Source organism: Anopheles moucheti, unplaced genomic scaffold, assembly GCF_943734755.1.
Source record: "Anopheles moucheti unplaced genomic scaffold, idAnoMoucSN_F20_07 scaffold_34_ctg1, whole genome shotgun sequence".
Classification (NCBI taxonomy): Eukaryota; Metazoa; Arthropoda; class Insecta; order Diptera; family Culicidae; genus Anopheles; species Anopheles moucheti.
In genome coordinates this window covers 491716-563804 of record NW_026453623.1, presented here as the reverse complement: position 1 = coordinate 563804, position 72089 = coordinate 491716, and the positions used below count along the sequence as shown (strand labels likewise).

Here is a 72089-nt window from a genome sequence, read left to right as displayed (position 1 = left end):
GCTTACAATTGGCTATAAGAGCGCTGCATGAGAGGTTTCTTGCAGCATAACTTTACAGCTGCAGCTATCGTAAAGCTTTTTATTTTAGCGAAAATCGCTACAATATCGCTAAAATAGCGCTCTGCGAAACTTTTACGTTAAAAGAAGCATGTGAAGCAAATATAGCTATAATGCAGCGCCTCGTGCTGCTTTCGGCTGCTTGGGATGGCTGCCAAATTATACAACGCTCGTCGTAGACGTGTCGTCCGACCTCATATCCTCGGAAGGGACAACACAGCCGTGTGATAACAAGCTTCTGAAACTTGCTCAAACCAACAAGGCATGCTAAAACATTTTCATGGTTTCGCCAACTAAGAAGTAAGTATTTATCAATTCATTTTAACTTTCTTCTTTACTTATTTCAAATCGTTTGCTATATCAATTTAATTTATACAAATAATCCTATTTACAAAATACAGTTTTAACTGGCGCTTAGGTAATCAAGTATCGCTGGAGAACTTGGAGACTAAAAGACGTAACGTTAGTTACGCTGAGAATGAAACCAGGGTCTAAACGGTACCAGGGTACTCTTCCCGAAAGAAGTACAAATGATCGTGATAATGTGGTGCTGAGATCCCGAATCGACCTCTTTAACGGCTATTTCAACACGAATACGATCGGTGGTGAAGTTAGCCACAATGAGCACGTCACCGATCTGTTGGAGGATAGCTCGTCATACGTTTGTTATACGATCGGGTTCTTCGAACACTGCTGCTCCCTGTTGTCCTGCGTATCGACGAGATGACCCTAAAAGAAGCCTTGTCATTGTACACTAGTGTTTAGGGTAAGGTCTGCGGCTTTCCTAAACGTTGTGTCTTTGGAGGATAAAGGTGGATAACAGCGTCCTGCTGCTATGCCCGTCGAATATGAGCACGTCGCTGATGGGATTATCATTGTGACAACACTCGCATTGCAAATTTTACATTTACACTAAATACACTATATTTTAAGGTTAACATTGACGGATCATTATAACGCAACTGCATTGCTCTGTAGGTGTTTTGCATATCCGCTAATATTACACAAATATGTTACGTTATTTTAGTTCTGTTGGAAAAAGTTTCGATGCATTGGAATGAAGGTATTTTTCCAAGATTCTTGAAGCTAAAGAAAGCCAAGGAAAGTTTTGAATGTGTGTTTGGTAAGTTATTAACTTTTGCTCTTTGCTCTACAGCATACTAGTAATGCGATCGTCTAATTTATTTTTTTTTATTATTTTAGGAATACTTTGAAACTGGACGCAGAATTTGACATCGAGAAAAAGGAGAAATCCATAACTTTTCCTGAAAAACGGAAACAGAACTGAGATCAATGTAAGAATAAATTTCAAAAACACTACGAAGATCCCCAATAACAACTATAACACAGTTTTATTTTAATCATCACGCAGTGGATACGTTTTCACTGTAACATACAAAGCACGTTATGAGTTTATCAAACAGTCAGCTACAATGTTACAAGTTACAGAAAACAGTACATGCTTTCAAGATTCCAAACGAGTACTTAGAAAGCAATTGTGTACAAAAGAACAGAAGAAAGACGTTTGTTTGCAATGCGTATAAAAAGGAAATAGCAAATGTGTTTCAATGTATTCACTAGTTTTATTGCCAAAAACGTTCCAAAAATATAAATATATTGCGAAAATATATGTTGAATGAAAAATGTTGGTACACTTTAAAGAGCTATAACATGAAAACGGCTTTAAGTTTTGGCGTCCTATTAATAGCAGTGTGGCTTTAAGTTTTGGCGTCCTATTAATAGCAGTGTAGACTAGAAGAATTCAACAAAATTTCAATAATTTCAGAAGTAATAAGCCTTCAAACTTTCTGACTACACGTGAAACCGATTGTCTGGAATATGATGTTTTACTGGTTGTCAATTTCTTGTGTTAATATTCCTGGTTCGCGAGTGCACTTGTTTCAAACCAAGGATTACTGCAAATTCAGCAGCAAATAGACCATGAAAGTGTTGGGGGTTACGCAGTATTACACATTAAGTGAAACTGGGAGTTCGGATTGAATGTATAACAAGGAAGAGAAAAACACTTGCACTTTCCTGTACTTCTATTGGCGGAATCAAATTTACATGCAATCATTATTACAGGGTTGAGCAACCTGCGGTCCGCAACTGTCAAGCTAATGTTGAGGGGTAGGAAATTGCTTACTTCAACACTCCTCCTCAATTTATAGCCCTCTACTATAATCCTACTATTCCTAGATTACTCGAAAACATGTTTTGTTTTATCGCACCTAAAGGTTTTTGTTAAAATGTCTGCATTCATACTATCAGTTGGACAATTCTTTAAAACGACATCTCCCCTTTTACATAAATCGCGCACGAAATGATGTTTAGTCTCGATATGCTTGGACCGCTTAGAAGTTTTCTCCGATTGAGCAAATGATATACAGGCCTGATTGTCTCCATTCACATTGGTTGCTTTGTCTTGAACCTCCCCAAAATCACCAAGAAGTCGACGCAACCACAATACCTCCTGGCAGGTCTCGGCTAATGCAACATATTCTGCCTCCATAGTTGATAATGTAACAGTATCCTGCTGTCGACTAGCCCAGGATATTGCTCCTCCTGAGAAATATATTACTAATCCAGTTGTTGACTTTCGCGACGAGGAATCTCCTGCCCAATCTGCATCAGAAAACGCAACTAAACCATCGGAAACGATTCCATCATTAACACCACCTAGCTTCAACACCCAATCTTTTGTACCTTTAAGATACCTAACGGCACGTTTAGCTGCTGTCCAGTCACTTTCAGTTGGAGCACTGAATTTCCTTCCCAATATCGTAGCTGTTGTCATAATGTCAGGTCGTGCACAAACTGCTATGTACAAAAGTGCTCCCACAACGGACCGATACTTGGTACTATCTTCTAGTATTTCGCTTCCTACTTCATCTTTCAGAAAACCTTGGTCCATAGGTGTTTTCGCTATTTTCGCTTCGCTAAGCCCGGTTTTGATCACTAGTTTGTTGATGTAATTCGTTAAACCTATATTGTAAACGCCATTTCTCTTCTGAACTTCTAGTCCTAAGAAAAACTTCACATCAGCTAAGCAAGTCATTTCAAAATATTCCAGTAACTGTTCATAAACACCCATTATTTCCTTTTTGTTTTCGCACCCTACAAGTATGTCGTCAACGTAAACTATTAAATAGAGCATTTTTCCGTTTCTGTTAGCCATAAACAAACATGGATCGGCAGAACTTGTAGTGAACCCTAGTTTGCTTAGCACTCCCGAAAGCTTCTCGTTCCAGCACCTTGCTGATTGCTTTAGTCCGTAAATGCTCCTTCTTAGTCTACACACAAACTCCTCCTTTCCTGGAACCTCATATCCAGGAGGTTGACGCATAAAAATTTCCTCGTTGATTTCACCATAGAGGTAAGCAGTACGAACGTCGAAATGTTGTAAAGCCATATTCTTCTTTCCAGCCAGTACTAATAACGTTCGTAGGGTAGCATACTTTGTCACTGGAGCATACACTTCATTATAGTCTTCTCCGTAGCGTTGATTGTACCCTTGAGCTACTATCCGTGCTTTGTAACGCACGATCGCATCCGATTCATTTCGTTTTTGCTTAAAGACCCATTTACTACCAAATGCTCTTTTTCCTTTGGGAAGCTGTACCAATTCCCATGTCTCGTTGTGTTGGTGCGATTGAATCTCAGTGTCCATCGCCTGTTTCCATGAATTTCGATCTTCACTCGAAATTGCCTCCTTATAGCTTGTTGGTTCATCTGCGGTATACGATGCAACACCTACTACGTAATCACTCAGCTTGCTAGGCAGTTCACCGCGATTTACACGACTCGAACGCCTTACCGGTTCCACGTTGTCTTCATGTTCCACTAAGACCAGGGGATCCACGGTCTCACCAACTTCAGTTGAGTCGAAGAATAAACTATCATTACTCGTACTGTCTGTAACCACTTCCTCTCGGGTTGTTGGTTTCATTGGGTTCGACGTTAAATAGTATTCCACGACATTCTCTAAAGAAGTATTACTTTGAGTGTCTTTTAACAATCTTGTAGTTGTTTGCTTTAATTTTCCTTCAGATGACTTCCATTTATTTACAGGCACTACATCACTCTCCAGGAATATAGCATCCCGGCTGATGGTAATCTTATCCGTTTCGGTATCAAAGAAACGATAACCTTTATGTTCATCTGAGTAGCCAATAAAGATTAACTTGCGTGCCTTGCTTTCGAACTTTCCTCGTTTGACATTAGGAATCTGCACGTACGCGGGACAACCATACACTTTCAGATGACCTAAATCTGGTTTACGACCAAACCATTTTTCGTAAGGTGTCATATTAGTCGCTCGGGTAGGAAGTCTATTTTGTATATATGCTGCTGTCATAACTGCTTCACCCCAGTACCGTTTGTCTAGACCTGCGTCAAGGAGCATCGTTGTTGCCATCTCCTCATAAGATCTATTCTTTCTTTCTGCTACGCCGTTCTGTTGAGGTGAGTAAGCTACTGTGTACTGCGCCTTGATGCCTTCCTCTGCGTAGAAAGTACGTAAGATGTTATTGACATACTCGCCTCCACCGTAGGATCTTATTGTTCGTGGTTTTCTAGCAAAGAGGTTCTCTACAAAACGAACGTACTCCTTAATTTTACCAGCAGCATCAGATTTCTTCTCTAACAAATAGACAAGAGTAAACCGACTATAATCATCTATCATACTCATAAAGTACCTTTTTCCTCCCGGCGTTGTTGTCCGCGTTGGGCCGCAGATATCGGTGTGGATTAAATCCAAAACCTTTGTTGATTTTATCTCCGCTGCTTTTAGAAAGGGGTGTCGTGCTAATTTTCCCTCGATGCAGCTTTCACAAGTTTCACTAATGCCGCAGTCCGCCATTTTCATTCCGGTGCATAAATCGTCGTTTATTATCTTCGTGATAGTTTTCAGGTCCCGATGACCAGAGCGACGATGCCACATGTGTTCACAGTTAGCATTAGGTGTCTTCTTCTCAGCTGTATTTGCTACTTCAGCCGTTTTCAGTTTATATAGGCATCCGGAACGTTCGCCTTTCAGCATAAATTTATTGGCCTCGTTGCGAATCTCGTACCCATCGATTTTGAACGCAATTGTGTAGCCATTGGCCGCCATTTTGTCCACTGAAATCAGTCCTGCCGTCAATGACGGAACATACAGGACGTCTTTTAAAGTGATTTTTATAATGCCGCCGTTCGCACCTACACAACAAACCGTTCCATGTCCAATACCGGTTGCCTTTGCAACTTTCCCGTCGGCCAAAACGACACTTGGTCCTTTTTCATACACGATGAGTTTTTCGAAGAATTTCTTGTTGCTCGTCATGTGACAACTGGCACCACTATCAATGAGCCACACATGTGACTGATTTATGCCAACCATGAAACACATACTGTTGCACTCTGCGCGACTGCCATTTTGTTTTCTGTCCTTAAACCGACAGTTTCTTTTCATATGTCCCGGCTTACCGCACTTATAACAAACTGTTCCGTGGCTTTGTTTCACGTGACCTTTCATGGCCTTTGGTTCGCTAGTGTTACCTGACCGATCTTTTCTTCGCTCGCTTTCGTCGAGCAACTTCGACTTAACGACTTCCACCGTTAACTCATGATCCGGACGACTCTCCCATGCAGTTACCAGCCCACCATATGACTCCGGCAAGCTCCGGTGAATCATTGCAACACGTAGCTCTGGCTGAAGCACCAGACCCGCTATTGTGAGTTTATCGAATAAACTCTCGAGCTCCATTAAATGTTTTTCCATGTCGCCACCCTCGATCAGTTTCATGTCACATATTTTCCCTAGAATCGACACTCGCGACGTTGCACTCGTCTTTTCGTGAAACACTCGTAGTTTTTCCCAAAACTCTTTTGCCGAAGGTATGTCTTTTACCAGATTGACCTGGTTATCCTCTATACAGAGCCCCATTGTGGCACGCGCCTTGCGGTCATCCTTGACCCATTTCTCCGGTGGTGATTCTGGTTTTGGATCAGCGATCACATACCATACTTCTTCTCGACTCAGAAGCATCTCCATTAGAAACTTCCAAGTGCTGTAGTTCGAATTGTTCAATTTTGCGAGCGAGAGTTTTCCGGGGTCCGCCATTTTATTTTGCAAACTATACCGTAAAACACACAAAACCGACGCGCACGTTCCTTTAGCAAAAACTACCCTTTCTTCACTGAACAATCAAAATTTCCCAGGATAATTATATCCTGTCTGGGCCCATAACCTGTTGGGGGTTACGCAGTATTACACATTAAGTGAAACTGGGAGTTCGGATTGAATGTATAACAAGGAAGAGAAAAACACGTGCACTTTCCTGTACGTCTATTGGCGGAATCAAATTTACATGCAATCATTATTACAGGGTTGAGCAACCTGCGGTCCGCAACTGTCAAGCTAATGTTGAGGGGTAGGAAATTGCTTACTTCAACAGAAAGTACATTTAAAACTAATTTCTCATTGCTTTTCGTTTGTCTTTTGACATTCATGTGTGATTTCCGCGTTTTTTTAAGCCAACAACAGTGAGATTGGCTACCATTGATTGCTCGTACCTTGGGCAATGTTTCGATTGTCATGCCGCTTCAAAGCTCAAGAAGAAGAGGAATAATAAGAAGCTCGTGAGAATGAAACCATCACAGCCACATGCATACGTACATAACGAGTTATCTCCCTAATACATGCACACTCCTAGGCTGTAGATGTGCACTCACACAATCCCATACCCTCATAGCAGAATAGTGGGTATAATTCTACCCGTTGCTTACACATAGCTCAAGCATTAATAATTACAAGCAAATAGAAGGACTGTTTCAGTTTTCCCTTTGTAAATACATGTCGATCTGAAGCATTTAAACAGGCATAATCATCATTGAAAGTTCATGTGAAGCACATCTCCGGTTTTGGAAAGTTGACATAGTGAAAGAGGAGAAATCCATAACTTTTTCTGAAAAACGGAAACCGAACTGAGATCAATGTAAAAATAAATTATTTTAAACGCTACGAAGATCCCCAATAACAACTATAACACAATTTTATTTCAATCATTACGCAGTGGCTACGTTTTTACTGTAACATACAAAGCACGTTATGAGTTTATCAAACAGTCAGCTACAATGTTACAAGTTACAAAAAACATTACATGCTTTCAAGATTCCAAACGAGTACTTAGAAAGCAATTGTGTACAAAAGAACAGAAGAAAGACGTTTATTTGCAATGCATTTAAAAAGGAAATAGGAAATGTATTTCAATGTATTCACAAGCTTTATTGCCGAAAACGTTTGAAAATCTCTTTCATTCTTTCACAAAGCACAAAGCGACGTTCCTTCGTCTGTTAACGGTCACCTTCTGCTTTATTTTTCTTCTGTCACATTCCTTCAAGATTCCAAGATACCCAAGATTGCGAAAGGAACCAAGGTATCCAGCGCTTGGTTTACCCAGGGTTTACGTATTTGTTTCAAAAACATCTACAAGTGAAAAATGTTGGTACAATTCAAAGAGCTATAGCATGAAAACGGCTTTAAGTTTTGGCGTCCTATTAATAGCAGTGTGGCTTTAAGTTTTGGCGTCCTATTAATAGCAGTGTAGACTAGAAGAATTCAACAAATTTTCAATAATTACAGAAGTAATAAGCCTTCAAACTTTCTGACTACACGTGAAACCGGTTGTCTGGAATATGATGTTTTACTGGTTGTCAATTTCTTGTGTTTATATTCCTGGTTCGCGAGTGCACTTGTTTCAAACCAAGGATTACTGCAAATTCAGCAGCAAATAGACCATGAAAGTACATTTAAAACTAATTTCTCATTGCTTTACGTATGTCTTTTGACATTCATGTGTGATTTCCGCGTTTTTTATTTTAAGCCAACAACCGTGAGATTTCCTGCCATTGATTGCTCGTACCTTGGGCAATGTTTCGATTGTCATGCCGCTTCAAAGCTCAAGAAGAAGAGGAATAATAAGAAGCTCGTGAGAATGAAACCATCACAGCCACATGCATACGTACATAACGAGTTATCTCCCTAATACATGCACACTCCCAGGCTGTAGATGCGCACTCACACAATCCCATACCCTCATAGCAGAATAGTGGGTATAATTCTACCCGTTGTGTCGCTGACGGGAAATATGTCCTTTGCATAACCCGCTGTTCACTGTGTCCTTAGGAAAGAGCGTAGCTTATCTCTCGGTAATAAGAGAGTGCGTAACGGAGCTATAAGCCTACGCGAGAGGGTTAAAGGATTAATAGGTAGGAAAACAGGAGATCAGGATTATCGCTCTCTCGCGCCGCTTCTTAATGAAGCGGCAAGCGAGAGGATGCAAATCTGCGTAATTAGAGAAAGGAAGAATGGATAAATGCGTGGCGCCAACTTCCTCGTAAAATGCTTAACGCTCTCGCTAGCTTCCTAATGGGAAGCGAGAGGGACGGAAGTTAAGCGTCACTCCTTATCTCGCTTGCTGCGCAGGCTAAGATTAAGGAGGAAGGAATTAGCGAGGAATTGGCGCAATAAAATGGAAACAAATGTAACGAAAATAAATGTTCTCGAAAATCTTAGAAAGGCGATGAGATAAATTAAAATTAAATTAAATAAATTATAAGATGATTGATAGGCTAGGATTGAAATTAAATATTAAAGGCAGGGTGGTTAGGAGTAGGGTGTTAGGCGAAGGGGCCAAAATATATACTACGAGTCGCTAGCATATGTATCGCTAGCAGAACACAACAACAAAAGACGGCTACGGGGAGGTAGACCGGAAATAAACAAGCTTCTCACAACCGGAAACGAAAAGCCTTTTTATTTCGGTTGGCTGCGGCGTGGCTAGCATAGTTACTACCTACTCTCACCCTCGGTCGGAGTTTGATACTCCAGTCCGAGAGCTCGACACGGGTTTATCGCCCTGCTGTGCTGGGAACATTGGTGGCTCCAGAGAGGAAGGTAGTGCTATCTAGTTAACCAAAGCAAGAGAAGCTTCGAGAGGATACCGGAAGACCCCATTCCCGGTGGAAGGAAGACCCCAGCGCTGAGGAAAACCGGAGGACCCCATTCCCGGTTGAAGGAAGGAGGACGGCCACCCGCTTCGAGCCGACCGGAGGACCCCATTCCCGGTCGAAGGAAGGAAGGCCCAACGCTGAGGAGAACCGGAGGAACCCATTCCCGGTTGAAGGAAGGAAGGCCCAGCGCTGAGGAGAACCGGAGGACCCCATTCCCGGTTGAAGGAAGGAGGACGGCCACCCGTTTCGAGCCGACCGGAGGACCCCATTCCCGGTCGAAGGAAGGAAGGCCAAGCGCTGAGGAGAACCGGAGGACCCCATTCCCGGTTGAAGGAAGGAGGACGGCCACACGCTTCCATCCGACCGGAGGACCCCATTCCCGGTCGAAGGAAGGAAGGCCCAACGCTGAGGAGAATCGGAAGACCCCATTCCCGGTGGAAGGAAGACCCCAGCGCTGAGGAAAACCGGAGGACCCCATTCCCGGTTGAAGGAAGGAGGACGGCCACCCGCTTCGAGCCGACCGGAGGACCCCATTCCCGGTCGAAGGAAGGAAGGCCCAACGCTGAGGAGAACCGGAGGAACCCATTCCCGGTCGATGGAAGGAAGAAGGGCGTACATCTGACGGAGACGTGAGAGGCCAGGCGGCCTGAGAAGAGCTATACCAGCAGAACACGAGAGAGCAGCAGAGTAAGTAAAAAAAAAAAAAAGAGTAAAAAAAAAATAATAATAATAATTAAAAAAAAAATTATATAAAAAAAATCAAAAAAAAAATATATTAATATTAAAAAAAATGAAGTAAAGTGGTCCCGAAAGGACAGATAGTAATCTTAAAAAAAAAATGCAATCAGTTAAGTGGTCCAAAGTGGACAAAGTAAAATGAACGCGGTACGCAGAACGAAGATCGCAGTAAAGTGAAGTGAGTCCAGCACTAGCAGCAGTATTTGAACGAGTATTTGAAAAGTGCAGTGAAATAAGAGCAATAGTTCCGGCAACAGCGGCAGAAGCAGAAACAGTGTTTGCCGACAAAGTTCCAAGTGCAGTGAAGTAAAGTGCAACAGTTCCGGCGGCGACAGCAACAACAGTGTTTGCCGAAGACGGCCTAAAGTACAATAAAGAAAGTAAAGTGCAATAGTTCGGCAGTACCAGCAGCAGCAACAGTGTTCGCCGAAAACGGCATAAAGTGCAATAGTCCGGCAGTAGTAGCAGCAGCAACAGTGTTCGCCGAAAACGGCCTAAAAGTACAATAATTTCGAAAGTAAAGTGCAATAGTTCCGGCAGTAGCAGCAGCAGCAGCAACAGTGTTCGCCGAAAACGGCCTAAAGTACAATAATTTCGAAAGTAAAGTGCAATAGTTCCGGCAGTAGCAGCAGCAGTGTTCGCCGAAAACGGCCTAAAGGTGCAATAGTTCCAACAGTAGCAGCAGCAGCAACAGTGTTCGCCGAAAACGGCCTAAAAGTACAATAATTCCGGAAGTAAAGTGCAATAGTTCCGGCAGTAGCAGCAGCAGCAACAGTGTTCGCCGAAAGCGGCCTAAAGTGCAACAGTTCCGGCGGCGGCAGCAACAGCAGCAGCAGAAACAGTGTTTGCCAATAACGGCCTAAAATTGCAGTGAAGTGAAGTGCAATAGTTCCGGCAGCAGAAGTAGCAGAAACAGTGTTTGCCAATAACGGCCTAAAAGTGCAACAGTTCCGGCGGCGGCAGCAACAGCAGCGGTAGCAGCAACAGCATCAGCGGCGGCAGAAGCGGCAGCAGCAGCGGCGGTAGCGGCAACAGCAACAGTAGCAGCGTCGGCTGTGACAACGACGCAAACGAGAAGCAACCTCCCGAGAAATAAACCGTGAGTAAAATGGCAACTTCAAAGGATAAAATCACCAAAGTCGAACAGGAAGTAGGGAATGAGTTATCCGATTTGAGAGGAGAAATTGAGCGTTTAAAAAACGATTACAAAGATTTAATGGAAAGGCACGAGGAATCGAAAAGGGAAGCGCAGGAGAAACAAACTAAGCTGACTGCGCAGCTAACGGAACGAGAGGCAGAAACTAAAAAGCTTAGAAAAGAAAGATCATCGAAGCGTGATATGCAGGACGGAAATGCTGTAGTTCCAACCGCATCGACAAGCAACTCCGGCTCGGCTTCCGAAATGCTCGTGAAGGGAATGGTAGACGCTTTGAATGAGCGCTCTAAGAGGGATTCCTTAATGGAGCTTCCTGAATTTAATGGGGATTTTAAGAAATGGAATCATTTCAAATCCGTTTTTAGCAAAACGAGTGAGGAAGCAAATTTTTCGGATTTAGAAAATCTAAATCGTCTAAATAAGGCTCTAACGGGAGAAGCTATGCAATGCGTAAGTGGGTTAATGCTCGACGCGCATAATGTGGATCTTATTCTACAGCGATTGGAAAAAGAATTTGGCTCGCCAGATTTAATTTATAACGCTCTATTACATGAGTTACTGGCGGTGGAAAACCCGTCCATGCAGAAACCTAAATCGTTTATCACATTCATGCACGCACTAAACAACATCATAATCAACATGAATGCTATCGGTCAACCCGAATACCTAAACGACCAACGTCTCTTAAAGGACTTGGCCAATAAGATACCAGCAAATTTGAAAGAAAAATGGTATAAACACATCCTTGCTCAGAAACATAAGGAGGGCAGGACCAAGTTAAGAACAGTGGAAGATTTTGCCAATTGGCTGAAGCCCGAAGAAGAGTTAGCTATCATGTTGGCTGCCGATGATGCGAATAATGTGATAAGTTCACAAACGCGTCAACAAAATCAGCAACTGGCTAACCGTAATTTTAGACCTCAACCACGCCCACAATTTAATTCGAATCCATATTCGCAACCTAGAAGTGGTGCAATTTGTCTACTTTGTGGTCAAAACCACAGAACGCCAGAATGCTATCAATTTAAAAGCATGCCGATTGAAGGAAGGTGGGAAACAGTTAGGCGTATGGGTATATGCACTAACTGTTGCAACCAAACTAATCAGGTTGCACAAAACTGCCTCCTGCCTCCTCAGTGTCGGCAATACGGATGCAGAGGAAGGCATCATAACTTATTACATAGAGCAAATCCTACCGGGCTAAGACAGGTTGAGAACGTCAACACGCATCATGGTTCCGATCTACCTGATTTGTTTTTTCAAATATTACCAGTAACGCTTCGGCATAAAGAGCAGGAAGTTCATACGTTCGCCTTCATGGATACTGGATCATCCGTGAGCCTGATACATCGGGATCTGAAGGAGGAGTTACAAGTGAAAGGATCCCCCCGACCATTTTCTATAGCATGGACTAACGGCTCAATTCAGGATGAGCCTGATAGTCAAACCGTTTCCATTTCGATAAAAAATCAGGCTGGCAAATTTATAAACCTTGATGGTCTTAGAACCGTTGAGTCCATGGTATTGCCAAAACAAACAGTCAACGCGATTGAACTAAAAAGAAGGTACCAATATTTGAGAGGCATTGACTTGCCGAATTATCGTGATGGTACTCCGAAGATAATAATCGGATTACCGCATGCGCACCTAATGTGTGCATTAAGAACAAGGGCTGGCCGCTCAGGCGGACCTATAGCTATTCAAACCCACTTGGGATGGGTGTTATTAGGGGCAAAAGGTTCGCATACTAAGCGAGCTAAATTATTTTCTATAATAGAATCGAAGAAGAAGCAGGCAGAGGTAGAGGCTAAGCAAAAGAAGACAGATGAAGAGATAAAAGGGAAACAGAAAGAGAAGAAAGTAGCTGAAGAAAATGAAGAAGAAGAAGAAGGTAAGAAAGTAGCTGGAGAGAAAGAAGAAGTTAAGAGAAATCAAGAAGAAGAAGAAGAAAAAGAAATTAAAAAAGGACGAGAAGAAGAAGAAGTTAATATAAAGCAAGAAAAAGAAAAGGAAGAGATAAAAGGGAAACAAGAGGAGGAGAAAGTAGCTGAAGAAAATGAAGAAGAAGGTAAGAAAGTAGCTGAAGAAAAAGATAAAGTTAAGAGAAATCAAGAAGAAGAAGAAGAAGTTAAGAAAGGACAAGAAGAAGAAGAAGTTAATAAAAAGCAAGAAGAAGAAAATGAAGAGATAAAGGGGAAACAGGAAGAGGAGAAAGTATTTGGAGAAAAGGAAGAAGTTAAGAGAAATCAAGAAGAAGAAGAAGAAGCTGATAAAAGGCAAGAAGAAGAAGTTGAGAAAAAGCAAGAAGAGGAAGAAGCTGGAGGAAAGATAAGGGCTGAAGCAGAGATCAAGAAGAAAAGGGCAGAAGAGGAAGCTAGTAAGAAGCAGAGAGAAGAAAAAACTATGGCAAACATTATGAAAGATTTCTTCTCAACGGAAGAATTTGGTGTCAAACTAGACTGCGCCTTACCAAAGCCTACGCGAGAGGGTTAAAGGATTAATAGGTAAAACAGGAGATCAGGATTATCGCTCTCTCGCGCCGCTTCTTAATGAAGCGGCAAGCGAGAGGATGCAAATCTGCGTAATTAGAGAAAGGAAGAATGGATAAATGCGTGGCGCCAACTTCCTCGTAAAATGCTTAACGCTCTCGCTAGCTTCCTAATGGGAAGCGAGAGGGACGGAAGTTAAGCGTCACTCCTTATCTCGCTTGCTGCGCAGGCTAAGATTAAGGAGGAAGGAATTAGCGAGGAATTGGCGCAATAAAATGGAAACAAATGTAACGAAAATAAATGTTCTCGAAAATCTTAGAAAGGCGATGAGATAAATTAAATTTAAATTAAATAAATTATAAGATGATTGATAGGCTAGGATTGAAATTAAATATTAAAGGCAGGGTGGTTAGGAGTAGGGTGTTAGGCGAAGGGGCCAAAATATGTACTACGAGTCGCTAGCATATGTATCGCTAGCAGAACACAACAACAAAAGACGGCTACGGGGAGGTAGACCGGAAATAAACAAGCTTCTCACAACCGGAACGAAAAGCCTTTTTATTTCGGTTGGCTGCGGCGTGGCTAGCATAAGTTACTACCTACTCGGAGTCGGAGTTTGATACTCCAGTCCGAGAGCTCGACACGGGTTTATCGCCCTGCTGTGCGAAGAAGAAGAAGAAGAAGCTGATAAAAGGCAAGAAGAAGAAGTTGAGAAAAAGCAAGAAGAGGAAGAAGCTGGAGGAAAGATAAGGGCTGAAGCAGAGATCAAGAAGAAAAGGGCAGAAGAGGAAGGTAGTAAGAAGCAGAGAGAAGAAAAAACTATGGCAAACATTATGAAAGATTTCTTCTCAACGGAAGAATTTGGTGTCAAACTAGACTGCGCCTTACCAAAGCCCAAGGATGAAGAAAGAGCGAAGCAGATCATGAAGGAAACTCTTAGAAAAAAGGAAAGGGGTTACGAGATAGGGCTACTGTGGAAGACGGAAGATATAAATTTGCCCGAAAGCTATGGCCAAGCTCTGAGACGACTACAAAGTTTGGAAAGAAAGCTGGCACAAGATGAAACATTAAAAAAATGGTACCACGAGGAGATAGCCGCATACTGCAAAAAGGGATATGCGCGTGCTGTCGATACGTGTGAACTAAAAGGAAATGAGAATAATCCCAAGGTTAATTATATTCCGCACTTTGCTGTAGTGAACTATAATAAACCTGTACCTAAACCGAGATTAGTATTTGATGCGGCTGCTAAGAATAAGGGTATATCGCTGAATTCACAGCTTTTATCTGGGCCAGACGCAGTAGCATCATTATTCGGCATTTTAATTCGATTCAGAGAGGGACGAATTGGTATCTCAGGTGACATCAAAGAGATGTTTCACCAAGTGGAAATTCGAAAGAATGATCGTTGTGCGCAACGATTCCTTTACAGGAGCGACACACACACTAAACCAACAGTCTATGAAATGCGAGTCATGACGTTTGGTGCAACGTGCTCTCCGGCATGCGCTCAATACGTGAAAAACGAAAACGCTGCACATTATCAAGACCAGTACCCCGCAGCAGTGGTTGCCATAACGCACAACCACTACGTGGACGACTATCTTGACAGTTTCGACAATTTAGATGCTGCAGTAACAAGAACCAAACAGGTAATCGAAATACATGATAGAGCCAGTTTCTTCATAAGAAATTTCATTTCAAACTCGCAAAAAGTATTGGATAGTCTACCACCAGATAGGGTGAGTGAAGGTATTTTAATGAAAGTTTGCGAGAAAGATGCTACATACGATAAAATACTTGGTCAATGGTGGGACAGAGAAACGGATGTGTTAAAGTACGTGCTGAAGGGATTAAACGAATTAGGAACCAAAATTACGAAAAGAATGTTACTTTCGAACATAATGAAAATCTATGATCCGCTAGGACTTTTAGCTAATTTAATCATAGAATCAAAAATTATTATGCAGGATATTTGGAAACAAGGGATGGACTGGGATGCCAGATTGCCAATTGAGATATTAAAACGATGGCAAGAATGGGTGGAGAGGATGAACTCCGTAAAGGATATCGCCATACCGCGTTGCTATTCAAACGCAATCGGAGCGGTGAAAAGAGAGCTTCATGTTTTCGTGGACGCCTCGGAAAAAGCATTCGCATCTGTAATATATATGCGAACAATTCATCAGCAGGGGATAGATGTATGCCTAGTAGCAGGAAAGTCGGGAGTTGCGCCCACAAAACCGTTATCCATACCCCGCCTAGAGTTGCAAGCAGCGGTATTGGGGGCTAGACTGGCCGAAACTATTGTAAAAGAGATGAGAATAGAAGTGGATGAAGTATGTTATTGGACAGATTCGAAAACGGTCCTGGCGTGGATAAGTTCAGAACCAAGGAACTACAAGCAATTCGTTGCATTAAGGGTAGGAGAAATCCTCAGTAGGACAAGTACGAAAGAATGGCGTTGGATAGGGACAAAGGACAACCCGGCGGATGAGGCAACGAAGATATTGAAGGGGCGCTCAATTTGGTTTAAAGGGCCTCCATTTTTAAAGGCGCTTGAAATAAAAAATGAAATTATTGAAGCGACAACTATGGAAGAAATCCACCCAGTTCACACGCTTAATGCGGTGAACCAGATAGACTGGGGGGCGATCAACGTAAGATGGTCGTCAAACTGGTTGACATTGCGACGAGCACTTGCTATATGCCTAAAATATTTAGATTGGCTAAAAGCTAAATCCACAAAGGGCTCGTTTTCAAAGATAATCACCAAAACTGAACTAGATAAAGCAGAACATCTGTTGATAAGAAAGGCGCAGTGGGAGGAGTTCAGCGAAGAGATGACCGTCCTGACAGTAGGACATCCAATAAGCAGCAGTAGCGCGTTAAAAAATCTGTGTCCCGTTTTGGACGACAGAAAAATACTGAGAGCCGAAAGTCGGCTAACAAGAGTACAATTTTTGGGAGAGGACACGAAGAGACCAATTATGCTACCAAAGAATAGTTATATTACCACGCTAGTAATACGCTATTACCATGAAAAATATTTCCACAAAAAGACAGAAACGGTTATAGCTGCGATCAGACAGCGCTTCTGGATTATAGATTTGCGAGCAGCGCTTAAAAGGGTAGTAATAAATTGCCAGAAATGCAAGAACGAAAGAGCTAAGCCACAGCCGCCTATGATGGCACCGTTGCCTGCGTGTAGAACGACACCGTTCGTAAAACCGTTCAATCACACAGGAGCCGATTACTTTGGGCCGCTCACCGTGTCGATAGGACGAAGATCCGAAAAAAGGTGGTGCGCGCTGTTTACTTGCCTGACTACCAGAGCAGTGCATCTGGAGTTAGCAAACGATCTAAGTGCGAATTCCTTTATTATCTGCCTTAGAGGAATGCAACACAGGCGCGGGAAGATTGCCCACCTATATTGCGACAACGGCACGAATTTTGTGGGGGCTTGCCGTGAAATAAAAAGGTTGCAAGAGAAATGCGCCACGGAAGGCATAAACTTTCACTTTAATCCTCCGGCGGCCCCGCATTTTGGAGGGTCGTGGGAGAGAATGGTACAAGAGGTGAAAAGCCTCCTCCCTCTATGCAAGGAGCCATACCCAGAGGCAGTTCTAAGAAGCGCTCTAACTGAGATCGAATTTATGATAAACAATAGACCTCTCACGCACATACCGCTAGATCACGAGGACGATGAGCCTCTTACACCCAATCATTTCCTAATTGGATGTTCAGGAGAAGCGGAACCAACCCAGATTGAGGTATCGGAAGCAGAGGCATTAAAAACACATTGGAAGAAAGCCCAATGGGTTGCACAAAAATACTGGTCTAGGTGGATAAAAGAATATCTGCCTCGATTAGTAAAACGCGAAAAATGGTAACAGCCAGTTAAAAAACTACGAGTTGGTGATATTGTATCATTCCCGGACGAGCAGACACGCGGAAGGTGGTTAAAGGGAGTAATTACGCAGGCGCAAGAAGGCAAGGACGATCAGGTGCGTTCCGTAACGATAAGAGTAGGAAGATTGTTTATTAAAAGACCTGCGGTAAAGGTCGCACAGCTGGAAGTTCGCGCACCAGGAAAGGAAGAGTAGGACATAATTCCGTCAGCTATTTTTTTTGTAACACCTCTACCAGGAATTACGGGAGAGAGGATGTCGCTGACGGGAAATATGTCCTTTGCATAACCCGCTGTTCACTGTGTCCTTAGGAAAGAGCGTAGCTTATCTCTCGGTAATAAGAGAGTGCGTAACGGAGCTATATGCCTACGCGAGAGGGTTAAAGGATTAATAGGTAGGAAAACAGGAGATCAGGATTATCGCTCTCTCGCGCCGCTTCTTAATGAAGCGGCAAGCGAGAGGATGCAAATCTGCGTAATTAGAGAAAGGAAGAATGGATAAATGCGTGGCGCCAACTTCCTCGTAAAATGCTTAACGCTCTCGCTAGCTTCCTAATGGGAAGCGAGAGGGACGGAAGTTAAGCGTCACTCCTTATCTCGCTTGCTGCGCAGGCTAAGATTAAGGAGGAAGGAATTAGCGAGGAATTGGCGCAATAAAATGGAAACAAATGTAACGAAAATAAATGTTCTCGAAAATCTTAGAAAGGGATGAGATATATTAAAATTAAATTAAATAAATTATAAGATGATTGATAGGCTAGGATTGAAATTAAATATTAAAGGCAGGGTGGTTAGGAGTAGGGTGTTAGGCGAAGGGGCCAAAATATATACTACGAGTCGCTAGCATATGTATCGCTAGCAGAACACAACAACAAAAGACGGCTACGGGGAGGTAGACCGGAAAGAAACAAGCTTCTCACAACCGGAAACGAAAAGCCTTTTTATTTCGGTTGGCTGCGGCGTGGCTAGCATAGTTACTACCTACTCTCACCCTCGGTCGGAGTTTGATACTCCAGTCCGAGAGCTCGACACGGGTTTATCGCCCTGCTGTGCTGGGAACACGTTGCTTACACATAGCTCAAGCATTTATATTTACAAGCAAAAAAAAGGACTATTTCAGTTTTTCCTTTGTATATACATGTCGATTTGAAGCATTTTAACAGGCACAATCATCATTGAAAGTTCATGTGAAGCACATCTCCGTTTTTGGAAAGTTGACATAGTGAAAGAGGAGAAATCCATAACTTTTTCTGAAAAACGGAAACCGAACTGAGATCAATGTAAGAATAAATTATTTTAAACGCTACGAAGATCCCCAATAACAACTATAACACAGTTTTATTTCAATCATCACGCAGTGGCTACGTTTTCACCGTAACATACAAAGCACGTTATGAGTTTATCAAATAGTCAGCTACATTGTTACAAGTTACAGAAAACAGTACATGCTTTCAAGATTCCAAACGAGTACTTAGAAAGAAATTGTGTACAAAAGAACAGAAGAAAGACGTTTATTTGCAATGCATTTAAAAAGGAAATAGCAAATGTATTTCAATGTATTCACTAGCTTTATTGCCGAAAACGTTCCAAAAATATAAATATATTAATATATGTTGAATTGAAAATGTTGGTACACTTCAAAGAGCTATAACATGAAAACGGCTTTAAGTTTTGGCGTCCTATTGATAGCAGTGTAGGCTAGAAGAATTCAACAAATTTTCAATAATTTCAGAAGTAATAAGCCTTCAAACTTTCTGGCTACCCGTGAAACCGGTTGTCTGGAATAAGATGTTTTACTGGTTGTCAATTTCTTGTGTTTATATTCCTGGTTCGCGAGTGCACTTGTTTCAAACCAAGGATTACTGTAAATTCAGCAGCAAATAGACCATGCAAGTACATTTAAAACTAATTTCTCATTGCTTTACGTATGTCTTTTGACATTCATGTGTGATTTCCGCGTTTTTTATTTTAAGCCAACAACCGTGAGATTGGCTACCATTGATTGTTACGAACGCGAATGTAAATCGAGCGAGCGTACCTGCATCGACGAAGGTAAACGTAAAGAAACGTAGAAAACAAGAAAGGACTAACGCGTAGACGAAAATAGATAAAAGAAAAACCAATAAGGTCCAACGCTCAAGCGTGGGCGTAAGGTGTGAAATGACACACGCAAGGATACGTTACAAGTAAAGCACACAAGGAACACGCCCAAGGGACAGGTAATAAAGGATAAGAAAAATCCTAAGCAAATTACAGATCGCCGCGTCGGCTAAAACCAAGAGAATTAAACTTCATAACAAACACGCCTTATGAGAAACATGTAAACATTAACCGCCATTAGGGTAATGTCATAAAATACCCAAAGATACGTAGGTCAGATAGCGTACCGGATAAGGGTAATCAGGTAACACCTGAACTAATAAGCGAAATAGAGCTTAGCGAGCGCGAGTTAACAAACACGGGGGTTGGGGTTGGATTCGGATTCCTCGGACAGAGTAACGTTGTTGTTTCAGAGCTGAACTGAGAGTGAATATATTTCTAAATTTCGTCCTTATATATAATAAACTATTTCTATTCCACAATATGAGGAAGCAGGATGGAAGGGTTAATGATTCATTGTTTCGCTGCTTGTTTGATGGTGGCGTGGAGTACCTGATGTACGACGGTTTGTCGGGGAATCCCAATACGGGTCTAGTGATGCATATGTCTGAATAGCCAGGGTACAGATGACCAGGTAAAGGTGCATGGCGATAGTTGATGAATAGTTTTACAGTATGCTGGCTTGGATGTGGGACGTGAAGGCGTGAAGGACATTTTACGATGTTGATGTCTGCATGATGATCATGTTTTACAGCTGAACGGATGTTTATGTATCTGTAGCATATTCTACAGGAAGATATCACAGGAAAGGGTACATCCAGTGGAAGGGTTGTGGCGACGAGCGTTAACTCGCGCCATGCGCGGGTAACCAAAATATCCTATGCAAATAATACGAATCGAGATGCACTCGGACTAGCGAGGTGCAATAAAATGGCATACCTGATTTCATGTAAACCTCGTTTAGGTAAAAAGGCAATAGTGATAAATAACGAGATGAAAGTTTCTATCTCGTTCTAATTCTTCCATCTCATTTGCACTTAAAAACTTTCAAGACACATTGTTACTATAAAAGCAGGAAATTTTGTTAAATAAACTCACTTGTTTTTGCAACTTTAAAGTGATTGGTGCTTATTCGAGTCGCTGTGTTTGCCATCGAATTGGAAAAAGGTCTGCTGGGGAACTGATTCTGCTTGCCAGGATAAAAGCCTACTCGCTCGACCCAAACGATTTGATCGCTTTCACTTCTACCTGAGATTTACGCGAGAGTCTCTCCTGGGTGATCATACCTTCGCGTGATCATCCAACAAACGGCGGAACCGTGTTCCGATTTGTTCCCGTCAGTAACAAATGGTGGCTCCAGAGAGGAGATTATTATAACTCGCGTGTGTATAAAATCTCTTCGAACGAACTTACGTTCTGGTGTGCTGTCGCCCAAAGAACAGCAAGGTGCAAATCCGTGTGATAAGTGATTGTGACGAGTGCAAGTTTTAAAAGGCTACTGGCTAAAGTGAAGTTTAAATATCTACGGACAAAAGAGTTGCGCGCCTTTTAAACCAAGTGTCTAAAGTTAATTAGCCAGCGGACCTAGTGAGCCAGGAACTCGTGAAAGTGCCAGTGAAACCCGCGGACCGAGAAGGGGACGAGGAGTATCGCTGGAACAACGATAATCCAGTACCGGAAGCACCGCCAGTTGAAGAAAACAACGTCGAGGAGCAGTTAGTCGTCGACGAGGAGTACTTCGAGGAGTACTTCAAATGAAACAGAGGACAACGACGAACGCATCCCAGCCAGTGCATCAAAGGAATCACCAAAAATCCGAGAGTCAGTAAGTGAAATATCCTATTATAAGCACGGCAAGGAAATCTTAGATTCGTCCGAAATGCCTTATAAATTCGTAAACAATACGAAAGGCAGTTGTCGCCTATGCACAGCGGAAGATACCGCTTTGGCATCAATGATCGCATGTTCCGAATGCGATCGATGGTTTCATTTAACGTGTATCAAGTTGACACGTAAGCCTGGTCCAGAGGAAGTCTGGCTATGTGGCAAATGCCAACAGATTAAGTATGAACTTAATAGGCAAAAGGATGAGCTCAGAAAATTAGCCGAAAGAGACGCTAAAAATACAGAAGAGCTCCAGGCCTTAAAGGAAGGCCAAATGGACCTCGGTGAGGTTAGTTCCATGAGGGAACAAACGTTAGAAGAATTGGTTTCGAAGTTGCTGGTAAGTCAGCAACAGCAAATGAAAGAGTTTGCTAAATTGTTAGCAAACAACGGTGGTGAATCCACCCAAATGGGGATCTTGGTCAAGAGACAAGCCCTAATGCAATTGCCAAAATTTGATGGCAAATCCAGGCAATGGACAACCTTTAAAAAAACCTTTGAAGACACAACCCGAGAAGGGGAGTTTTCTAATATAGAAAACTTAAATCGTCTTAAGTTGGTTTTACACGGAGCAGCTTATAAGACTGTTCAACAGTTGATGATGGAAGCAGAGAATGTTCCGGAGATAATTAAACGTTTAGATGAAACGTATGGAAGACCTAACATGGTATACATGGAGTTGTTAAATCTCCAAAAAATACGTAAGAATTCCAAAAATGTAGTCTCGGAGATAGTAAGTGCTTTAGAAAACATCATTTCAAATGTAAAATTGATGGGGTTACCAGAGTATTTGAATGATCACAGATTAGCGATAGATCTATCGGCTAAGTTACCGCACTACATTCAGAGGGCTAGAGCAAAGTTCATAGCATCCGCAACCTCAAAGATGGATGTTCAGAACCTTGACGAGTTATGGCTCAAACCCTATGCTAAAATGACGGACGTGATGAATACAATGGCAGGCAACACATCAAAGGAAAATGTCCATGTGCATGAGCAGGGCTCAACGGATAAGCAAGCCACGAAAAAAGGAAAGAAACCAATGAGATCTTCTAACAAAGGATGTCTGATCTGTAATAAACCGCATGCGACGGTAAGGTGCTTTGCATTGCTAAAAAAGGTTCCGTCAGAAAGATTGAAACTTGTTATAGAAAATCAACTATGCTACGGATGTTTGAGTTCCAATGAACATAGCTTAAGAGAATGCAAAGTTGCCAAAACATGCGGAATAGATGGGTGTACGGATAAACATAAGAGAATATTGCATCAAAAACAAGTTGAAACTATTCAAACAGTACAGATGAATAACCACAACAGTGTGGCAACAACTTGGATAACCCATTTTCAGACATTGCCCGTAAGGTTGATAAATGGTAATAAGTCGGTAAATGCTTACGCATTTTTGGACTCGGGATCTTCCGTAACATTAATTGAGGCGGATGTCGCTAAACAATTAGATCTGAAGGGGCCCGTAATACCACTTCAACTTACGTGGGCACAAGGGATCAAATCCATGCAGGATACCAGCCAAAAGGTCCAGATGACCATCAAGGGTGCAACCAAAGAAAGTTTTCCTTTAGATGATGTAAGAACGACTAGGGAGATGGATTTACCGCTCCAATCGATGCAGTACGATGAAATTACTGCCAAATATCCTCACTTGAAGGACATAGGACAAGGGACATAGGCAAGGCAAGGCATAGGCAAGGGACATATCGTCGCCCAGTTACTGGAATAGCGGTATTGGACGTTTATGATAAACAAAAACCAATAGGAAGCGAAGCAAAAGGAATCCAAGGGTCTGATGATGATCAGACCAACAAGGATCAAGTTGAGGTAAAAGAAGACGAACAGAACTTCATAGGCCTCATAAAAGAATGCCAACAAACGGAAAATTTCAATGCTCAACCCAAAAAGGGTGTAAAGCAGAAGAAGAGAAAAAATTGTTCGAAATATTCAAGGCATCTTCAGAAAGACAAAACGGATGTTGGTGCAATAACAGGTGAAGATGAGCCCGTACCAAGGAAGCGTACGAGCAAAAAAGGGTTTAAATTGAATATATGGAATACGCTATTAATCATTCTTCTTCTATTTTCAGTTCAAGCATTCGGGAAAACGATTAATGGGTTAATCGCATATGATTGTGCGAATGACAATGTCAATATTACAAGCTATTCACTGATGAAGGTAGCCTCTTGCATACCCCCAACTGAAAACGTAACCACAGTAGAAACAAAAATTCAGGTATTACAACGTAGTCCGAAAACATTAACACATGTGCGCCAGTGTAAAGTAATAATTAAACGCTCGATAAAACACTGCGGGGCTTGGTCTCACACTTCTGAATATGAACAAGGATTCGCGTACATAGTAAAAGAGTTTACTCCAGATGAATGTAGGCACGCTCAAGTGGTAGGCGAAATTTTACTCTCTGATACTTATAAGGTTAGGGAATTACGTCGCAATCATACTACAAGGGGTCAAGCATTAATCATCGGCAGCGTCACGGGCTCATCGTGCGAGGGAGGTGTCTACTCAACACCATCTTATACGTGGACGAAGGCGCTGGTATACTACGAGTACGAGATCAGCATGTACGACTACGTGACGACAGCGAACTTCGAGGAAGACCAAGTGACACTTCGAAGTTGTATCGTGTGCCCGTACAGTGTTGGTTGGTGTTTGGACACGGAATACGGCTATCTCACCTGGGATTTAGATCAACAAAAGCTCTGTGAAAGGACCGACTTCGAGATCATCTACGAAGGTACGGTCAATAAGACGTTTAACGGCAACAAGGGCGATCGCATAAACGCCGTTTACACCTTTACACACGAACAGATGTTTTCAATAAGGGCGCGTGATGTAAAACAGATCTGCGGTTTCGACAGTTTCAACACAGATCACCCGCGAATCTTCATTCTTGAATTAAACGGTTATCAATCGCCGTTTAAACGTAAGGCCATAAATGGGAAGAACGTGGATCTCTTCACATATTTCAACTCCAAAATAACACTGGTTGAAAACTACCTTGAGCAGAAACTGAATGATGTATACACCGCGGTGATGACGGAGATATGCAAGGTTGACAAGGCATTGATGGAAACGAAGTTGACTTTAGCACGCATTAATCCAACCGAATTCGTTTCCAATTTGATACGGCGACCGGGCACACAGCGATAGTCGCCGCAGAGGTGTTGTATATTCTTGAATGCAAACCAGTTTTCGTCACCTACCGAAGAGAGGACGAATGTTATCAAGAAATACCAGTGCAATACAACAACCGATCAGTTTTCATGGCACCGGTAACGAGAATGTTGCAGCTCCGAGGAACGCAAATAGATTGCACTCCGCTACTACCGACTAAGTTCAACATCGGAGGAAGATGGTACACGACGGATCAGAAATTAAGGGAAACCACACCGCCACAAGAACTAACGACGGACGTCGTGATGAGTTGGTCATACACACCCTTGCCGAGTCTAATGGAAAGTGGCGTGTACGACTACGAGAACCTGAAGCGGATGAAGGACATGGTGTATGAGCAAAGCGATAAACGTATCGCCTCATCAGTCATACACAAAATGATATCCGGCCAGCATCCCAATCTTCAAGGCTTCACGTTCGAGACGCTCATCTCCGAGAACGTCATTCATAACGCCTTCTATAAGTATTGGTCAAAGGTACTATCGTGGTCAACATGGCTGGGAAACATCACGTCTACAGCAATCGGCATCTACGTGTTAACCCGATCCCTCAAATTCATCGTCGACACCATCATTCACGGTAGGATTCTGTACGACATCTACGGTATAGGATGGCAGCTCTTGGCCTCGTTTTGGGATTCATTGACAAACTTCTTGTCACATCGTAATCATATGAGGAAAGATCAGCACCAAACCGATGCACCAGCTACAGCACCTACAATAACGACTCAGCTTCCGAACACCAGAACCAAGCGGTATCCGGATTTACAAGGGAAAATGATCAACCTTCAGAACCAACGCAACGATCTCGAGCCATGAAGTCTACAACATCATCCTGTTCATCAGCCCTTCAACGATAAATGCAAGTACGTAATTGAAACTTCGATTAATTGAGAGTGAATTGATTTATCGCGTTAAGATGGTAAAACTTGTATGTTTACCATACCAGGGAGAGTATGTTACGAACGCGAATGTAAATCGAGCGAGCGTACCTGCATCGGAGAAGGTAAACGTAAAGAAACGTAGAGAACAGGAAAGGACTAGCGCGTAGACGAAAATAGATAAAAAACCAATAAGGTCCGACGCTCAAGCGTGGGCGTAAGGTGTGAAATGACACACGCAAGGATACGTTACAAGTAAAGCACACAAGGAACACGCCCAAGGGACAGGTAATAAAGGATAAGAAAAATCCTAAGCAAATTACAGATCGCCGCGTCGGCTAAAACCAAGAGAATTAAACTTCATAACAAACACGCCTTATGAGAAACATGTAAACATTAACCGCCATTAGGGTAATGTCATAAAATACCCAAAGATACGTAGGTCAGATAGCGTACCGGATAAGGGTAATCAGGTAACACCTGAACTAATAAGCGAAATAGGGCTTAGCGAGCGCGAGTTAACAAACACGGGGGTTGGGGTTGGATTCGGATTCCTCGGACAGAGTAACGTTGTTGTTTCAGAGCTGAACTGAGAGTGAATATATTTCTAAATTTCGTCCTTATATATAATAAACTATTTCTATTTCACAATATGAGGAAGCAGGATGGAAGGGTTAATGATTCATTGTTTCGCTGCTTGTTTGATGGTGGCCTGGAGTACCTGATGTACGACGGTTTGTCGGGGAATCCCAATACGGGTCTAGTGATGCATATGTCTGAATAGCCAGGGTACAGATGACCAGGTAAAGGTGCATGGCGATAGTTGATGAATAGTTTTACAGTGTGCTGGCTTGGATGTGGGCGTGAAGGATATTTTACGATGTTGATGTCTGCATGATGATCATGTTTTACAGCTGAACGGATGTTTATGTATCTGTAGCATATTCTACAGGTAGATATCACAGGAAAGGGTACATCCAGTGGAAGGGTTGTGGCAACGAGCGTTAACTTGCCCCTCCTTAAATTTGAGGCTCCGTCCGAAAAACTTCCATAATAGTTGGCGGGTGATCTTGGATTCTAATCGTATTTGGTGCATGGCGTTTCTGAGTTCGTTGATAGGAAGAATCAACGGTGATCCTTGTAGTTCCGTTTTGTTGCTCGAAATTTCTTCCACATTTTTGAAATATTTTGCGTGATTCGTATGATAGGAGAAACGAGCCTGTCTGGTTTCTCTTTTATAGACCGCATGTGGTTTTAATTGTAAATTCCGCTGCTGAGTTGATCAAAAATGTGAACCATGTCTAGATGAATGATTTCGATCATTGCTGGGTTCGCTATGAAGTCACACACTACTGGTTGTCCTCATAAAAGAGCTGGGACGCGTTTACTGTTGTCTTCTTGCATCTCTTTTGAATCGTTCATATTCTTGTCGATGTTTGGTACAATGAAGAATTGGGGTTGTAGGGAAAGGTAAAACTTGTTGGGAACATAAATTTTCTTATTCTTATTCGTTACACCATACTATTCATTTTTTGTATACATCGTTTGTTAGTTTTGGACAACTTATTATGAATAACATTTCACGTTTATAAAGGTTTAAGTTTTATATCGCTCATATGGATCCTCTCTCCTTCTTTTGTTAAAACGGTGGTTCTATTAACCTTCTCTATTTCTATCTTTTTAAACGGGTTTGCTTGTTTGAGCCTTCTTTTCGTTTTCATGTACGCTTGAGATGTATTAGTTATGTTTTTCGTTTTTCGATTCTTGTTATGGTATTTAGTATCTTTATCTTGCTTTATCTTCAAATTGGTTTGAACTTGTTTTAAGATTGAAGGTGTGTTGTCGGTGGGTGTTATAATTTCAATAGGAGTGAATGTAGTACAAGAATGTACAGAATTATTATATTTGTGAACTGCCATCGTACCTAAATCTAACACGGATTTGTAAGGATGTTCAGATTTTGTGATGCGATATATTTCAAGTAAAGTTGAATGGAAACTTTCAACTACACCATTCATTTCGCTTCTTCCAGTAGCTGTTAAATAAGGGCTAATTTTACAGATTTTGAAAAATTCTGTAATTTCCCGTGAATTAAAAGATTTTTCCCATTCTAAGACAATACTTTCGGGGGGTTTATGTTTTAGTGTTACTTCTTTCAACGCTGGTAATACATCAACAACGGCTCTGGAGTCGATTTTTACTACTTGTGCATATTTCGAAAATTTATCTACACAAGTTAAAAAATAATGTTTTTCTAAGAAAAGTATGTCGATGTGTAATATTTGAAATAGTGTGTTTGGTAAAGGAGTTTTTTGCATTGGCGGTTTTATTGGTTTTCTATCATACTTGCATTCATTACAAGTGCGACAAGACCGTATGAAATATTTAATTTTTGCAGACATTTGTGGGAAATAGTACCGTTTAAGAATTTGTGCTTTGTTTTCCTCGTATCCTCTATGTGCTCTATCATGTTCTCTACTTATTATATCCTGCTGGTCGTTTTCATTTTCTACATCTTGTAGTAACGTTCGGGTAAAATGAGTTTTCAGCATGTTTTGTCTTCCATAATTTTGCCTGTATACTTCCTATATATTTCCCATACTTATGAATAAGCCATTTAATTTTGCATGATTAAAATGTGTTTTTAAAACATGTAGCAAGTTTCTATCACTAGTATCCGAGATCGTGACTAGTTTCCGTTCAAAGTTTGGGAAAGGTTGCGAAGAGCAAACATTGTCGTCTCCTTCTTCTAAAATGATTTGATGCCTAAAGGCATTCAAAGGAGCTTCGGTTGATGGAATAAAGAAATTATCGCTTTCGTTTGCAGAGTGTCGTGTCGCAGTCATGGAATATACCACTCGACTCAGAGCATCTGCTACTACATTAGTTTTTCCGGGTTTATATATAATTTCATAATCGTGTTCTTCTAAATATGATTTCCATCGTTTTAGTTTAGCGTTAGTGTTTTTTTGAGAAAGCGTAAATGTGAGTGGTTGATGATCAGTTAAGATTTTAAACTTTGCACCATACAGATAATTTCGGAAGGTTTTTAATGCCCAAATTATCGCTAACATTTCTTTTTCGGGTACAGAATATGACTCCTCGGTTTTTGATAATGATCGGGAACCAAAGTGAATCGGTTTTTCTTTACCCAACTCTCCTTGTCAGAGTACCGCTCCAATGGCGAAGTCGGAAGCGTCTGTTGTCAATATAAACGGTTTACTGTAATCAGGATATATTAAAATATCTGAAGACGATAGAAGATTCTTCATTTTGTCAAAGCATTTGACTTGTTCTGATGATAATATTGTTTTTCTATTGGAGGCCGGATTTGCTTCACCTCGTAATGCAGTCGTTAATGGCTTTGCTATTTTTGCAAAATCTTTAATAAATCGCCTGTAGTAACCCATTAATCCTAAAAATGATCGCAATTCCTTTATAGTTCTTGGGATAGGAAACATTTTTATGGCTTCTATTTTTTTCATGTTAGGTTTTATTCCATCGCATGAAACTACATGACCCAGGAATTCTATTTCTCTATGCAGAAATTCAGATTTGTCAATTTGCACTTTCAGATTAGCAGTGTCTAGCGTTCTGAGCACTGTGTTAAGATTTTTAAGATGTTCTTCCAATGATTTTCCAAAAACAATTACATCGTCCATATATATGTAGCATATTTTCCCTATATGATCTCTTAGGACATCATCTATAGCTCGTTGCAAAATAGCTGGAGCGTTTTTTTAATCCAAATGGCATTCTCAAGAATTCGTATTTTCCGTGATTTATAGAGAACGCGGTTTTTTCAATATCTTCGGGTTTCATTTTGATTTGATGAAAACCAGAAGCAAGATCTAGAGATGAAAAATATTGTTGTCCTTTCAATTGATCTTACACGTACGTTATTTCGGGCATTGGGTACCTGTCGCTAATTGTTTCCTCGTTCAATTCCATATAATCGATTACCATCCTAAACTTTTTTTGACCTGATGCATCGTTTTTTTTTTGGTACTATCCAGACTGGAGAAGTCCAAGCCGATCTGGATGGTCTTATTATACCTGTCTCTAGGAGGGTTTTGATTTGTTCATTTACCTCGGCTGCATATGCTGCGGGGTAAGGGTAAACTTTCTGATGCACAGGTATATCGTCTAAGGTATTTATTATACACTCTACGTTGGTGGTGCATGTCAGGGCAAGATTTGGTTTATGAAAAACATTATTATTTTTGTTTAATACTTCCGTTAACATACTCTTTTGTGACGGGTCTAGATGATCTACCCGAAAATCAATAAGATGATTTTCTTTAACAGCCTGATATATTTGTAAAGGTATTGTAAACGGCATTCCATTGTCTGTGTTTATTGTAAGAACATTATTCTTGAAACGTAATTGAGCTTCAAGTGTTTTTAAAATATATGTACCTATGATTCCAAAGAAGAATGGATGAAAATCATGCACAATGAATTGAAAATATATGCTAGATTTAGGGTGAAAAAATGCAATGTCTATGGCCGAAGTAGCGTTGAATTTGCCTGTAGCACTTTTTATGCTAAGAGTCGAATATTCATAAGGCTTAGAATGCTTGTAAGCATAAGCAAGTTTCGGCGATATTAGGTTAATGTTCGACCCACTATCTATCAAAAATGGATATTCTCCCTGTGTTGTCCGCAAAAAGGTATATGGAAGAAATGATTTCACCATTTTGCGGCCCAGTCTAAAAAATGATTTTCTCCTTCGAATATTGTATTTGTTGGATTTCTAGGGTTTAACTAAATTGTAAATATGTCAAGTAATTGTTTTGTTTTGTTTATATCTGTTCGCACTTGACAACTCTAGGAGCTATATATGTAAACAGGACGCAACATGTTAGGCATATGAACTATGGTAGAATTAAGTTGCATGAACACATGAATTGTAAAATGAACTTAAGGGACAATTGAATAAACAGTAGCAAAGGGAAAGCCAAACGAGTAACATCACTTTCACATTATCACAAATTAGAACCACTTTCGCCGCTAGTGCAAAATTATACATTTTTTGGTCCTTCGAACCGGATCGGGTGAAAGTAACCAGCTGATTGTGATATTTTCAACTTCACTACGTGAATTGAGGGATAAGTGATTTTTGGCATTGCTATAGTTGTGTGAGTTCGATAAAACACAACGGTCGTCGCCTAGCATCACAGGCACGAAATTAGTTCAAACGTGTATCACGTACGCGTTTGCGAGAGACACTTTATTTCTGTTCCACAATTTTGCACGTTTAGTTCACGTGTCGTGAAAATTGTGAGTTGTTGCACCGCATCAACGAGAAAGCGTCATTGGCTTAGCGTTCTGAAAAGTGTAGCGTCCCTTTAACATCGCCATCGCGAAACGTGACCATCTTAACGAACAGTCGTTCCCGCCATCATTTGAACAACTTGCATGCAAGATAGCAAGTTGTAACGATCGTCGACCCTACACGCGTATCTAAGTATTAGTGAAGTGCGTTAAGATGGAAAATAAAATTAAAGCCGCGCAATTAAAAAAGCGCCAAGCTCAAGCGCTGATTAAGAACATTGAGCAGTTCAAATTAAACTTTACCGACAGTGATGTGAATGAAATTCCCGTGTGTTTGGAACAGTTAGAGCAACAAAATGCCAATTTTATGGATGCAATCTCCAAACTGGAAGAGTTGGATGAGTCAACGGAATCACTAGAGACATACCTGCAAGAAAGGTGCGAGATGGATAATGTGTATCGCAAAATAAAGGGATTCTTGCTTCAGAAGCAACCATGCGAAGCAAATCCGCTAAATGCTTCAGTGTTGTTTGCGAACACGAGTGTAGGGGCGTCAGGTCATTCGGGACCAAGTTTACGGCTCCCGAAAATCGGATTACCATCCTTCGATGGTGATTCAACGAAGTGGCTCTCCTTCCGTGATCGATTTGTATCGATGATCGATTCGTCAGCAGAGATTCCGACGATCATGAAGCTGCAGTACCTGTTGTCGTCATTGAAGGGGGAAGCCGCGCTGCTCTTCGAGCACACCACGCTGATAGCAGACAATTACGCTGGCACATGGGCCGCAATGTTGAAAACTTACGACAACCCGCGTATGCTGGTCCGGCAATATCTGCGGAAAATTCACCATCTCCCAGCGGTGAAATCGGAGTCTGCGGAAGAATTGGCGCACTTGGTCGTCGAGTTTAAGCGTCATGTAGACGGCTTAGAAAAGCTGAAGGAACCTGTCGACAGTTGGGATGCTCCGCTCACCACCTTGATGTTCTTCAAGCTGCATCCCTCAACTATGCTGGCTTGGGAAAAGCATTCGTCGCAAGCACCTCGAGATAAGTATAAGGATCTCATCGAGTTCTTACAAAGTCGTGTACTTATTCTCAGGTCAACTCGGCAATTCACGGAAGACATAAAGGCCAATACGGCAATGGTGGCCGGCGGCGAGCATAAAGTAGGAGCAAGGCCGAAAACTGCAGTGAATGCAGCGACAACACGGCACTCGACGCATGGCCAGTCCAACGGCATGCAGCTACCTTGCCCGATGGGTTGCGAAGAGGTGCACAATCTTCGCAGCTGTCCTGAGTTTCTGAAAGGAGATGTCCAGCATCGGCGAGAAGTGGTGGCGAAGGAGCGGCTATGCTTCAACTGCCTGAACCAAAACCACCAAGTGAGGTCATGTAAGTCACTTAATCGTTGCATTACGTGCAACGCCAGACATCATAGCCTATTACATGACAACACACGTCCGAAAGTGTCGATGGCGGCAAAGGCCGAACAAGAGATGTCATTTCTTGAAACGGCATTGCTTTGGGTGGTCGATGACCATGGTATTCGGCATGAAGCACGAGCGCTCTTGGATTCAGGATCGATGTGCAACTTCATCTCGGAATCCTTAGCGCAAAAGTTGCTTACCACGAGATCGAAAGTTAATGTTTCGATCATAGGTATCGGTCAAGCGGTACAACAAGTTAAAGGGTCCATCGATGCTGCAGTGCAATCGAAGTCAGAGCAGTTTTCAACCACTATGGAATTTCTGATTTTGAAAACACCGTCTGCTGAGATTCCAATCACACCGATCGACACAACATCATGGAAGATTCCGACTGTCTCGTTAGCAGACCCATCATTCCACATCCCAGGGAGAATAGATATCGTCATCGGTAGTGACGCATATTGGGAAATGCATACTGGCAGAAAGCGTGCACTAGGTAGAGGCAGACCATGGTTGGTAGAGACGCCCTTCGGTTGGACAGTCTCTGGGAATAGTTCTATGGGGTACTAATATAGCTTCGGATGTTGCGGAAGATCAAAAACTTACGTCCGTTGGGTTTGCAGTCGAAAATAGAAGAGAGCTTCGTCTTGCTTTATTGGATGCACGATAGTGCAGTTTGTTCCGTTCGGGATTATCCGAACGGGATCGTTACGATCGGGTGATAGTTTACGCTATCTAGTTTGCTACTCGCAGGTAGCTCGCGTGAGATCCTGAGTGTCACGCCACATCACTTCCCCCTTCATTTAAAATTTATCAGGAAGATAAATTTTTCTGCCATATCGCGTCTGCTGGACAGGTCTTCGAGGATCGATTGGGTCGGCAGGCTTTCCATCAGGGTGTTTGGTCGTTCCTTCGTTAGCCTCTTTAGTCGGTCTGTAGGATCACTGGCTTTTCGTCATAGATGGCTGTTTTGAGGCGGTCGATGTGGTGATAATCGATCTGTGCGCTAATGGAATCGATTCGGCTTAGCATGTCTGCAACCAGGTTGTGTTTGCCGGCAACGTGTCGTATGTCGGTGGTGTATTCACTGATAAAAAGCAGTCTTCGTTGTTGCGTGGGGTTGGCATTTTCAAGTTTTTGGTGGAATGCTGTAGTTAGTGGCTTGTGATCGGTGTACACTATAAATTCGCGAGCTTCCAAAAGGTCCTTGAAGTGCTTGATCGATTCGTAAATAGCATACAGTTCGCGGTCGTATGTGCTTGTCTTCTGTAATGCGGGCGTTAATTTCTTTGAGAAGAAAGCTAGTGGTTCGATACCTTTGGCGGTTAGTTGGTTGAGTGCAGCTCCTATAGCTTGACTGGAAGCATCAACATCTAAGGCGAGCTTTGCATTTGGCGAAGGATGTGCTAACAATGCTGCGTGTGCTAGGTCGTGTTTGCATTTTTCGAAAGCTTTCGTGCTATTTTCATCCCATATAAGTAACGTTGAGTCGTTTTTAATGTTACCGTTTATCATAGCGTGTAAAATGTGTTGGCTTTCAGCTGCGTGCGGTATAAAACGACGGTAAAAATTTATAGTGCCAAGGAAACGTTTCATTTGTCTGGCCACGACTGGTTTCGGGAAGTCGAGAATTGCCTGCACTTTACTTGGCTTCGGTTTAATGCCTTCTGCGCTTATATGATGACCGAGAAATTCGACATCTGTACGACCAATTTGGCTTTTTTCGGGATTAATGGTTAGTCCGTTTTGTCGTAGGCGTTCGAATACCATTCGTAAATGTTTCCGGTGTTGTTCTTCGTCTTCCGATGCGACGCATAGATCATCCACATACGGAAAAACGAAATCTAACTCCCCAAGGATGGAATGCAAGTGCTGTTGCAAGGTTTGACCCGCGTTTCGAAGGCCAAACGTCATGAAATTGAATTCAAATAACCCGAATGGTGTTGCAATTGCGGTTTTCGGTATATCTTCGGGAGCGACGGGGATTTGGTGGTATGCACGTTGCAGATCAATACATGAAAATATTTTTTTGTTGAACAATATCGTTGAAAAATCTTGGATGTGGGGAACGGGGTAACGATCAGGCACGGTAATTGCATTTAGGCTTCTGTAATCCCCACAGGGTCTCCACTTCCCGTCCGGTTTTTTTACAAGGTGCAAAGGGCTTGCCCAACAGCTCTTAGATGGTTTGCAAATACCATTTTTTACCAAGAAATCGAATTCCGGTTTTGCTTCGCGCAATCTTTCTGGGTCCAAACGACGAGGGCGACAGAAGACAGGTGGGCCGGTGGTAATAATTTGATGCCTAACGTTTGTGTTGACCGGTTTGCGCTTGTTGTCGAGAACGGTAATATCTTCAAATTCTTTTAGAAGGTGTGAAAAACTCTCGTTTGAACTACATGCGGCTACGTGGGCTGGTAAAATGTTAGTGATAACCGGTTTGTTTTTGATAAGCTTGTTGCGTTTTATATCTACCAGTAAATCGAAATGTTTTAAAAAATCGGCTCCGATAATGTGTGAGTCTACATCCGCTATGGTACATCCGGCCACTTGCATGGCTGGTTAAGACCGATATCTAGGGTTAGATTTTTAGTGCCGTACGTACCGATTGAGCTACCGTTTGCGGCGAAGAGTTTTCTGGCTGGCATCGGGTTCATTCTATCCTTGTAGGACGGTGGTATGACTGAAATCTCAGCGCCGGTGTCGATCAGGAATCTGTTGTTGGTTCTGCTGTCGTTCACGTAGATGCGTTCGATGATTTCGGCCTTACCGGGGTTCAGCTTGATGCTGGTGTTGGTGGTGTTTAGCGTGGTGCTAGCGTGTGGAAGTGAGCCGCTGCTGCGTGCGAGTTGCTGAGAGGATGCGTTGTAGCTGGTGCTAGCGGGCTTTCTTGGGTTGGTGAGTATGGTACGATCGGGATCAGCGCGGAGAGAAAAACGCACTACTTTTTTCGGGAGTAAACCGGCAGATGTTCTCCAAAAAAAATGCATTTAGTATTCGGATCGTTGGAGTGTTCCTTCTCACATTTCTCAGCCTTGTTACCATGGCGATAGTGGAACCAACATATCCAACGGCGTGGACCTCGTGATGGTGTTCGTGGACACGTGGTGCTGGCAGTTCGTTGGCCCCATGGCTGGCTAGGTGAAGGTCGCTGTCTGGAACGGGAATCTCTGTATGTGTTGCGGTCTGCATACGGGTATCGATCAGCTGATCGAACGGATAAAACTTCGTCTAGGCGACGAGAGAGTGCATCGATGCGGGCTTCTAAACCGCAGGCGGTTGCGGGTGCATCGGTTCCACTCACGGTGCAGACGGCGTTGGTGGGCGCTTCCAGAATTTTATCGGCTACGTTGGCTTGATCGTCAAGCGATGCGGATGGCATGGCAGCGATGATAGAACGGACGGTGGTCGGTAATGCGCGTAGCCAGATATTACACAGGACGCTATCGGAACATCCTTCTCCTCCCATTCTGCGCATCTCGGAAAGAAGTACGCTCGGCTTCCGATCGCCTAGCGAAACGCCGGAGAGCAAACTTGTAAGGCGTTGATTTTCCGACGGCAGATAAAAATCAATGATCGATTTTTTTAGGGTTTCGTATCGGTCGGCCAAGGCAGACTTGTTGCACTTAGCGATGGCGAGGTGAAAAAATTTTGCGCGGGTGCCAAGTGCTACTATCACCGCGTTGAACCTGTGCTTATCCGAAAGCACGCTGTTCACGTAGAATGCTGCTTCTAAGCACACGAACCAGGTTTCATTGTCTTCGTGGTCGAAATCTGGGAAACGGATTTTAGCGACTGATTTTGTGCTTTCTGTATCTTCTTGCTTCGGCATGATCTCGGCTACTGGTACGGGATCAGTCATCGTCTCTTCGTAGATTACGCAAAAAAAAAAACGCGGCACACGCGACGCGAAAGAATTTACGATTTATGCGAACTACGCGACGAAAATGTTCACGATTGTACGCGGAATTACTTTGTACAAAATTACACGGTTGTAATTTGTATACGATCGAAACTTCACTTTTCGGATTTTCGCGTTCGGGGTCACCAGTTATGGGGTACTAATATAGCTTCGGATGTTGCGGAAGATCAAAAACTTACGTCCGTTGGGTTTGCAGTCGAAAATAGAAGAGAGCTTCGTCTTGCTTTATTGGATGCACGATAGTGCAGTTTGTTCCGTTCGGGATTATCCGAACGGGATCGTTACGATCGGGTGATAGTTTACGCTATCTAGTTTGCTACTCGCAGGTAGCTCGCGTGAGATCCTGAGTGTCACGCCACATCACTTCCCCCTTCATTTAAAATTTATCAAGAAGATAAATTTTTCTGCCATATCGCGTCTGCTGGACAGGTCTTCGAGGATCGATTGGGTCGGCAGGCTTTCCATCAGGGTGTTTGGTCGTTCCTTCGTTAGCCTCTTTGGGTGGGTCGGTCTGTAGGATCACTGGCTTTTCGTCATAGATGGCTGTTTTGAGGCGGTCGATGTGGTGATAATCGATCTGTGCGCTAATGGAATCGATTCGGCTTAGCATGTCTGCAACCAGGTTGTGTTTGCCGGCAACGTGTCGTATGTCGGTGGTGTATTCACTGATAAAAAGCAGTCTTCGTTGTTGCGTGGGGTTGGCATTTTCAAGTTTTTTTTTTTTTTTCAAGCATTTGGTGGAATGCTGTAGTTAGTGGCTTGTGATCGGTGTACACTATAAATTCGCGAGCTTCCAAAAGGTCCTTGAAGTGCTTGATCGATTCGTAAATAGCATACAGTTCGCGGTCGTATGTGCTTGTCTTCTGTAATGCGGGCGTTAATTTCTTTGAGAAGAAAGCTAGTGGTTCGATACCTTTGGCGGTTAGTTGGTTGAGTGCAGCTCCTATAGCTTGACTGGAAGCATCAACATCTAAGGCGAGCTTTGCATTTGGCGAAGGATGTGCTAACAATGCTGCGTGTGCTAGGTCGTGTTTGCATTTTTCGAAAGCTTTCGTGCTATTTTCATCCCATATAAGTAACGTTGCGTCGTTTTTAATGTTACCGTTTATCATAGCGTGTAAAATGTGTTGGCTTTCAGCTGCGTGCGGTATAAAACGACGGTAAAAATTTATAGTGCCAAGGAAACGTTTCATTTGTCTGGCCACGACTGGTTTCGGGAAGTCGAGAATTGCCTGCACTTTACTTGGCTTCGGTTTAATGCCTTCTGCGCTTATATGATGACCGAGAAATTCGACATCTGTACGACCAATTTGGCTTTTTTCGGGATTAATGGTTAGTCCGTTTTGTCGTAGGCGTTCGAATACCATTCGTAAATGTTTCCGGTGTTGTTCTTCGTCTTCCGATGCGACGCATAGATCATCCACATACGGAAAAACGAAATCTAACTCCCCAAGGATGGAATGCAAGTGCCGTTGCAAGGTTTGACCCGCGTTTCGAAGGCCAAACGTCATGAAATTGAATTCAAATAACCCGAATGGTGTTGCAATTGCGGTTTTCGGTATATCTTCGGGAGCGACGGGGATTTGGTGGTATGCACGTTGCAGATCAATACATGAAAATATTTTTTTGTTGAACAATATCGTTGAAAAATCTTGGATGTGGGGAACGGGGTAACGATCAGGCACGGTAATTGCATTTAGGCTTCTGTAATCCCCACAGGGTCTCCACTTCCCGTCCGGTTTTTTTACAAGGTGCAAAGGGCTTGCCCAACAGCTCTTAGATGGTTTGCAAATACCATTTTTTACCAAGAAATCGAATTCCGTTTTTGCTTCGCGCAATCTTTCTGGGTCCAAACGACGAGGGCGACAGAAGACAGGTGGGCCGGTGGTAATAATTTGATGCCTAACGTTTGTGTTGACCGGTTTGCGCTTGTTGTCGAGAACGGTAATATCTTCAAATTCTTTTAGAAGGTGTGAAAAACTCTCGTTTGAACTACATGCGGCTACGTGGGCTGGTAAAATGTTAGTGATAACCGGTTTGTTTTTGATAAGCTTGTTGCGTTTTATATCTACCAGTAAATCGAAATGTTTTAAAAAATCGACTCCGATAATGTGTGAGTCTACATCCGCTATGGTAAACGGCCACTTGTATGGCTGGTTAAGACCGATATCTAGGGTTAGATTTTTAGTGCCGTACGTACCGATTGAGCTACCGTTTGCGGCGAAGAGTTTTCTGGCTGGCATCGGGTTCATTCTATCCTTGTAGGACGGTGGTATGACTGAAATCTCAGCGCCGGTGTCGATCAGGAATCTGTTGTTGGTTCTGCTGTCGTTCACGTAGATGCGTTCGATGATTTCGGCCTTACCGGGGTTCAGCTTGATGCTGGTGTTGGTGGTGTTTAGCGTGGTGCTAGCGTGTGGAAGTGAGCCGCTGCTGCGTGCGAGTTGCTGAGAGGATGCGTTGTAGCTGGTGCTAGCGGGCTTTCTTGGGTTGGTGAGTATGGTACGATCGGGATCAGCGCGGAGAGAAAAACGCACTACTTTTTTCGGGAGTAAACCGGCAGATGTTCTCCAAAAAAAATGCATTTAGTATTCGGATCGTTGGAGTGTTCCTTCTCACATTTCTCAGCCTTGTTACCATGGCGATAGTGGAACCAACATATCCAACGGCGTGGACCTCGTGATGGTGTTCGTGGACGCGTGGTGCTGGCAGTTCGTTGGCCCCATGGCTGGCTAGGTGAAGGTCGCTGTCTGGAACGGGAATCTCTGTATGTGTTGCGGTCTGCATACGGGTATCGATCAGCTGATCGAACGGATAAAACTTCGTCTAGGCGACGAGAGAGTGCATCGATGCGGGCTTCTAAACCGCAGGCGGTTGCGGGTGCATCGGTTCCACTCACGGTGCAGACGGCGTTGGTGGGCGCTTCTAGAATTTTATCGGCTACGTTGGCTTGATCGTCAAGCGATGCGGATGGCATGGCAGCGATGATAGAACGGACGGTGGTCGGTAATGCGCGTAGCCAGATATTACACAGGACGCTATCGGAACATCCTTCTCCTCCCATTCTGCGCATCTCGGAAAGAAGTACGCTCGGCTTCCGATCGCCTAGCGAAACGCCGGAGAGCAAACTTGTAAGGCGTTGATTTTCCGACGGCAGATAAAAATCAATGATCGATTTTTTTAGGGTTTCGTATCGGTCGGCCGAGGCAGACTTGTTGCACTTAGCGATGGCGGGGTGAAAAAATTTTGCGCGGGTGCCAAGTGCTACTATCACCGCGTTGAACCTGTGCTTATCCGAAAGCACGCTGTTCACGTAGAATGCTGCTTCTAAGCACACGAACCAGGTTTCAATGTCTTCGTGGTCGAAATCTGGGAAACGGATTTTAGCGACTGATTTTGTGCTTTCTGTATCTTCTTGCTTCGGCATGATCTCGGCTACTGGTACGGGATCAGTCATCGTCTCTTCGTAGATTACGCAAAAAAAAAAAAACGCGGCACACGCGACGCGAAAGAATTTACGATTTATGCGAACTACGCGACGAAAATGTTCACGATTGTACGCGGAATTACTTTGTACAAAATTACACGGTTGTAATTTGTATACGATCGAAACTTCACTTTTCGGATTTTCGCGTTCGGGGTCACCAGTTATGGGGTACTAATATAGCTTCGGATGTTGCGGAAGATCAAAAACTTACGTCCGTTGGGTTTGCAGTCGAAAATAGAAGAGAGCTTCGTCTTGCTTTATTGGATGCACGATAGTGCAGTTTGTTCCGTTCGGGATTATCCGAACGGGATCGTTACGATCGGGTGATAGTTTACGCTATCTAGTTTGCTACTCGCAGGTAGCTCGCGTGAGATCCTGAGTGTCACGCCACATCACTTCCCCCTTCATTTAAAATTTATCAGGAAGATAAATTTTTCTGCCATATCGCGTCTGCTGGACAGGTCTTCGAGGATCGATTGGGTCGGCAGGCTTTCCATCAGGGTGTTTGGTCGTTCCTTCGTTAGCCTCTTTGGGTGGGTCGGTCTGTAGGATCACTGGCTTTTCGTCATAGATGGCTGTTTTGAGGCGGTCGATGTGGTGATAATCGATCTGTGCGCTAATGGAATCGATTCGGCTTAGCATGTCTGCAACCAGGTTGTGTTTGCCGGCAACGTGTCGTATGTCGGTGGTGTATTCACTGATAAAAGGCAGTCTTCGTTGTTGCGTGGGGTTGGCATTTTCAAGTTTTTGGTGGAATGCTGTAGTTAGTGGCTTGTGATCGGTGTACACTATAAATTCGCGAGCTTCCAAAAGGTCCTTGAAGTGCTTGATCGATTCGTAAATAGCATACAGTTCGCGGTCGTATGTGCTTGTCTTCTGTAATGCGGGCGTTAATTTCTTTGAGAAGAAAGCTAGTGGTTCGATACCTTTGGCGGTTAGTTGGTTGAGTGCAGCTCCTATAGCTTGACTGGAAGCATCAACATCTAAGGCGAGCTTTGCATTTGGCGAAGGATGTGCTAACAATGCTGCGTGTGCTAGGTCGTGTTTGCATTTTTCGAAAGCTTTCGTGCTATTTTCATCCGATATAAGTAACGTTGAGTCGTTTTTAATGTTACCGTTTATCATAGCGTGTAAAATGTGTTGGCTTTCAGCTGCGTGCGGTATAAAACGACGGTAAAAATTTATAGTGCCAAGGAAACGTTTCATTTGTCTGGCCACGACTGGTTTCGGGAAGTCGAGAATTGCCTGCACTTTACTTGGCTTCGGTTTAATGCCTTCTGCGCTTATATGATGACCGAGAAATTCGACATCTGTACGACCAATTTGGCTTTTTTCGGGATTAATGGTTAGTCCGTTTTGTCGTAGGCGTTCGAATACCATTCGTAAATGTTTCCGGTGTTGTTCTTCGTCTTCCGATGCGACGCATAGATCATCCACATACGGAAAAACGAAATCTAACTCCCCAAGGATGGAATGCAAGTGCCGTTGCAAGGTTTGACCCGCGTTTCGAAGGCCAAACGTCATGAAATTGAATTCAAATAACCCGAATGGTGTTGCAATTGCGGTTTTCGGTATATCTTCGGGAGCGACGGGGATTTGGTGGTATGCACGTTGCAGATCAATACATGAAAATATTTTTTTGTTGAACAATATCGTTGAAAAATCTTGGATGTGGGGAACGGGGTAACGATCAGGCACGGTAATTGCATTTAGGCTTCTGTAATCCCCACAGGGTCTCCACTTCCCGTCCGGTTTTTTTACAAGGTGCAAAGGGCTTGCCCAACAGCTCTTAGATGGTTTGCAAATACCATTTTTTACCAAGAAATCGAATTCCGGTTTTGCTTCGCGCAATCTTTCTGGGTCCAAACGACGAGGGCGACAGAAGACAGGTGGGCCGGTGGTAATAATTTGATGCCTAACGTTTGTGTTGACCGGTTTGCGCTTGTTGTCGAGAACGGTAATATCTTCAAATTCTTTTAGAAGGTGTGAAAAACTCTCGTTTGAACTACATGCGGCTACGTGGGCTGGTAAAATGTTAGTGATAACCGGTTTGTTTTTGATAAGCTTGTTGCGTTTTATATCTACCAGTAAATCGAAATGTTTTAAAAAATCGGCTCCGATAATGTGTGAGTCTACATCCGCTATGGTACATCCGGCCACTTGCATGGCTGGTTAAGACCGATATCTAGGGTTAGATTTTTAGTGCCGTACGTACCGATTGAGCTACCGTTTGCGGCGAAGAGTTTTCTGGCTGGCATCGGGTTCATTCTATCCTTGTAGGACGGTGGTATGACTGAAATCTCAGCGCCGGTGTCGATCAGGAATCTGTTGTTGGTTCTGCTGTCGTTCACGTAGATGCGTTCGATGATTTCGGCCTTACCGGGGTTCAGCTTGATGCTGGTGTTGGTGGTGTTTAGCGTGGTGCTAGCGTGTGGAAGTGAGCCGCTGCTGCGTGCGAGTTGCTGAGAGGATGCGTTGTAGCTGGTGCTAGCGGGCTTTCTTGGGTTGGTGAGTATGGTACGATCGGGATCAGCGCGGAGAGAAAAACGCACTACTTTTTTCGGGAGTAAACCGGCAGATGTTCTCCAAAAAAAATGCATTTAGTATTCGGATCGTTGGAGTGTTCCTTCTCACATTTCTCAGCCTTGTTACCATGGCGATAGTGGAACCAACATATCCAACGGCGTGGACCTCGTGATGGTGTTCGTGGACGCGTGGTGCTGGCAGTTCGTTGGCCCCATGGCTGGCTAGGTGAAGGTCGCTGTCTGGAACGGGAATCTCTGTATGTGTTGCGGTCTGCATACGGGTATCGATCAGCTGATCGAACGGATAAAACTTCGTCTAGGCGACGAGAGAGTGCATCGATGCGGGCTTCTAAACCGCAGGCGGTTGCGGGTGCATCGGTTCCACTCACGGTGCAGACGGCGTTGGTGGGCGCTTCTAGAATTTTATCGGCTACGTTGGCTTGATCGTCAAGCGATGCGGATGGCATGGCAGCGATGATAGAACGGACGGTGGTCGGTAATGCGCGTAGCCAGATATTACACAGGACGCTATCGGAACATCCTTCTCCTCCCATTCTGCGCATCTCGGAAAGAAGTACGCTCGGCTTCCGATCGCCTAGCGAAACGCCGGAGAGCAAACTTGTAAGGCGTTGATTTTCCGACGGCAGATAAAAATCAATGATCGATTTTTTTAGGGTTTCGTATCGGTCGGCCAAGGCAGACTTGTTGCACTTAGCGATGGCGGGGTGAAAAAATTTTGCGCGGGTGCCAAGTGCTACTATCACCGCGTTGAACCTGTGCTTATCCGAAAGCACGCTGTTCACGTAGAATGCTGCTTCTAAGCACACGAACCAGGTTTCAATGTCTTCGTGGTCGAAATCTGGGAAACGGATTTTAGCGACTGATTTTGTGCTTTCTGTATCTTCTTGCTTCGGCATGATCTCGGCTACTGGTACGGGATCAGTCATCGTCTCTTCGTAGATTACGCAAAAAAAAAACGCGGCACACGCGACGCGAAAGAATTTACGATTTATGCGAACTACGCGACGAAAATGTTCACGATTGTACGCGGAATTACTTTGTACAAAATTACACGGTTGTAATTTGTATACGATCGAAACTTCACTTTTCGGATTTTCGCGTTCGGGGTCACCAGTTATGGGGTACTAATATAGCTTCGGATGTTGCGGAAGATCAAAAACTTACGTCCGTTGGGTTTGCAGTCGAAAATAGAAGAGAGCTTCGTCTTGCTTTATTGGATGCACGATAGTGCAGTTTGTTCCGTTCGGGATTATCCGAACGGGATCGTTACGATCGGGTGATAGTTTACGCTATCTAGTTTGCTACTCGCAGGTAGCTCGCGTGAGATCCTGAGTGTCACGCCACAGTTCCCACACATCGGGTTCGAGCCAACGGTCCTGCCTCACCACCGTTAGTCAAGCTTCGCTTGACACTATGCTGCAACGTTTCTGGGAAACAGAGAGCATCCTAGAAGGTCCCGCGTTATCCATAGAAGAGGACCAATGCGAGAAACATTATGCGGCCACTACAATGCGTGATAGTCAAGGTCGATACGTAGTAAGCTTGCCGCATAAGACCGATTCCAAGATTGTATTGGGACAATCTAGAGCGATAGCCGATCGCCGGCTCGTTGCCGTTGAACGACGATTGTTGAACAATCCTGAAATGGAAGTAGAATATAAAAGGTTCATGTTCAAATACGAAACATTAGGACATATGAGAAAACTCACCGAACCTATAGATGATAGTGCTCCGCATTATTATATCCCTCACCATGCGGTGGTAAAGGAAACGAGTACGACCACGAAGGTACGTGTTGTCTTCGATGCATCCTGCAAGACAACGTCTGGATACTCGTTAAACGATACGCTGCTCGTAGGCCCTACAGCACAAGATGATTTGTTTACGATTAGCTTGAGGTTCAGAAAGCACGCCATAGCCCTAATAGCAGATGTCGAAAAGATGTATCTACAAGTTCATCATTGTGAAAGTGATCACAAACTGCTACGCATTCGGTACCGAGAAAGATTCACCGATCCAATAGCAACGTACGAGTTGCAAACAATTACCTACGGTACTGCCTCAGCGCCATTTTTGGCCACACGCACGTTGCAACAGATTGCGCACGACCACAAGGGCCAGTACCCCAAAGCGATTGATCCAGTTCTGCACGACTTCTATGTGGATGATCTATTGACCGGTGCGGCGGACCTGGCAGAAGCCATCGAAGTGCGCAAGCAAATTTCACAAATGCTGGATTCAGCCGGCTTTGCATTGAAGAAGTGGGCGTCAAATGTTCCTGATGCACTACGAGATGTCTCACTAGAGGATCTTGCGATCCAATCGATGCATGAATGGAAGGACGGCCAAGCAGTATCAACGCTAGGGTTGGTTTGGGAACCAGCCAATGATATGTTTTGCTTCAAAGTAAATCTTCCACCTCCTGCTGAAGTGTTAACGAGAAGTCTGGTCTTGTCGTATACGGCAAGTATATTCGACCCTCTTGGGCTATTGGGTCCGACCATCATCCTGGCTAAGATGTTCTTGCAGCGATTATGGAGTTTGAGGAATGATGGAAAGGCTTGGGATTGGGATTGTGCATTACCGGGCGAGCTTCAGGAAGAGTGGAGAAGTTTCCACTCAACACTATATTTGCTACGCAAATTACGTGTGCCTCGGTTTGTGTCCCAGTCTGAAACGGTTAGCCTACAATTGCATGTATTTGCCGATGCATCGCAAATTGCATATGGAGCTTGCTGCTATGTGTGAGCAGAATCCATGGGGTCAACTACGGTGCGGCTATTAGCTGCCAAATCAAAGGTAGTGTCTCTGGCAAACACCCATTCGATTGGCAGGTTGGAGCTGTGCGCCGCACGATTAGCGACGCAATTGTTCCAGAAAGTGAGTCGAGCGCTAACGCCATCTCAGATGACCATCTGTTGGACCGACTCGATGACAGTAATGTACTGGCTGAAGTCTCCTCCCCGTCGATGGAATCCATTTGTGGCCAACAGGGTGGCCCAAATTCAGGAGGAAACGAGGATATCATGCTGGCGTCATGTTCCAGGGTGTCATAACCCGGCAGATGACATTTCGCGGGGACTAAAACCAGACGATTTGCTGAAGTGTGATCGGTGGTGGCATGGACCACATTGGTTGGTTCTCGGTGAAGATGAATGGCCACAACCGGTTCCACTACCCATGAAGGATGACGGTGACATCGAAGAAAGAGCAAAGGTGTCACTAATTGTCACAGCGAAGTGTGAATTCCGTGACAAACTTTTTGAACGGTTCTCGTCATACAGTAAACTGCGACGAGTAATGGGATACTGCTTGCGATTCATCGAATGCAGCCGAGCAAGCAAGGTATCAGCGAGCAAGTGCAACAAACCGACGTCTATCAAGGAGTTGGAAAATGCTGTTCCTTCGCTTACGGCGACGGAACTGCGCATTGCGGAACTGAGGTTGTGCCAGCTAGCACAACGGGATTCATTCGCGGAAGAGCTGGACGACCTGCAACGAGGGAAACGTGTTGGTGAAAGATCGAAGCTGAAGTGGTTGTCACCGTACCTTGATGAAGGAGGTATGTTACGCATCGGTGGACGGCTGGGAAATGCGAACATTTCCAAGGATGTTAAGCACCCCATCATCCTTGCGGCTTCACATCACCTATCTTCACTGTTAGTATCAGCATATCATCTGAAGTTACTACATGCTGGTCCGCAGTTGATGTTGGCAACGATTCGACAACGCTTCTGGTTGATTGGTGGTCGAAATCTTGCAAGGAGCGTTTACCATCGATGCCACACTTGTTTTAAGAACAAGCCGGTATTGGTGAAGCAGGCGGTAGCTGATTTGCCTGAATCACGAGTGACACCGACGAGACCATTTGCAGTTAGCGGTGTGGACTATTGCGGACCATTTCTGTTGAAATCAACGATCCGCAACCGGAGTCCAACAAAAGCATACATCGCGATCTTTGTGTGCTTCTCAACGCGAGCAGTTCACATCGAGTTGGTGAGTGATCTCACCACGACAGCATTTCTGGCAGCATTACGACGTTTTGTCGCACGCAGAGGCAAAGTCTTTGAGTTACACTCGGATAATGCGACTACGTTTAAGGGAGCAGCTCACGAATTAAACCGCATTTATAAAATGTTGAAAGCTGATGATAGTGATAGGAGATTAATTTTTGATTGGTGTGCAGAAAATGAAATGCGTTGGAAGTTCATTCCCCCACGGGCGCCTCATTTTGGAGGACTTTGGGAGGCAGCAGTAAAATCAGCGAAAAGGCACATTGCTAAAACGATAGGAGTTAGTAGGATTACACAAGAAAATATGCTTACCCTTCTCGCGCAAGTGGAACAATGCCTCAATTCACGTCCGTTAGTACCATTGTCGAATGAACCGACCGATTTAGAAGTTTTAACTCCAGGCCATTTCTTAGTAGGGTCCAACATGCAAGCGGTACCAGAGGTTGACTTTACTAATCGTCAAGACAACCGATTAACCAAATACCAGCTCGTGCAGAAACATGTACAATCGATTTGGGCACGATGGTACCCAGAGTACTTACAGCAACTCCAGGCTAGAGCCAAACACTCTAACGCGTCACCGGTACAGTTAGAAGTGAACCGTTTAGTGATTGTAAAGGAGGATAACGTGCCACCTAGTGTGTGGCCGAAAGGGCGAATTATAGCACTGCACCCAGGTAAAGACGGCGTAGTCAGAGTAGTAACCTTACGCACTGGGTCAGGAAAGGAAATCGTTAGAGCAGTGAACAGACTTGCGCTATTGCCAAATCATATAGAGGATCAGTCTGCTCACAACCAAACCACGTGTTAGAATAGCGGTACGATCATTGTCACGACTGACAGATGCAATGTTAACACTGCTGATCAGTGTAGTAAACAACAGAAATTAGTTACAGGAATTAACCAGCTACAGGAATTAAATAGTTACAAGAATTGAAATTTATAATTAGTACTAGGTTAAAAGAATTCTCTTTTGGTGGCCGGAATGTTGGATTTCTAGGGTTTAACTAAATTGTAAATATGTCAAGTAATTGTTTTGTTTTGTTTATATCTGTTCGCACTTGACAACTCTAGGAGCTATATATGTAAACAGGACGCAACATGTTAGGCATATGAACTATGGTAGAATTAAGTTGCATGAACACATGAATTGTAAAATGAACTTAAGGAACAATTGAATAAACAGTAGCAAAGGGAAAGCCAAACGAGTAACATCACTTTCACATTATCACAAATTAGAACCACTTTCGCCGCTAGTGCAAAATTATTAATTTTTTGGAAACAGTTCGATCGCACGTCTTCCACATGCTTAGAAATCGTGTTCGCGTCGGAACAATCATATTCCAGTTAGTATTCTTGAAGCTGTTGTATTAGATCAAAATCGGGATGTGCGCGGACGCACTTCCCGGCTACCAAAAATTGCGCATACGAGTTATACACATGAGGGATAATCGCAGGGGTCAACCCAACCGAAGTGCAATGGAAGAGCCTCGCCCTGGGGGAACCGCCTTCGTGATCACGGTAACCTTTATGCCAGGTAAGTATCCGGTTCGAAGGACCAAAAAATGTATAATTTTGCACTAGCGGCGAAAGTGGTTCTAATTTGTGATAATGTGAAAGTGATGTTACTCGTTTGGCTTTCCCTTTGCTACTGTTTATTCAATTGTCCCTTAAGTTCATTTTACAATTCATGTGTTCATGCAACTTAATTCTACCATAGTTCATATGCCTAACATGTTGCGTCCTGTTTACATATATAGCTCCTAGAGTTGTCAAGTGCGAACAGATATAAACAAAACAAAACAATTACTTGACATATTTACAATTTAGTTAAACCCTAGAAATCCAACAGTATTGGATGGTTCGCTTTATGAGCTAAAGTTCCTTCTAGTTTCTGTTTCGTTTAACGGCGGTGCTGCTGCCACATAATCCAGTGGAGCATGTACCGGATATGTTTGCCTATACTGTGCCGAGAAAGGTCTAGCTCTCTTATGATCATAGTTTCGATTAGCGTAGTTGAGGGCGTTTGATCGTACAGATGGATCAACTTCCATAGGCACTGAATGATTAATCTTAGCTTGCTCAGCTGGATTTCTTCCAGAAAAATAATTTTTTGGTTGGCTATGTTGACCTGCGGGATGTTCATATCCTTGAGAAGAGAAATTTCTAGGGTGACTATATTGACCTGATCGATAATTATTTCTTTGTGGGGGATTTTGCCATTGGTACGAAAAGTTTCTGGGCGGAAGTGGTGGTCCTTGATGGTTTGCGGTATGATAACTAGTCCCTCTAGGAGGTGTTACGTAAAGATCTCGTGGTTTAGGAACATAATTAGTGCGAGGTTCAGATTTAAATGGCGCTGATCTCATATTCATGTTACAATATTCTAAGCAATAATTATATGCTGCATTCAAATTAGGGGGATTGTTATTCTTAAGCAAAAACCAAAGAGGGGTATCCAATCCTCTTATGAAGCAATCCAAAGCTTTTTCTCTGAAAAAGGATACATGAGCTTCCCCATTTATGGCATATTTCGGGTCAGTGTACACTTGAGTAATGATCGAGTTCTGTGGATCGTTCACTGCACTGCTTCACTAAAGTAACTGCTCACACTTTCACTTGGTTTTTTGCTGATCCCACTTAGTTCGTGATCAAGCGTTTTCAATTCCCGTTTATCCTTATAATAAAGAAATAGGATTGATTTGATTTGTGATCAACCTCCGGTAACACAATTAGTATTTAAAACATCTGATGCTTCACCCTCAATCTTTCTTCGTATGGTTCCCTCTAATACATGGTAAGCTGTAGAATCCCTTGGGAGTCTAGCGTACATTTGTAGTACATTTTCTACTTCCATTATCCATTTCATTAAGTCACCAGCTTTCCCTTCAAATGTAGGTAACTCCCTAACGTAATCTGGGACTTTACCCACTTGGATATACTCTTCGTATGTCATTGTGGCACTTGTACTTTCGGTAGCCATTCTGTTTCTTGTGTACACTTCTTGTCTTTTCTGTTTTCTATCAAAATTATAATCCTCCATAAACACTCAAAAGGCTCAATTAACACGTTTCCTTGATTGAATTTTCACTTTCGTCACTTTCTTTGATCTAGATGGACAGTAATTCCCTATTATCACTTCTTAAAATTATAATGACTCACAGTAACATCGAAAATAATACGATGATGCTCATGCTCCGTCCTGCGAGGCTGCTTGATGCTTCGGAAGATCCTTTTTGGTGTTGTCCTACTACGGGTCCTAGGCTTCCTTCGGGAGAGATGTCCACGAAATGCAGTATCCGGGTCCCTATTCGGGCGCCAGTTAACAAACACGGGGGTTGGGGTTGGATTCGGATTCCTCGGACAGAGTAACGTTGTTGTTTCAGAGCTGAACTGAGAGTGAATATATTTCTAAATTTCGTCCTTATATATAATAAACTATTTCTATTTCACAATATGAGGAAGCAGGATGGAAGGGTTAATGATTCATTGTTTCGCTGCTTGTTTGATGGTGGCCTGGAGTACCTGATGTACGAAGGTTTGTCGGGCAGACATTTGTGGGAAATAGTACCGTTTAAGAATTTGTGCTTTGTTTTCTTCGTATCCTCTATGTGCTCTATCATGTTCTCTACTTTTGATATCCTGCGGGTCGTTTTAATTTTCTACATATTGTAGTAACGTTCGGGTAAAATGAGTTTTCAGCATGTTTTGTCTTCCATAATTTTGCCTGTATACTTCCTATATATTTCCCATACTTATGAATAAGCCATTTAATTTTGCATGATTAAAATGTGTTTTTAAAACATGTAGCAAGTTTCTATCACTAGTATCCGAGATCGTGACTAGTTTCCGTTCAAAGTTTGGGAAAGGTTGCGAAGAGCAAACATTGTCGTCTCCTTCTTCTAAAATGATTTGATGCCTAAAGGCATTCAAAGGAGCTTCGGTTGATGGAATAAAGAAATTATCGCTTTCGTTTGCAGAGTGTCGTGTCGCAGTCATGGAATATACCACTCGACTCAGAGCATCTGCTACTACATTAGTTTTTCCGGGTTTATATATAATTTCATAATCGTGTTCTTCTAAATATGATTTCCATCGTTTTAGTTTAGCGTTAGTGTTTTTTTGAGAAAGCGTAAATGTGAGTGGTTGATGATCAGTTAAGATTTTAAACTTTGCACCATACAGATAATTTCGGAAGGTTTTTAATGCCCAAATTATCGCTTACATTTCTTTTTCGGGTACAGAATATGACTCCTCGGTTTTTGATAATGATCGGGAACCAAAGTGAATCGGTTTATCTTTACCCAACTCTCCTTGTCAGAGTACCGCTCCAATGGCGAAGTCGGAAGCGTCTGTTGTCAATATAAACGGTTTACTGTAATCAGGATATATTAAAATATCTGAAGACGATAGAAGATTCTTCATTTTGTCAAAGCATTTGACTTGTTCTGATGATAATATTGTTTTTCTATTGGAGGCCGGATTTGCTTCACCTCGTAATGCAGTCGTTAATGGCTTTGCTATTTTTGCAAAATCTTTAATAAATCGCCTGTAGTAACCCATTAATCCTAAAAATGATCGCAATTCCTTTATAGTTCTTGGGATAGGAAACATTTTTATGGCTTCTATTTTTTTCATGTTAGGTTTTATTCCATCGCATGAAACTACATGACCCAGGAATTCTATTTCTCTATGCAGAAATTCAGATTTGTCAATTTGCACTTTCAGATTAGCAGTGTCTAGCGTTCTGAGCACTGTGTTAAGATTTTTAAGATGTTCTTCCAATGATTTTCCAAAAACAATTACATCGTCCATATATATGTAGCATATTTTCCCTATATGATCTCTTAGGACATCATCTATAGCTCGTTGCAAAATAGCTGGAGCGTTTTTTTAATCCAAATGGCATTCTCAAGAATTCGTATTTTCCGTGATTTATAGAGAACGCGGTTTTTTCAATATCTTCGGGTTTCATTTTGATTTGATGAAAACCAGAAGCAAGATCTAGAGATGAAAAATATTGTTGTCCTTTCAATTGATCTTACACGTACGTTATTTCGGGCATTGGGTACCTGTCGCTAATTGTTTCCTCGTTCAATTTCATATAATCGATTACCATCCTAAACTTTTTTTGACCTGATGCATCGTTTTTTTTTTGGTACTATCCAGACTGGAGAAGTCCAAGCCGATCTGGATGGTCTTATTATACCTGTCTCTAGGAGGGTTTTGATTTGTTCATTTACCTCGGCTGCATATGCTGCGGGGTAAGGGTACACTTTCTGATGCACAGGTATATCGTCTAAGGTATTTATTATACACTCTACGTTGGTGGTGCATGTCAGGGCAAGATTTGGTTTATGAAAAACATTATTATTTTTGTTCAATACTTCCGTTAACATACTCTTTTGTGACGGGTCTAGATGATCTACCCGAAAATCAATAAGATGATTTTCTTTAACAGCCTGATATATTTGTAAAGGTATTGTAAACGGCATTCCATTGTCTGTGTTTATTGTAAGAACATTATTCTTGAAACGTAATTGAGCTTCAAGTGTTTTTAAAATATATGTACCTATGATTCCAAAGAAGAATGGATGAAAATCATGCACAATGAATTGAAAATTTATGCTAGATTTAGGGTGAAAAAATGCAATGTCTATGGCCGAAGTAGCGTTGAATTTGCCTGTAGCACTTTTTATGCTAAGAGTCGAATATTCATAAGGCTTAGAATGCTTGTAAGCATAAGCAAGTTTCGGCGATATTAGGTTAATGTTCGACCCACTATCTATCAAAAATGGATATTCTCCCTGTGTTGTCCGCAAAAAGGTATATGGAAGAAATGATTTCACCATTTTGCGGCCCAGTCTAAAAAATGATTTTCTCCTTCGAATATTGTATTTGTTGGATTTCTAGGGTTTAACTAAATTGTAAATATGTCAAGTAATTGTTTTGTTTTGTTTATATCTGTTCGCACTTGACAACTCTAGGAGCTATATATGTAAACAGGACGCAACATGTTAGGCATATGAACTATGGTAGAATTAAGTTGCATGAACACATGAATTGTAAAATGAACTTAAGGGACAATTGAATAAACAGTAGCAAAGGGAAAGCCAAACGAGTAACATCACTTTCACATTATCACAAATTAGAACCACTTTCGCCGCTAGTGCAAAATTATACATTTTTTGGTCCTTCGAACCGGATCGGGTGAAAGTAACCAGCTGATTGTGATATTTTCAACTTCACTACGTGAATTGAGGGATAAGTGATTTTTGGCATTGCTATAGTTGTGTGAGTTCGATAAAACACAACGGTCGTCGCCTAGCATCACAGGCACGAAATTAGTTCAAACGTGTATCACGTACGCGTTTGCGAGAGACACTTTATTTCTGTTCCACAATTTTGCACGTTTAGTTCACGTGTCGTGAAAATTGTGAGTTGTTGCACCGCATCAACGAGAAAGCGTCATTGGCTTAGCGTTCTGAAAAGTGTAGCGTCCCTTTAACATCGCCATCGCGAAACGTGACCATCTTAACGAACAGTCGTTCCCGCCATCATTTGAACAACTTGCATGCAAGATAGCAAGTTGTAACGATCGTCGACCCTACACGCGTATCTAAGTATTAGTGAAGTGCGTTAAGATGGAAAATAAAATTAAAGCCGCGCAATTAAAAAAGCGCCAAGCTCAAGCGCTGATTAAGAATATTGAGCAGTTCAAATTAAACTTTACCGACAGTGATGTGAATGAAATTCCCGTGTGTTTGGAACAGTTAGAGCAACAAAATGCCAATTTTATGGATGCAATCTCCAAACTGGAAGAGTTGGATGAGTCAACGGAATCACTAGAGACATACCTGCAAGAAAGGTGCGAGATGGATAATGTGTATCGCAAAATAAAGGGATTCTTGCTTCAGAAGCAACCATGCGAAGCAAATCCGCTAAATGCTTCAGTGTTGTTTGCGAACACGAGTGTAGGGGCGTCAGGTCATTCGGGACCAAGTTTACGGCTCCCGAAAATCGGATTACCATCCTTCGATGGTGATTCAACGAAGTGGCTCTCCTTCCGTGATCGATTTGTATCGATGATCGATTCGTCAGCAGAGATTCCGACGATCATGAAGCTGCAGTACCTGTTGTCGTCATTGAAGGGGGAAGCCGCGCTGCTCTTCGAGCACACCACGCTGATAGCAGACAATTACGCTGGCACATGGGCCGCAATGTTGAAAACTTACGACAACCCGCGTATGCTGGTCCGGCAATATCTGCGGAAAATTCACCATCTCCCAGCGGTGAAATCGGAGTCTGCGGAAGAATTGGCGCACTTGGTCGTCGAGTTTAAGCGTCATGTAGACGGCTTAGAAAAGCTGAAGGAACCTGTCGACAGTTGGGATGCTCCGCTCACCACCTTGATGTTCTTCAAGCTGCATCCCTCAACTATGCTGGCTTGGGAAAAGCATTCGTCGCAAGCACCTCGAGATAAGTATAAGGATCTCATCGAGTTCTTACAAAGTCGTGTACTTATTCTCAGGTCAACTCGGCAATTCACGGAAGACATAAAGGCCAATACGGCAATGGTGGCCGGCGGCGAGCATAAAGTAGGAGCAAGGCCGAAAACTGCAGTGAATGCAGCGACAACACGGCACTCGACGCATGGCCAGTCCAACGGCATGCAGCTACCTTGCCCGATGGGTTGCGAAGAGGTGCACAATCTTCGCAGCTGTCCTGAGTTTCTGAAAGGAGATGTCCAGCATCGGCGAGAAGTGGTGGCGAAGGAGCGGCTATGCTTCAACTGCCTGAACCAAAACCACCAAGTGAGGTCATGTAAGTCACTTAATCGTTGCATTACGTGCAACGCCAGACATCATAGCCTATTACATGACAACACACGTCCGAAAGTGTCGATGGCGGCAAAGGCCGAACAAGAGATGTCATTTCTTGAAACGGCATTGCTTTGGGTGGTCGATGACCATGGTATTCGGCATGAAGCACGAGCGCTCTTGGATTCAGGATCGATGTGCAACTTCATCTCGGAATCCTTAGCGCAAAAGTTGCTTACCACGAGATCGAAAGTTAATGTTTCGATCATAGGTATCGGTCAAGCGGTACAACAAGTTAAAGGGTCCATCGATGCTGCAGTGCAATCGAAGTCAGAGCAGTTTTCAACCACTATGGAATTTCTGATTTTGAAAACACCGTCTGCTGAGATTCCAATCACACCGATCGACACAACATCATGGAAGATTCCGACTGTCTCGTTAGCAGACCCATCATTCCACATCCCAGGGAGAATAGATATCGTCATCGGTAGTGACGCATATTGGGAAATGCATACTGGCAGAAAGCGTGCACTAGGTAGAGGCAGACCATGGTTGGTAGAGACGCCCTTCGGTTGGACAGTCTCTGGGAATAGTTCTATGGGGTACTAATATAGCTTCGGATGTTGCGGAAGATCAAAAACTTACGTCCGTTGGGTTTGCAGTCGAAAATAGAAGAGAGCTTCGTCTTGCTTTATTGGATGCACGATAGTGCAGTTTGTTCCGTTCGGGATTATCCGAACGGGATCGTTACGATCGGGTGATAGTTTACGCTATCTAGTTTGCTACTCGCAGGTAGCTCGCGTGAGATCCTGAGTGTCACGCCACATCACTTCCCCCTTCATTTAAAATTTATCAGGAAGATAAATTTTTCTGCCATATCGCGTCTGCTGGACAGGTCTTCGAGGATCGATTGGGTCGGCAGGCTTTCCATCAGGGTGTTTGGTCGTTCCTTCGTTAGCCTCTTTGGGTGGGTCGGTCTGTAGGATCACTGGCTTTTCGTCATAGATGGCTGTTTTGAGGCGGTCGATGTGGTGATAATCGATCTGTGCGCTAATGGAATCGATTCGGCTTAGCATGTCTGCAACCAGGTTGTGTTTGCCGGCAACGTGTCGTATGTCGGTGGTGTATTCACTGATAAAAAGCAGTCTTCGTTGTTGCGTGGGGTTGGCATTTTCAAGTTTTTGGTGGAATGCTGTAGTTAGTGGCTTGTGATCGGTGTACACTATAAATTCGCGAGCTTCCAAAAGGTCCTTGAAGTGCTTGATCGATTCGTAAATAGCATACAGTTCGCGGTCGTATGTGCTTGTCTTCTGTAATGCGGGCGTTAATTTCTTTGAGAAGAAAGCTAGTGGTTCGATACCTTTGGCGGTTAGTTGGTTGAGTGCAGCTCCTATAGCTTGACTGGAAGCATCAACATCTAAGGCGAGCTTTGCATTTGGCGAAGGATGTGCTAACAATGCTGCGTGTGCTAGGTCGTGTTTGCATTTTTCGAAAGCTTTCGTGCTATTTTCATCCCATATAAGTAACGTTGAGTCGTTTTTAATGTTACCGTTTATCATAGCGTGTAAAATGTGTTGGCTTTCAGCTGCGTGCGGTATAAAACGACGGTAAAAATTTATAGTGCCAAGGAAACGTTTCATTTGTCTGGCCACGACTGGTTTCGGGAAGTCGAGAATTGCCTGCACTTTACTTGGCTTCGGTTTAATGCCTTCTGCGCTTATATGATGACCGAGAAATTCGACATCTGTACGACCAATTTGGCTTTTTTCGGGATTAATGGTTAGTCCGTTTTGTCGTAGGCGTTCGAATACCATTCGTAAATGTTTCCGGTGTTGTTCTTCGTCTTCCGATGCGACGCATAGATCATCCACATACGGAAAAACGAAATCTAACTCCCCAAGGATGGAATGCAAGTGCCGTTGCAAGGTTTGACCCGCGTTTCGAAGGCCAAACGTCATGAAATTGAATTCAAATAACCCGAATGGTGTTGCAATTGCGGTTTTCGGTATATCTTCGGGAGCGACGGGGATTTGGTGGTATGCACGTTGCAGATCAATACATGAAAATATTTTTTTGTTGAACAATATCGTTGAAAAATCTTGGATGTGGGGAACGGGGTAACGATCAGGCACGGTAATTGCATTTAGGCTTCTGTAATCCCCACAGGGTCTCCACTTCCCGTCCGGTTTTTTTACAAGGTGCAAAGGGCTTGCCCAACAGCTCTTAGATGGTTTGCAAATACCATTTTTTACCAAGAAATCGAATTCCGGTTTTGCTTCGCGCAATCTTTCTGGGTCCAAACGACGAGGGCGACAGAAGACAGGTGGGCCGGTGGTAATAATTTGATGCCTAACGTTTGTGTTGACCGGTTTGCGCTTGTTGTCGAGAACGGTAATATCTTCAAATTCTTTTAGAAGGTGTGAAAAACTCTCGTTTGAACTACATGCGGCTACGTGGGCTGGTAAAATGTTAGTGATAACCGGTTTGTTTTTGATAAGCTTGTTGCGTTTTATATCTACCAGTAAATCGAAATGTTTTAAAAAATCGGCTCCGATAATGTGTGAGTCTACATCCGCTATGGTACATCCGGCCACTTGCATGGCTGGTTAAGACCGATATCTAGGGTTAGATTTTTAGTGCCGTACGTACCGATTGAGCTACCGTTTGCGGCGAAGAGTTTTCTGGCTGGCATCGGGTTCATTCTATCCTTGTAGGACGGTGGTATGACTGAAATCTCAGCGCCGGTGTCGATCAGGAATCTGTTGTTGGTTCTGCTATCGTTCACGTAGATGCGTTCGATGATTTCGGCCTTACCGGGGTTCAGCTTGATGCTGGTGTTGGTGGTGTTTAGCGTGGTGCTAGCGTGTGGAAGTGAGCCGCTGCTGCGTGCGAGTTGCTGAGAGGATGCGTTGTAGCTGGTGCTAGCGGGCTTTCTTGGGTTGGTGAGTATGGTACGATCGGGATCAGCGCGGAGAGAAAAACGCACTACTTTTTTCGGGAGTAAACCGGCAGATGTTCTCCAAAAAAAATGCATTTAGTATTCGGATCGTTGGAGTGTTCCTTCTCACATTTCTCAGCCTTGTTACCATGGCGATAGTGGAACCAACATATCCAACGGCGTGGACCTCGTGATGGTGTTCGTGGACGCGTGGTGCTGGCAGTTCGTTGGCCCCATGGCTGGCTAGGTGAAGGTCGCTGTCTGGAACGGGAATCTCTGTATGTGTTGCGGTCTGCATACGGGTATCGATCAGCTGATCGAACGGATAAAACTTCGTCTAGGCGACGAGAGAGTGCATCGATGCGGGCTTCTAAACCGCAGGCGGTTGCGGGTGCATCGGTTCCACTCACGGTGCAGACGGCGTTGGTGGGCGCTTCCAGAATTTTATCGGCTACGTTGGCTTGATCGTCAAGCGATGCGGATGGCATGGCAGCGATGATAGAACGGACGGTGGTCGGTAATGCGCGTAGCCAGATATTACACAGGACGCTATCGGAACATCCTTCTCCTCCCATTCTGCGCATCTCGGAAAGAAGTACGCTCGGCTTCCGATCGCCTAGCGAAACGCCGGAGAGCAAACTTGTAAGGCGTTGATTTTCCGACGGCAGATAAAAATCAATGATCGATTTTTTTAGGGTTTCGTATCGGTCGGCCAAGGCAGACTTGTTGCACTTAGCGATGGCGAGGTGAAAAAATTTTGCGCGGGTGCCAAGTGCTACTATCACCGCGTTGACCCTGTGCTTATCCGAAAGCACGCTGTTCACGTAGAATGCTGCTTCTAAGCACACGAACCAGGTTTCATTGTCTTCGTGGTCGAAATCTGGGAAACGGATTTTAGCGACTGATTTTGTGCTTTCTGTATCTTCTTGCTTCGGCATGATCTCGGCTACTGGTACGGGATCAGTCATCGTCTCTTCGTAGATTACGCAAAAAAAAAAACGCGGCACACGCGACGCGAAAGAATTTACGATTTATGCGAACTACGCGACGAAAATGTTCACGATTGTACGCGGAATTACTTTGTACAAAATTACACGGTTGTAATTTGTATACGATCGAAACTTCACTTTTCGGATTTTCGCGTTCGGGGTCACCAGTTATGGGGTACTAATATAGCTTCGGATGTTGCGGAAGATCAAAAACTTACGTCCGTTGGGTTTGCAGTCGAAAATAGAAGAGAGCTTCGTCTTGCTTTATTGGATGCACGATAGTGCAGTTTGTTCCGTTCGGGATTATCCGAACGGGATCGTTACGATCGGGTGATAGTTTACGCTATCTAGTTTGCTACTCGCAGGTAGCTCGCGTGAGATCCTGAGTGTCACGCCACATCACTTCCCCCTTCATTTAAAATTTATCAAGAAGATAAATTTTTCTGCCATATCGCGTCTGCTGGACAGGTCTTCGAGGATCGATTGGGTCGGCAGGCTTTCCATCAGGGTGTTTGGTCGTTCCTTCGTTAGCCTCTTTGGGTGGGTCGGTCTGTAGGATCACTGGCTTTTCGTCATAGATGGCTGTTTTGAGGCGGTCGATGTGGTGATAATCGATCTGTGCGCTAATGGAATCGATTCGGCTTAGCATGTCTGCAACCAGGTTGTGTTTGCCGGCAACGTGTCGTATGTCGGTGGTGTATTCACTGATAAAAAGCAGTCTTCGTTGTTGCGTGGGGTTGGCATTTTCAAGTTTTTGGTGGAATGCTGTAGTTAGTGGCTTGTGATCGGTGTACACTATAAATTCGCGAGCTTCCAAAAGGTCCTTGAAGTGCTTGATCGATTCGTAAATAGCATACAGTTCGCGGTCGTATGTGCTTGTCTTCTGTAATGCGGGCGTTAATTTCTTTGAGAAGAAAGCTAGTGGTTCGATACCTTTGGCGGTTAGTTGGTTGAGTGCAGCTCCTATAGCTTGACTGGAAGCATCAACATCTAAGGCGAGCTTTGCATTTGGCGAAGGATGTGCTAACAATGCTGCGTGTGCTAGGTCGTGTTTGCATTTTTCGAAAGCTTTCGTGCTATTTTCATCCCATATAAGTAACGTTGAGTCGTTTTTAATGTTACCGTTTATCATAGCGTGTAAAATGTGTTGGCTTTCAGCTGCGTGCGGTATAAAACGACGGTAAAAATTTATAGTGCCAAGGAAACGTTTCATTTGTCTGGCCACGACTGGTTTCGGGAAGTCGAGAATTGCCTGCACTTTACTTGGCTTCGGTTTAATGCCTTCTGCGCTTATATGATGACCGAGAAATTCGACATCTGTACGACCAATTTGGCTTTTTTCGGGATTAATGGTTAGTCCGTTTTGTCGTAGGCGTTCGAATACCATTCGTAAATGTTTCCGGTGTTGTTCTTCGTCTTCCGATGCGACGCATAGATCATCCACATACGGAAAAACGAAATCTAACTCCCCAAGGATGGAATGCAAGTGCCGTTGCAAGGTTTGACCCGCGTTTCGAAGGCCAAACGTCATGAAATTGAATTCAAATAACCCGAATGGTGTTGCAATTGCGGTTTTCGGTATATCTTCGGGAGCGACGGGGATTTGGTGGTATGCACGTTGCAGATCAATACATGAAAATATTTTTTTGTTGAACAATATCGTTGAAAAATCTTGGATGTGGGGAACGGGGTAACGATCAGGCACGGTAATTGCATTTAGGCTTCTGTAATCCCCACAGGGTCTCCACTTCCCGTCCGGTTTTTTTACAAGGTGCAAAGGGCTTGCCCAACAGCTCTTAGATGGTTTGCAAATACCATTTTTTACCAAGAAATCGAATTCCGTTTTTGCTTCGCGCAATCTTTCTGGGTCCAAACGACGAGGGCGACAGAAGACAGGTGGGCCGGTGGTAATAATTTGATGCCTAACGTTTGTGTTGACCGGTTTGCGCTTGTTGTCGAGAACGGTAATATCTTCAAATTCTTTTAGAAGGTGTGAAAAACTCTCGTTTGAACTACATGCGGCTACGTGGGCTGGTAAAATGTTAGTGATAACCGGTTTGTTTTTGATAAGCTTGTTGCGTTTTATATCTACCAGTAAATCGAAATGTTTTAAAAAATCGACTCCGATAATGTGTGAGTCTACATCCGCTATGGTAAACGGCCACTTGCATGGCTGGTTAAGACCGATATCTAGGGTTAGATTTTTAGTGCCGTACGTACCGATTGAGCTACCGTTTGCGGCGAAGAGTTTTCTGGCTGGCATCGGGTTCATTCTATCCTTGTAGGACGGTGGTATGACTGAAATCTCAGCGCCGGTGTCGATCAGGAATCTGTTGTTGGTTCTGCTGTCGTTCACGTAGATGCGTTCGATGATTTCGGCCTTACCGGGGTTCAGCTTGATGCTGGTGTTGGTGGTGTTTAGCGTGGTGCTAGCGTGTGGAAGTGAGCCGCTGCTGCGTGCGAGTTGCTGAGAGGATGCGTTGTAGCTGGTGCTAGCGGGCTTTCTTGGGTTGGTGAGTATGGTACGATCGGGATCAGCGCGGAGAGAAAAACGCACTACTTTTTTCGGGAGTAAACCGGCAGATGTTCTCCAAAAAAAATGCATTTAGTATTCGGATCGTTGGAGTGTTCCTTCTCACATTTCTCAGCCTTGTTACCATGGCGATAGTGGAACCAACATATCCAACGGCGTGGACCTCGTGATGGTGTTCGTGGACGCGTGGTGCTGGCAGTTCGTTGGCCCCATGGCTGGCTAGGTGAAGGTCGCTGTCTGGAACGGGAATCTCTGTATGTGTTGCGGTCTGCATACGGGTATCGATCAGCTGATCGAACGGATAAAACTTCGTCTAGGCGACGAGAGAGTGCATCGATGCGGGCTTCTAAACCGCAGGCGGTTGCGGGTGCATCGGTTCCACTCACGGTGCAGACGGCGTTGGTGGGCGCTTCTAGAATTTTATCGGCTACGTTGGCTTGATCGTCAAGCGATGCGGATGGCATGGCAGCGATGATAGAACGGACGGTGGTCGGTAATGCGCGTAGCCAGATATTACACAGGACGCTATCGGAACATCCTTCTCCTCCCATTCTGCGCATCTCGGAAAGAAGTACGCTCGGCTTCCGATCGCCTAGCGAAACGCCGGAGAGCAAACTTGTAAGGCGTTGATTTTCCGACGGCAGATAAAAATCAATGATCGATTTTTTTAGGGTTTCGTATCGGTCGGCCAAGGCAGACTTGTTGCACTTAGCGATGGCGGGGTGAAAAAATTTTGCGCGGGTGCCAAGTGCTACTATCACCGCGTTGAACCTGTGCTTATCCGAAAGCACGCTGTTCACGTAGAATGCTGCTTCTAAGCACACGAACCAGGTTTCAATGTCTTCGTGGTCGAAATCTGGGAAACGGATTTTAGCGACTGATTTTGTGCTTTCTGTATCTTCTTGCTTCGGCATGATCTCGGCTACTGGTACGGGATCAGTCATCGTCTCTTCGTAGATTACGCAAAAAAAAAAACGCGGCACACGCGACGCGAAAGAATTTACGATTTATGCGAACTACGCGACGAAAATGTTCACGATTGTACGCGGAATTACTTTGTACAAAATTACACGGTTGTAATTTGTATACGATCGAAACTTCACTTTTCGGATTTTCGCGTTCGGGGTCACCAGTTATGGGGTACTAATATAGCTTCGGATGTTGCGGAAGATCAAAAACTTACGTCCGTTGGGTTTGCAGTCGAAAATAGAAGAGAGCTTCGTCTTGCTTTATTGGATGCACGATAGTGCAGTTTGTTCCGTTCGGGATTATCCGAACGGGATCGTTACGATCGGGTGATAGTTTACGCTATCTAGTTTGCTACTCGCAGGTAGCTCGCGTGAGATCCTGAGTGTCACGCCACATCACTTCCCCCTTCATTTAAAATTTATCAGGAAGATAAATTTTTCTGCCATATCGCGTCTGCTGGACAGGTCTTCGAGGATCGATTGGGTCGGCAGGCTTTCCATCAGGGTGTTTGGTCGTTCCTTCGTTAGCCTCTTTGGGTGGGTCGGTCTGTAGGATCACTGGCTTTTCGTCATAGATGGCTGTTTTGAGGCGGTCGATGTGGTGATAATCGATCTGTGCGCTAATGGAATCGATTCGGCTTAGCATGTCTGCAACCAGGTTGTGTTTGCCGGCAACGTGTCGTATGTCGGTGGTGTATTCACTGATAAAAAGCAGTCTTCGTTGTTGCGTGGGGTTGGCATTTTCAAGTTTTTGGTGGAATGCTGTAGTTAGTGGCTTGTGATCGGTGTACACTATAAATTCGCGAGCTTCCAAAAGGTCCTTGAAGTGCTTGATCGATTCGTAAATAGCATACAGTTCGCGGTCGTATGTGCTTGTCTTCTGTAATGCGGGCGTTAATTTCTTTGAGAAGAAAGCTAGTGGTTCGATACCTTTGGCGGTTAGTTGGTTGAGTGCAGCTCCTATAGCTTGACTGGAAGCATCAACATCTAAGGCGAGCTTTGCATTTGGCGAAGGATGTGCTAACAATGCTGCGTGTGCTAGGTCGTGTTTGCATTTTTCGAAAGCTTTCGTGCTATTTTCATCCCATATAAGTAACGTTGAGTCGTTTTTAATGTTACCGTTTATCATAGCGTGTAAAATGTGTTGGCTTTCAGCTGCGTGCGGTATAAAACGACGGTAAAAATTTATAGTGCCAAGGAAACGTTTCATTTGTCTGGCCACGACTGGTTTCGGGAAGTCGAGAATTGCCTGCACTTTACTTGGCTTCGGTTTAATGCCTCCTGCGCTTATATGATGACCGAGAAATTCGACATCTGTACGACCAATTTGGCTTTTTTCGGGATTAATGGTTAGTCCGTTTTGTCGTAGGCGTTCGAATACCATTCGTAAATGTTTCCGGTGTTGTTCTTCGTCTTCCGATGCGACGCATAGATCATCCACATACGGAAAAACGAAATCTAACTCCCCAAGGATGGAATGCAAGTGCCGTTGCAAGGTTTGACCCGCGTTTCGAAGGCCAAACGTCATGAAATTGAATTCAAATAACCCGAATGGTGTTGCAATTGCGGTTTTCGGTATATCTTCGGGAGCGACGGGGATTTGGTGGTATGCACGTTGCAGATCAATACATGAAAATATTTTTTTGTTGAACAATATCGTTGAAAAATCTTGGATGTGGGGAACGGGGTAACGATCAGGCACGGTAATTGCATTTAGGCTTCTGTAATCCCCACAGGGTCTCCACTTCCCGTCCGGTTTTTTTAGGTGCAAAGGGCTTGCCCAACAGCTCTTAGATGGTTTGCAAATACCATTTTTTACCAAGAAATCGAATTCCGGTTTTGCTTCGCGCAATCTTTCTGGGTCCAAACGACGAGGGCGACAGAAGACAGGTGGGCCGGTGGTAATAATTTGATGCCTAACGTTTGTGTTGACCGGTTTGCGCTTGTTGTCGAGAACGGTAATATCTTCAAATTCTTTTAGAAGGTGTGAAAAACTCTCGTTTGAACTACATGCGGCTACGTGGGCTGGTAAAATGTTAGTGATAACCGGTTTGTTTTTGATAAGCTTGTTGCGTTTTATATCTACCAGTAAATCGAAATGTTTTAAAAAATCGGCTCCGATAATGTGTGAGTCTACATCCGCTATGGTACATCCGGCCACTTGCATGGCTGGTTAAGACCGATATCTAGGGTTAGATTTTTAGTGCCGTACGTACCGATTGAGCTACCGTTTGCGGCGAAGAGTTTTCTGGCTGGCATCGGGTTCATTCTATCCTTGTAGGACGGTGGTATGACTGAAATCTCAGCGCCGGTGTCGATCAGGAATCTGCTGTTGGTTCTGCTATCGTTCACGTAGATGCGTTCGATGATTTCGGCCTTACCGGGGTTCAGCTTGATGCTGGTGTTGGTGGTGTTTAGCGTGGTGCTAGCGTGTGGAAGTGAGCCGCTGCTGCGTGCGAGTTGCTGAGAGGATGCGTTGTAGCTGGTGCTAGCGGGCTTTCTTGGGTTGGTGAGTATGGTACGATCGGGATCAGCGCGGAGAGAAAAACGCACTACTTTTTTCGGGAGTAAACCGGCAGATGTTCTCCAAAAAAAATGCATTTAGTATTCGGATCGTTGGAGTGTTCCTTCTCACATTTCTCAGCCTTGTTACCATGGCGATAGTGGAACCAACATATCCAACGGCGTGGACCTCGTGATGGTGTTCGTGGACGCGTGGTGCTGGCAGTTCGTTGGCCCCATGGCTGGCTAGGTGAAGGTCGCTGTCTGGAACGGGAATCTCTGTATGTGTTGCGGTCTGCATACGGGTATCGATCAGCTGATCGAACGGATAAAACTTCGTCTAGGCGACGAGAGAGTGCATCGATGCGGGCTTCTAAACCGCAGGCGGTTGCGGGTGCATCGGTTCCACTCACGGTGCAGACGGCGTTGGTGGGCGCTTCTAGAATTTTATCGGCTACGTTGGCTTGATCGTCAAGCGATGCGGATGGCATGGCAGCGATGATAGAACGGACGGTGGTCGGTAATGCGCGTAGCCAGATATTACACAGGACGCTATCGGAACATCCTTCTCCTCCCATTCTGCGCATCTCGGAAAGAAGTACGCTCGGCTTCCGATCGCCTAGCGAAACGCCGGAGAGCAAACTTGTAAGGCGTTGATTTTCCGACGGCAGATAAAAATCAATGATCGATTTTTTTAGGGTTTCGTATCGGTCGGCCGAGGCAGACTTGTTGCACTTAGCGATGGCGGGGTGAAAAAATTTTGCGCGGGTGCCAAGTGCTACTATCACCGCGTTGAACCTGTGCTTATCCGAAAGCACGCTGTTCACGTAGAATGCTGCTTCTAAGCACACGAACCAGGTTTCATTGTCTTCGTGGTCGAAATCTGGGAAACGGATTTTAGCGACTGATTTTGTGCTTTCTGTATCTTCTTGCTTCGGCATGATCTCGGCTACTGGTACGGGATCAGTCATCGTCTCTTCGTAGATTACGCAAAAAAAAAAAACGCGGCACACGCGACGCGAAAGAATTTACGATTTATGCGAACTACGCGACGAAAATGTTCACGATTGTACGCGGAATTACTTTGTACAAAATTACACGATTGTAATTTGTATACGATCGAAACTTCACTTTTCGGATTTTCGCGTTCGGGGTCACCAGTTATGGGGTACTAATATAGCTTCGGATGTTGCGGAAGATCAAAAACTTACGTCCGTTGGGTTTGCAGTCGAAAATAGAAGAGAGCTTCGTCTTGCTTTATTGGATGCACGATAGTGCAGTTTGTTCCGTTCGGGATTATCCGAACGGGATCGTTACGATCGGGTGATAGTTTACGCTATCTAGTTTGCTACTCGCAGGTAGCTCGCGTGAGATCCTGAGTGTCACGCCACAGTTCCCACACATCGGGTTCGAGCCAACGGTCCTGCCTCACCACCGTTAGTCAAGCTTCGCTTGACACTATGCTGCAACGTTTCTGGGAAACAGAGAGCATCCTAGAAGGTCCCGCGTTATCCATAGAAGAGGACCAATGCGAGAAACATTATGCGGCTACTACAATGCGTGATAGTCAAGGTCGATACGTAGTAAGCTTGCCGCATAAGACCGATTCCAAGATTGTATTGGGACAATCTAGAGCGATAGCCGATCGCCGGCTCGTTGCCGTTGAACGACGATTGTTGAACAATCCTGAAATGGAAGTAGAATATAAAAGGTTCATGTTCAAATACGAAACATTAGGACATATGAGAAAACTCACCGAACCTATAGATGATAGTGCTCCGCATTATTATATCCCTCACCATGCGGTGGTAAAGGAAACGAGTACGACCACGAAGGTACGTGTTGTCTTCGATGCATCCTGCAAGACAACGTCTGGATACTCGTTAAACGATACGCTGCTCGTAGGCCCTACAGCACAAGATGATTTGTTTACGATTAGCTTGAGGTTCAGAAAGCACGCCATAGCCCTAGTAGCAGATGTCGAAAAGATGTATCTACAAGTTCATCATTGTGAAAGTGATCACAAACTGCTACGCATTCGGTACCGAGAAAGATTCACCGATCCAATAGCAACGTACGAGTTGCAAACAATTACCTACGGTACTGCCTCAGCGCCATTTTTGGCCACACGCACGTTGCAACAGATTGCGCACGACCACAAGGGCCAGTACCCCAAAGCGATTGATCCAGTTCTGCACGACTTCTATGTGGATGATCTATTGACCGGTGCGGCGGACCTGGCAGAAGCCATCGAAGTGCGCAAGCAAATTTCACAAATGCTGGATTCAGCCGGCTTTGCATTGAAGAAGTGGGCGTCAAATGTTCCTGATGCACTACGAGATGTCTCACTAGAGGATCTTGCGATCCAATCGATGCATGAATGGAAGGACGGCCAAGCAGTATCAACGCTAGGGTTGGTTTGGGAACCAGCTAATGATATGTTTTGCTTCAAAGTAAATCTTCCACCTCCTGCTGAAGTGTTAACGAGAAGTCTGGTCTTGTCGTATACGGCAAGTATATTCGACCCTCTTGGGCTATTGGGTCCGACCATCATCCTGGCTAAGATGTTCTTGCAGCGATTATGGAGTTTGAGGAATGATGGAAAGGCTTGGGATTGGGATTGTGCATTACCGGGCGAGCTTCAGGAAGAGTGGAGAAGTTTCCACTCAACACTATATTTGCTACGCAAATTACGTGTGCCTCGGTTTGTGTCCCAGTCTGAAACGGTTAGCCTACAATTGCATGTATTTGCCGATGCATCGCAAATTGCATATGGAGCTTGCTGCTATGTGTGAGCAGAATTCATGGGGTCAACTACGGTGCGGCTATTAGCTGCCATATCAAAGGTAGTGTCTCTGGCAAACACCCATTCGATTGGCAGGTTGGAGCTGTGCGCCGCACGATTAGCGACGCAATTGTTCCAGAAAGTGAGTCGAGCGCTAACGCCATCTCAGATGACCATCTGTTGGACCGACTCGATGACAGTAATGTACTGGCTGAAGTCTCCTCCCCGTCGATGGAACCCATTTGTGGCCAACAGGGTGGCCCAAATTCAGGAGGAAACGAGGATATCATGCTGGCGTCATGTTCCAGGGTGTCATAACCCGGCAGATGACATTTCGCGGGGACTAAAACCAGACGATTTGCTGAAGTGTGATCGGTGGTGGCATGGACCACATTGGTTGGTTCTCGGTGAAGATGAATGGCCACAACCGGTTCCACTACCCATGAAGGATGACGGTGACATCGAAGAAAGAGCAAAGGTGTCACTAATTGTCACAGCGAAGTGTGAATTCCGTGACAAACTTTTTGAACGGTTCTCGTCATACAGTAAACTGCGACGAGTAATGGGATACTGCTTGCGATTCATCGAATGCAGCCGAGCAAGCAAGGTATCAGCGAGCAAGTGCAACAAACCGACGTCTATCAAGGAGTTGGAAAATGCTGTTCCTTCGCTTACGGCGACGGAACTGCGCATTGCGGAACTGAGGTTGTGCCAGCTAGCACAACGGGATTCATTCGCGGAAGAGCTGGACGACCTGCAACGAGGGAAACGTGTTGGTGAAAGATCGAACCTGAAGTGGTTGTCACCGTACCTTGATGAAGGAGGTATGTTACGCATCGGTGGACGGCTGGGAAATGCGAACATTTCCAAGGATGTTAAGCACCCCATCATCCTTGCGGCTTCACATCACCTATCTTCACTGTTAGTATCAGCATATCATCTGAAGTTACTACATGCTGGTCCGCAGTTGATGTTGGCAACGATTCGACAACGCTTCTGGTTGATTGGTGGTCGAAATCTTGCAAGGAGCGTTTACCATCGATGCCACACTTGTTTTAAGAACAAGCCGGTATTGGTGAAGCAGGCGGTAGCTGATTTGCCTGAATCACGAGTGACACCGACGAGACCATTTGCAGTTAGCGGTGTGGACTATTGCGGACCATTTCTGTTGAAATCAACGATCCGCAACCGGAGTCCAACAAAAGCATACATCGCGATCTTTGTGTGCTTCTCAACGCGAGCAGTTCACATCGAGTTGGTGAGTGATCTCACCACGACAGCATTTCTGGCAGCATTACGACGTTTTGTCGCACGCAGAGGCAAAGTCTTTGAGTTACACTCGGATAATGCGACTACGTTTAAGGGAGCAGCTCACGAATTAAACCGCATTTATAAAATGTTGAAAGCTGATGATAGTGATAGGAGATTAATTTTTGATTGGTGTGCAGAAAATGAAATGCGTTGGAAGTTCATTCCCCCACGGGCGCCTCATTTTGGAGGACTTTGGGAGGCAGCAGTAAAATCAGCGAAAAGGCACATTGCTAAAACGATAGGAGTTAGTAGGATTACACAAGAAAATATGCTTACCCTTCTCGCGCAAGTGGAACAATGCCTCAATTCACGTCCGTTAGTACCATTGTCGAATGAACCGACCGATTTAGAAGTTTTAACTCCAGGCCATTTCTTAGTAGGGTCCAACATGCAAGCGGTACCAGAGGTTGACTTTACTAATCGTCAAGACAACCGATTAACCAAATACCAGCTCGTGCAGAAACATGTACAATCGATTTGGGCACGATGGTACCCAGAGTACTTACAGCAACTCCAGGCTAGAGCCAAACACTCTAACGCGTCACCGGTACAGTTAGAAGTGAACCGTTTAGTGATTGTAAAGGAGGATAACGTGCCACCTAGTGTGTGGCCGAAAGGGCGAATTATAGCACTGCACCCAGGTAAAGACGGCGTAGTCAGAGTAGTAACCTTACGCACTGGGTCAGGAAAGGAAATCGTTAGAGCAGTGAACAGACTTGCGCTATTGCCAAATCATATAGAGGATCAGTCTGCTCACAACCAAACCACGTGTTAGAATAGCGGTACGATCATTGTCACGACTGACAGATGCAATGTTAACACTGCTGATCAGTGTAGTAAACAACAGAAATTAGTTACAGGAATTAACCAGCTACAGGAATTAAATAGTTACAAGAATTGAAATTTATAATTAGTACTAGGTTAAAAGAATTCTCTTTTGGTGGCCGGAATGTTGGATTTCTAGGGTTTAACTAAATTGTAAATATGTCAAGTAATTGTTTTGTTTTGTTTATATCTGTTCGCACTTGACAACTCTAGGAGCTATATATGTAAACAGGACGCAACATGTTAGGCATATCCCAACCAGCAAAGTTTGCGACAAAACGCGAAGTTTTGTATGAACGCAACATGCTCAAAAACATGCTCAAAAACAGTCTCGATAGCAGCAGAATTGAGCATGTCGCCGTGACACGTCGCGTGGGGTTGTATCGTCTTATATCCTCTCTGTTCTCCTCCCTCTCCCATACTTCATACCCAAGGCTTCAAGGCTTTTCGGATGCATCGAAATGAAACCGCACACACGTACACACGTTAGATTGCACACCCTCTTCCTTTATTCGTACTCACCCGTTGCCTCACACTAATTCGTGGTATCCTGCTGCCGCAGTCAGCTGGTCCCCGCTTCCACGCCTCCTTTCTACCAGCCGTTGCCGCTTCCTCTGCGCGATCCACACACGATTAGCCGCGCGCGCTTTGCCGCTCTCTTCCTCACGCGGCGCTTACGTCCTTCTTCTCTCCTACCATGGGATTCCTTGCAATTTCGGCGTCGGTGTTGGCGCTGTGCGTTATCTATAGAGAGGAAGAAAAAAGAAAAGAATGCTTTTACTTCACACATCCACTAGTCCACTGATAACATAAAACACTTTTTTAGACGAATATTAAATTTAAGAAGTGTTAACTTACCTATATCCATCGGCATCCGGCTGCTTTCTCCTTCCTCTTCCACCGCTTCATTCAGAGTGCGTTTCTGAATTCGCCGGTAATATTGAGCGGATCTCTTGGATGATTGCAATGAGGAATCCATGTTTAGCTAAAACAAATCAAAATAAATTAACAAACCAATTCTCTGTAACGATTATTACATCTTACCTTTCTGCTTGTTCACTTTTCACTATTTTGCGAAGAACTAAATTGAGGAAACCGATAGCATACACGAATGTGAAGAGAGTGGCACTATGGGGTACTTCGAAGAAAGGTGTCATTAATTTCGACACCTTCCGATAATATGTGCGGGAAAAAATAACTGCAGGATATTAATGATCAAGATGATTAATATAGCTAAACAAATCTTTTTTATCAAAAAAACTAATTTATGAAATAAAATTTAAGTACTCAATTAGAGACATTGTCCACGATTGACTAGCATTATCACAGCAAATTATGACAAAGCTTCCACCCATAGTGCAACTCTCCGCGTCTGGATTCAATTTCTGGAGCAACAATTTTTTTCATGGGACCGTTCAGGTGTGGGGTAGGCCGGAGGTGTGTGAATGTGTTGTGTGATCGGTCGAGGGTTTGCACACCGTCGCACGTTCAAAAGTGACGAAGTTCGAGGTGAGCGAGACCAAAGAAAAGCAGGCATATGCCAGAATGCGATGTCGATAGCTTGCAACCAAAGACATCGCCCGTGACAACCGAGTTCGTGGAGACAGTGTCTTCCTCAGGGTTGGAGGAAGGCTTGAAACGGGGGAAAATCGTGCAACTTTCGCGTTTTGTCGCAAACTTTGCTCGTTGGGATGAACTATGGTAGAATTAAGTTGCATGAACACATGAATTGTAAAATGAACTTAAGGAACAATTGAATAAACAGTAGCAAAGGGAAAGCCAAACGAGTAACATCACTTTCACATTATCACAAATTAGAACCACTTTCGCCGCTAGTGCAAAATTATTAATTTTTTGGAAACAGTTCGATCGCACGTCTTCCACATGCTTAGAAATCGTGTTCGCGTCGGAACAATCATATTCCAGTTAGTATTCTTGAAGCTGTTGTATTAGATCAAAATCGGGATGTGCGCGGACGCACTTCCCGGCTACCAAAAATTGCGCATACGAGTTATACACATGAGGGATAATCGCAGGGGTCAACCCAACCGAAGTGCAATGGAAGAGCCTCGCCCTGGGGGAACCGCCTTCGTGATCACGGTAACCTTTATGCCAGGTAAGTATCCGGTTCGAAGGACCAAAAAATGTATAATTTTGCACTAGCGGCGAAAGTGGTTCTAATTTGTGATAATGTGAAAGTGATGTTACTCGTTTGGCTTTCCCTTTGCTACTGTTTATTCAATTGTCCCTTAAGTTCATTTTACAATTCATGTGTTCATGCAACTTAATTCTACCATAGTTCATATGCCTAACATGTTGCGTCCTGTTTACATATATAGCTCCTAGAGTTGTCAAGTGCGAACAGATATAAACAAAACAAAACAATTACTTGACATATTTACAATTTAGTTAAACCCTAGAAATCCAACAGTATTGGATGGTTCGCTTTATGAGCTAAAGTTCCTTCTAGTTTCTGTTTCGTTTAACGGCGGTGCTGCTGCCACATAATCCAGTGGAGCATGTACCGGATATGTTTGCCTATACTGTGCCGAGAAAGGTCTAGCTCTCTTATGATCATAGTTTCGATTAGCGTAGTTGAGGGCGTTTGATCGTACAGATGGATCAACTTCCATAGGCACTGAATGATTAATCTTAGCTTGCTCAGCTGGATTTCTTCCAGAAAAATAATTTTTTGGTTGGCTATGTTGACCTGCGGGATGTTCATATCCTTGAGAAGAGAAATTTCTAGGGTGACTATATTGACCTGATCGATAATTATTTCTTTGTGGGGGATTTTGCCATTGGTACGAAAAGTTTCTGGGCGGAAGTGGTGGTCCTTGATGGTTTGCGGTATGATAACTAGTCCCTCTAGGAGGTGTTACGTAAAGATCTCGTGGTTTAGGAACATAATTAGTGCGAGGTTCAGATTTAAATGGCGCTGATCTCATATTCATGTTACAATATTCTAAGCAATAATTATATGCTGCATTCAAATTAGGGGGATTGTTATTCTTAAGCAAAAACCAAAGAGGGGTATCCAATCCTCTTATGAAGCAATCCAAAGCTTTTTCTCTGAAAAAGGATACATGAGCTTCCCCATTTATGGCATATTTCGGGTCAGTGTACACTTGAGTAATGATCGAGTTCTGTGGATCGTTCACTGCACTGCTTCACTAAAGTAACTGCTCACACTTTCACTTGGTTTTTTGCTGATCCCACTTAGTTCGTGATCAAGCGTTTTCAATTCCCGTTTATCCTTATAATAAAGAAATAGGATTGATTTGATTTGTGATCAACCTCCGGTAACACAATTAGTATTTAAAACATCT

At 43.8% G+C, this 72089-nt stretch overlaps 2 protein-coding genes, 1 long non-coding RNA gene, 2 other non-coding genes and 1 pseudogene across 5 annotated transcripts; 2 read left to right on the top strand and 4 right to left on the bottom strand.

Annotated features, from left to right (window-relative positions):
* Window positions 1-12262: 12262 nt before the first annotated feature.
* Window positions 12263-21202, top strand: LOC128309233 (uncharacterized). Its single transcript, XM_053045610.1, has 4 exons — window positions 12263-12745; window positions 14241-14694; window positions 17662-17679; window positions 21081-21202. The coding sequence occupies exons 1-4, from the start codon at window positions 12263-12265 to the stop codon at window positions 21200-21202; spliced, it is 1077 nt and encodes a 358-aa protein (XP_052901570.1).
* A 5159-nt stretch (window positions 21203-26361) lies between these two features.
* LOC128309232 (uncharacterized) lies at window positions 26362-26994 on the bottom strand (annotated as a pseudogene).
* Window positions 26995-30906: 3912 nt separating this feature from the next.
* Window positions 30907-44592, top strand: LOC128309231 (uncharacterized). The gene is made up of 4 exons (XM_053045609.1): window positions 30907-32086; window positions 32162-32684; window positions 43423-44442; window positions 44508-44592. The coding sequence occupies exons 1-4, from the start codon at window positions 30907-30909 to the stop codon at window positions 44590-44592; spliced, it is 2808 nt and encodes a 935-aa protein (XP_052901569.1).
* Window positions 44593-47470: 2878 nt separating this feature from the next.
* On the bottom strand, window positions 47471-47634 carry LOC128309242 (U1 spliceosomal RNA). The gene has a single exon (XR_008288846.1). It is a non-coding gene; the product is annotated as a U1 spliceosomal RNA (small nuclear RNA).
* Window positions 47635-69268: 21634 nt separating this feature from the next.
* Window positions 69269-69833, bottom strand: LOC128309239 (uncharacterized). Its single transcript, XR_008288844.1, has 3 exons — window positions 69805-69833; window positions 69619-69745; window positions 69269-69504 (listed from the first exon to the last, which is right to left on the bottom strand). It is a non-coding gene; the product is annotated as an uncharacterized LOC128309239 (long non-coding RNA).
* Window positions 69834-70720: 887 nt separating this feature from the next.
* LOC128309241 (U1 spliceosomal RNA) lies at window positions 70721-70884 on the bottom strand. Its single transcript, XR_008288845.1, has one exon. It is a non-coding gene; the product is annotated as a U1 spliceosomal RNA (small nuclear RNA).
* Between the last annotated feature and the right edge of the window lie 1205 nt (window positions 70885-72089).

Bases quoted from the DNA above. Each gene is read 5' to 3' on its own strand.
- LOC128309231 (XM_053045609.1), top strand. From the start codon at position 30,907: ATGGAAAATAAAATTAAAGCCGCGCAATTAAAAAAGCGCCAAGCTCAA. The intron at 32,685-43,422 runs GTACTAATATAG...GTCACGCCACAG, and splicing joins TCTGGGAATAGTTCTATGGG to TTCCCACACATCGGGTTCGA. The intron at 44,443-44,507 runs GTTGGTTTGGGA...CTCCTGCTGAAG, and splicing joins CAAGCAGTATCAACGCTAGG to TGTTAACGAGAAGTCTGGTC.
- LOC128309233 (XM_053045610.1), top strand. From the start codon at position 12,263: ATGGATACTGGATCATCCGTGAGCCTGATACATCGGGATCTGAAGGAG. The intron at 12,746-14,240 runs GTAGAGGCTAAG...AGTAAGAAGCAG, and splicing joins CGAAGAAGAAGCAGGCAGAG to AGAGAAGAAAAAACTATGGC.